A 53,229-nucleotide genomic window follows, 5' to 3' on the forward strand; every position below is an offset into this window, starting at 1 on the left:
TTTCAGACACTGTTCCAAGTACTTTCACATATACTACCCCATTTAGTGGCCTATGTAATCCTTGAGATGGGTATAAATTATCCTAATTTTACAGGTTAGAAAATTGGATAGGCCAGGCGCAGTGGCTCACACCTATAATCCCAGCACTTTGGGAGGCCAAAGCGGGCGGATCACCTGAGGTCAGGAGTTCGAGACCAGCCTGGCCAATATGGTGAAACATCGTCTCTACTAAAAATACAAAAATTTGCTGGGCATGGTGGCGGGCGCCTGTAGTCCCAGCTACTTGGGAGGCTGAGGCAAGAGAATCGCTTGAACCTGGGAGGCAGAGGTTGCAGTGAGCTGAGATCGCGCCACTGCACTTCGGCCTGGGCAACAGAGTGAAACTCCTCTCGGGGAAAAAAAAAAAATAGGTTGGATTGTGGTCAAGTAATTTGCTCGGTGTCATGCCTAGTCTAGCTCCAAAGCTCCAGCCTTCTCCGCTTCTCACACTGCTTCTATTTAAGCAGTGCCCTCTCTTAAAAATAATACTGGTCTCATTTTTTGGGCATTTGACATGACAAAACTACTAAGTGCTTTATATACGTATTCTCTCATAATTCTCAAGACATCTCTGGAAGTAGGAACTACTCTCCCCCTTTTACAGAAAAGATAAAGGAGAGTCCGAGACATCGTGCGTAACGAGCCCAAGGTCACGGGTACACAACCGTTTGGAAGCCAGGTTTGGTTCCAAAGCTCCGGCTCCAAAATCCAAACCGCACCCGGTTCAAAGGACAAAAGCAGGAACGCTCGCTCGCTGGGCTCTGGGAGGTACGGGCACTTCCGGGGGAGGGGCAAAGCCAGCTGGCTGCGGAAGGCGGTGCAGGAACCCCTTTGGCGAGCTCGCAGGAGGACGTGCCGCAGCGCCGCCTGTCGATCACCTTGCCCCGCCTCACGTCGGCGCGCCCCCGGACAAGCTCCTCCCCCAGTCCTGGCCGGGCGGGAAGCGAAAGCGCGCTCTCTCCGGTTACCCTCCGCCTAGGGGAAGGGCGGGGGAAGTGGAAGCGCGCGCTCGTGAGCTGCGTGCTCGCGTACGTCGCCGGGGTTCGGCTGCGTCCGTCCCGCCGCCCGTCCGTTGCCGCCGCCGCCGCCGCTGCCGCCGCGTTCTCGCTTTGCCCGCCGCCGCCTGAGGGGGGCTGGGGCCGGGGCCAGCCACCACTGCCGTTGCCGGGATGCCGCGGGTGTACATCGGCCGCCTGAGCTACCAGGCCCGGGAGCGCGATGTGGAGCGCTTCTTTAAGGGCTACGGGAAGATTCTGGAGGTGGATCTGAAGAACGGGTGAGGAGGGCGAAAGAGGGTCCGGCCGGGCGGGGACAGACCCCAGAGACCCCAGCGGTGGTGAGGAGGCCGTGGGGACGGGAGAGGGACGCCTGGTCCGCGCGAAGCGGCTACTGGCCTGACCAGGCTCCGCCATAGTGGCGGCGCCTCGGGGGCGCGGGTAGGCCCCGGTTCCCACTGCGCCTGCGCGGGTGGGGGTGGTAGCGGCATAATGGGAGCTGTGGTGAGGCCCTGAGTGGGACAGGGAGAAGGAAAGCCCGAGTGGGGCTGGTGCTCCGGGCAGGAGGGCACAGCTCCAGGGCGCCCGGGAGACCTGGGTTTTCCCTTCCTAGGCCCGGGACTGGGGCCTGGTTCGTCCCTGGGTAGAGACCAACCTTTCCCGCTCTGAGGATTACTGGAAATAAACAGGATTTCCTGCTCCCTTTCACCTCTTCCCCAGTCTGTGGATCAGACGGTCACAGCGCGTCTTTCCCGGGGACTGGAGCGTTGGAGGGAGGCCCTTTTTAGCCATGTGCCACGCTCTTTTGGGCGGGAGACTCCAGTTTGAGTAGTCTAGTGACAGTTTCGAAAGTATCGTCTTGCCGTGCTGAAAGCCTTCACCGTTCCCTCTGCAAGAGTAAATTAAAGTCTTAACTCCTTATCTTTAAGACTCCGTGCAGAGTTTCCACGCTGTGGTTTCCGTTCTCCAACTTACCGAAAAATTGTTTTGCCGTTTTAGAATTTGTTAGGAGAATAGTGGCCACCCTGGCTAGTATCTGCGTCTCGTTAACGCAGACGGAGACGAAATTGTTAACTTACTGCCTCCCCCAGAGTATGATCTATTATTTGTATTCCTAATCTACTTCGGCAAAATTAGGGCCAGTATGAGCTACAAGTTTCAGGGAAAACTGTTGAGGAATAAGGTCTGGAGAAAATACTCAACGGGGAAAACTGGGAACCAGGAAATGTTAGATAGGGCTTGGAAGGCATGGATATAAAAAGGACTGGGGTAACATTTTAGGGCACTAAACCTTGGGTGTCAGAGAACTCCCGACTTAAAAAAATACCTCTACTTTGCAACAGGTCTAATATAGCTACCGTTTACTCCCGAGGGTTATACTAGCAACTGACACCTGAAACATTTTGAAAGTTGCCTAAGTATGTTTCACGTTTGAGACAAGTTGGTAGCTACCATATTCTCAAATGATTGTCTGGGTTTAGAAAGTCATTTCAAATTAATTGTTAGGAAGAATCGTTTTCTGAGGACGTCTTTAGTAAAGTACTGATTTCTTTTACAAAGGCTTAGAAAATTACTCCTTTTGTACAGTAAAACGTTCAGTTTTTAAGGATATATTGAAGTGGGGCTGGATGTTATTGTATACATTTCATATATGTGAAAGTTAAAACTCCAGTTGTTTACAGAGCCCAACTAAATTGACAGAATAACTAACTTTTGTGAGCAAAGTGTGGGCTTTGAAGCCAGCCAGTTCTAAGTCAAATCGTGGTTCCACCACTTACTACGTATGGGCAAGTTACTTCTCTGAACCTGGTTTCTCATTGATGTGGAAAAGGAAGATTAGAGATAATAAATATAAAGCATTTGGCTTAGGCAGTAAGTGGCAGCTATAATCAGAGGGATGAGGAAACATCTTTGCTTGTTGGTGTTTGATAACATAAAGCATGTTTGGTGAGGTCTGTTTTCTAAGGTCACTCAGGTGATAGTGTGCGGGAAATGACAAGACTGTTAATGGGAAACTGATTCATCAACCAAATGTATTGATAACCCATCGACAAAATGTCCACCACTGTGCTAAATGAATTGGGGGAGGAGGCAGAAAACAGTTCTGCTCTTGAATAAATTAAGCATTATGACATGTGCACGTTGAATTAAGAAATGTTTGCTTTCGCTTTAAACTCTAACTAGTAAAACTTGGAACGATTTGCTTGAAAAGATGTGTTGAAATGGGCTTTGAAGAATAGATTAAGTAGAGCTTGAAGTGAAGAATTTAGGTGTCTGGGAATAGCGTATGTCGTAGTTGGGACTCAGACATGGTGACTTGTGCCTGTAATCCCAGCTGAAGTGTGAGGATTACTTCAGGCCAGGAGTTTGAGACCAGCCTGACCCCATCTCTACAAAAAAAATTTTTTTAATTAGCCACGCGTGGTGGCACTCGCCTATAGTCCTAGCTGCTTCAGAGGATGAGGCAGGAGGATCACTTCAGCCTAGGATTTCAAGGCTACAGCAAGCCAAGATTGTGACACTGCACTCCAGTCTGGGTAACAGCAAGACCCCCACCTCTAATAAAAGTACAATGATGACTTTCTTTGCTTTTTGATGAATAGGGAAAAAATATTTTTTAATGTCATAATTGGTGTTGAAGACATGGCCTTCAACAAAGAAGCAATTATGAGAAATAGTAAACAATCTAACATGGATTGAGCCTTATGAAGGATCTAGAAATTTAACAACATAAACCAGAAACAACGACTATTAAGATTTTACAGTAAAAATTCAAAATCAGTAAGTAGGAATTCAAAGGCTCTGGAGAAGGAAGAAGTGAGCAACCCAGAAGGAAGATGGAGCGATAAGAGGAAAGAGCCTTTGAGGACCCTAAATACCTGGGTGGTTTTTTAAGGAACTGTTCATTCTTACAGTTATGCTGCCAAACCATGATATGCATGAAATGTCATTGAAAGTCAAGGTTGAAATGAAGTCATTTTAGAGTTTCAAAGAGAAGTATGACGGTCACCAGACAGCACACAATATGACCTCCTGGCATCATTGAGGAATCATTACAGAGGAAAACGACTTCTGGGAAGAAGACCAATGGTAAAGATGTATATCAAGCAAAAATTACCTGTAAGGCAAAAATGCTGGGGAGTCTGAAAGGAAGGAGTGAGTACAAAGGAAAAAGCATAACTTAGCTATATATGTAAACTTATAGTTCCCAAACAGAAGGGCAGTGGATCTCCCTACTGATAAGCATGTTTGAACATATCTAGATTGTGATTAATAATTGCAACTCAGAAACAGATTTTGGATGTTTTAGATAGGTCTTTGAAGAATTGCTGGAGTTCAGATTTGTAGAAGTGAGATGTATCAGTAGATATGTTAGGCTGAAGGGTTGTAGGTTAAATTTAGAATTAAGGCATAAAATGCTTGTATAGACCGATCACAGTGGCTCACACTTGTAATCCCATCACTCTGGGAGGCCAAAGTAGGTGGATCACTTGAAGTCAGGGGTTTGAGACCAGCCTGGCCAGCATGGTGAAACCCCATCTCTACTAAAAATACAAAGATTAGCCGGGCGTGGTGGTGGGCACCTATAATCCCAGCTCCTCTAGAGGCTAAGGCAGGAGAATTGCTTGAACCTGGGAGGTGGAGGTTGCAGTGAGCCGAGATTGCATCAGTGCACTCCAACCTGGGCAACAGAGCAAGACTCTGTCTCAAAAAAAAAAAAAGAAGCTTATATAATAGGAAGATGACCAAATAAGGAAACAAATGAGTTCTTCAAAGGAGATTTAGTGTCCAGGAAAGGATTCTATGGACCCTGATAGGATTTGGAGAAGAGGTATGTAAGCAACAGTTCATTGCCTGCCATTTTATTATACCAGGCAACCGTAATGTAGATTGCCACTGTTTTAGAGAACTTTTTGAAAGATGGTTTGGGACCACAAATACAACGAAGATCTCCCAGGATCGTATAGACCATTTCAGTTCCCATTAAGGTCTCCTACATTTCTACCCGCCCCATAAACTTCATCGAGTCACTGCAAGGGCCAGGCACGGTGGCTCACGCCTGTAATCACAGCACTTTGGGAGGCTAAGGCAGGCGGATCACCCAAGGTCAGAAGTTCAAGACCAGCCTGACTAACATGGAGAAACCCCTGTCTCTACTAAAAATACAAAATTAGCCAGGCGTGGTGGCGTATGCCTGTAATCCCAGCTACTCAGGAGGCTGAGGCAGGAGAATCGCTTGAACCTGGGAGGCACAGGTTGCAGTGAGCCGAGATCGTGCCATTGCACCCCAGCCTGGGCAACAAGGGCGAGACTTTGTCTCCAAAAAAAAAAAAAAAAAAAAAAGAGTCACTGTAGGGAAGGGAGGGGCAGGAAGAATCCTAGACGCATGTCAGGGAAGCAACAATATTAGCAGCACCTCTTTATACCTTTTCAGTTCTGTGGTAACTTTTGCTGGCTTTGATTGTATATAGATTTTATTTTTTATAATAAGCCACTTCATGTAAAGTGTGCAAGAATTTTGAGTACACTAGTTGCCCTTTTGCCACAAAATCTTGTGGTTTTAGTCAGATCTTTATATCTTAGCTTTTCCAAATTTTAGTTAATGAATAAAACTTACCACATGCTAAGATTATTTTGCCTGTCTGGTAGCTGGAAGGATAAACCCCCAGATCATTGAAATTTATAGTTTTATTTTTTAGTTAAAGTCATGAATTAAAACTTTCAAGGGAAACTTGGATTTAAACTTCAGAACCTGTGTTTCATGTAACAGTGAAATCATGAATAGCCTGAATTTTCAGGGGATGTTGTGGTCTGTTTAGTCAAGCTATCTAATTATTACCAGAAAATTTTTGTTTTTATCCTTGTTTAATGCACTGTAATTTTTTTAATGTGGAGTTCAAGACTCTTCGAGTGAGGCAGGTCGTTGTTCTGTGTGTCACTGATCACTGGAGGGCATTATTAAGCCTTAGATACTAAGAGGAATCTCTGCCAACCCCAGCACCTACACAGGGATTTTTCTCTTTTGACTCCTGAATTCTTGAATTCTTGACAGATTAGGAAGTATATAGTTAATGTTCCAGGTTGCTGGTTTCTGGTTAGATGAGCTGTTGCAGTATTTTGTTTTTCTTTTTTTTTTTTTAAGTTTTTAGTTTTTAAGTCTTTCAACACTTCTCCCAAGGCCCTGTCATTCATCGTTACTGTATTCTTAATCATGAGAGGGATTATCTTCACCCACCACCAAGTGGCAGAGAAGTGCTTTATCATTTTTATGATAATGCTGTAACTAGTGAGTGACAGAAAATGACAAAAGAAAAAACAAACACTTTCCCTTTAGGAACCCTACCACCTTTTTGTTTTTAAGCCCTTTTGCCAGCCTGGGAAGTAGCATCCCATTTGCACCAGCATGTACAAAGCATTAGAGTCTGTGTTAAGAAAAGGAAGACATTTGGTTCTGGATTAATTTTAGGATTATCTAAGAAGAGATTAAACAAGTTTTGTTTAAAAGCTTGTTTGAACAACTCTGTTTATGTATACTTAAAGACCCACTCTTAATTTTCAAAATAGCGCATATTTATTTATGACTGGACTTTTTTTTTTTTTTTTTTGAGACGGAGTCTCTCTCTCTCTTTCCCCCTCTCTCTGTCGCTCAGGCTGGAGTGCAGTGGTACAGTCACACCTCACCTCCCAGGTACAAGCGTTTCTTCTGCCTCAGCCTCGCAAGTAGCTGGGAGTACAGGTGCGTGCCACCACCCCTGGCTAAAGTTTGTATTAGTAGAAACAGGGTTTCACCATGTTGGCCAGGCTGGTTTTGACCTCAAGTGATCCGCCTCGCAAAGTGCTGGGATTACAGGCGTGAGCCACTGCACCTGTCCTATTATAATTTTTTTATATGGAGAAGGACCAAAAAAAAAAAGTCCGAAGATGAAACTCTTTGCATGTGGGGTTTTTTAGTTTAGTTTTTTTTTTTCTTTTTCACATACAGGTATGGGCATGTGCACACACACACACTCTGTCTCCTTTTATTCTTTTTTTTTTTTTTTTTTTTTTTTTTTTTTTTGAGACGGAGTCTCGCTGTGTCGCCCAGGCTGGAGTGCAGTGGCCGGATCTCAGCTCACTGCAAGCTCCGCCTCCCGGGTTTTTACGCCATTCTCCTGCCTCAGCCTCCCGAGTAGCCGGGACTACAGGCGCCCGCCACCTCGCCCGGCTAGTTTTTTGTATTTTTTTAGTAGAGACGGGGTTTCACCGTGTTAGCCAGGATGGTCTCGAACTCCTGACCTCGTGATCCGCCCGTCTCGGCCTCCCAAAGTGCTGGGATTACAGGCGTGAGCCACCGCGCCCGGCCGACTCCTTTTTTTCTTAATTAAAAAACCCACCATCCGGTTGCGGTGGCTCACGCCTGTAATCCCAGCACTTTGGGAGGCTGAGGCGGGCAGATCACGAGGTCAAGAGATCGAGACCATCCTGGTTAACATGGTGAAACCCCCTCTTTAAAAATACAAAAATTAGCTGGGCATAGTGGCACACGCCTGTACTCCCAGCTACTGAGAAGGCTGAGGCAGGAGAATTGCTTGAACCCAAGAGGTTGCAATGAGCCGATTTTGGGCCACTGCACTCCAGCCTGGTGACGGAGCGAGACACCATCAAAAAAAAAAAACTACCTCCTGCACAGTCTCTCCCTTTTCTTATGCCTCTCCCCACTCGTTTTTTTATTTTTTATTTTTCAAACTTGGAATCATACTATAAATTATTTTATAATTTGCCTGTTTCACCCTAGCAACCTGATCCTTTTCCTTTGTCATTAAGTCTTCTCCTACAACCTGGTTTCTAATGGCTACATAGCACTCCTTCATACATATGGTATTTAATGGACATAATTAGAACCATGTTGCAAGGCATTTAGGTTATCTTTGTGTTTGTACTATTTTATGCATGTATAATACTGTTGAATATATTTTATATGAATTTTTGTATACATTTCTTTTTTCCTTAGGGCAGATTCCTGCAAGTAGACTTTGGGAGTCAAAGCATATACACGTTTTAATGCTTTTGCTAGCTATTTCATTACTTGGTAAACTATTTGTGTTTCCACCTGCTGTGTTTAAGAGCTCCTGTTTTTCTTTTTTTCTGTTTTTTTTTTTTGAGGTGGAGTCTCAATCTGTCTCCTAAGCTGCAGTGCAGTGCAGTAGCACGATCTCGGCTCACTGCAACCTCTGCCTCCCAGGTTCAAGCAATTCTCCTGCCTCAACCTCTCAAGTAGCTGGGATTACAGACGCCTGCCACCACAGCCCGCTAATTTTTGTATTTTCAGTAGAGATGGGGTTTCACCACGTTGGCCAGGGTGTTCTCGAACTCCTGACCTCAGGTGATCCACCCACCTCATCCTCCCAAAGTGCTGGAATTACAGGCATGAGCCACCACACCCAGACAAGAGTTCCTACTCTTCTGAACAGTGCCCTTTGTTATAATTTTTTAAACTATTTTTTTCTAATTAAAATGTTTAGGATTATATATGAGGAAATCATCTGACCGTCTTTAAGGCTCATCTGTTTAGCCTATCAAGCATAACAAATTCAAGAACTTTTTGGACCAGGTGCGGTGGCTCAAACCTGTAATCCCAGCACTTTGGGAAGCTGAGGTGGGCAGATCACTTGAGGTCAGGAGTTTGAGACCAACCTGGCCGGCATGGTGAAACCCTGTCTATACTGAAAATACAAAAATTAGCTGGGTGTGGTGGCACATGCTGTAATCCCAGCTACTCAGGAGACTGAGGCAGGAGAATTGCTAGAACCTGGGAGCCGAGACTGCACCATTGCACTCCAGCCTGTGCAACAGAATGAGACTCCATCTCCAAAAAAAAAAAAAGAACTAGAAACGAAAACCTTTTTGGGCTGGGCACAGTGGCTCACACCTGTAATCCCAGCACTTTGGGAGGCCGAGGCAGGCAGATCACGAGGCCAGGAGATCGGGACCATCCTGGCTGACATGGTGAAACCCCATCTCTACTAAAAAAAAATACAAAAAAATTAGCTGGGCGTGGTGGCGGGCGCCTTTATTCCCAGCTACTCGGGAGGTTGAGTCAGGAGAATGACGTGAACCCAGGAGGCAGAGTTTGCAGTGAACAGAGATCACGCTGCTGCACTCCAGCCTGGGCGACAGAGCAAGACTCCATCTCAAAAAAAAAACAAAAAAAAAAACTTTTTGATTCACTAGAGAATAAATGTAGGTTAATTGTAGATCATTTAGATATTATGAAAGCATAAAATGAAAAGTATTAAGAATCTTTTTAAGATAGGTGAGGTCTTATGTGCAATTTTGTGTCACACTTTTTTTACTTAATTTATCTCATGTACTTTTTTCTATTACATTAAAATCTTCCTTATTAATGACTTCATAAAATCCATTATATGGCCATATTATGATTTACCCAACCATTCCTCTTATATTGTCTACCTTTTTTTTTTTTTGGTCTCCTAATTCTTGCTGTTATAAGTAACTCTGTGATGGGTATTATGTGCATAAAACTTCGTTTGCATTTTTATTATCCCTTAGTACATATGGATTCTATGAAATAAAATTCATGTGTCACAGCAGGAGTGAACATACTCAAGTATCTCAGTGCATTTAACCAAATAACTTTCCAGAAAAGCTGCACCAGTTATACTTAACACCAGCAGTGTATGAGCATGCCCATGTGGCGGTCACCTCAACAGCATGGAGCACCCCTGTTGTGCTTGCTGGCGGGTCGTGGTGGCTCACGTCTGTAATCCCAGCACTTTAGGAGGCCAAGGCAGGCAGATCTCCTGAGGTCAGAAGTTCGATACCAGCCTGACCAACATAATGAAACCCTGTCTCTACTAAAAATACAAAAATTAGCTGGGCATGGTGGTAGGCTCCTGCAATCCCAGCTACTCGGGAGGCTAAGGCAGGAGAATCACTTGAACCTGGGAGGCGGAGGTTGCAGTGTGAGATCACACCATTGCACTCCAGCCTGGGTGACAGTGAGACTCTGTCTCAAAAATAAAAAATAAAAAAATGCTAATTTACCAAGTGAAAAATGATCGGGAAGTTTTTCTTGAATGAATAATAAATAATGAGAAATCGGACTATGAATTAAGTAGCATGCTATCATTGTTTTATTGGTAATATAACTATTACAAATGTGATCAAATTTTTTTTTTAATTAAAAGTCACTTTTTGAAGTCAACTTACCCCCAAAAAAGTATATTACCTTTTCCCCCCAAGACATAGGGGATTTAATTTTTTTCTGTCATTTTGAAAAATCAATGCCAAGAGATAATACCATATTGAGATTTTTGACCAAATGTTACTAGCATAAATTGCCCTGGTTTAAGACCTCCACTCCTTGGTTCTTGGTCCCTTCAGTTTGTGGTGTGACTAAACATCATTTGTAATTATTTGACTAAGTCATTTGAAACCCCTGTTCTTCAGTTTAACATACTGTTTTGCTCCTCCCTTTCTCATTGAGGTATTGTATGAATTTAAGGGCCATGTGAAGTATTTGTCCCTTCTTAAAAGATAGGCACAGGATATAGACTGGGTAGTAAAATGTGGTTTGGGTTTCTAGTGTTTTTTATGCTTCCAGGTACCCAGAACCTTAAATTGTACTTTGAGCTCCTCAGAAGAAAGGTGCTCCAGGCATCTAAGAGAATACCGTTGGGGTGATACTTACAAATTCGTAAGCTAACACTGAAATCTTAAAAGTTTAAAAATATTAATGCATTTGTATGATTTATTTTTCAACTGAGTATGTCAAAGCACTTTATAAACAAGTGTTGTCCATAGTTTGTACTGATGGGGAAACTGAGGCCTGGGGTGATAAGGTGACTGGCCCAAGGTTACAAAATGAGTTATTGACAACTCTGGAAATAGAGGATTTTTTTAATTCACATATTAGATATATGTGGGCATTGGCATTCAAAGCTTCCCTCATGCTATTTCCTTTAGTCCTGTCCTTTGGGGACTTGCCTCTGAGGGTGAGAGGGTAGTTCAGGTTTCCTGGCTTGTTCAGCCTTTTGTCTCTGTAGAGGCTTCCAGCAAGCTGACAAGTTACTGCCAAAAGTGAGACAGATGGTATTTTTTATGATGTTGTCCTTAGTTAGAGACTGTTAGTGATTCTTCTCCTCAGGCTACTCTTTGAAAAGCTGTAAGGTGGTATCAGCTTTATCGTGGTTGGCTGAGGAAGGATTTGTACAAGTAAATGTTCTCTGCCCTATTGTCATTCCTAGGGTCATCTGGTCTCGGAGTATCCTGAAGGTGAGGGATTAGATTGTGCTCTGAATTGGTATACCCATAGTTTGAGGAAATGTTTTACTTTTGTGTGTGTTGAGATGAAAGTCTCCCAGGCTAAAGATTTCTGAACTGCACATAATGCCTGAAGAAACACTTGAAAGGCACTTTATTTCTCCCAGGTCCCCAACCATGGGTTTAGGCTTTTATGCCAGAAAGGGGACCTTCATGAACAAAGACCCCCAAGACCTAGAGAGAAGAGGAAGTCTGAAAGAGGGAGGTTTGAATTCAGCCTTCAGGAAAGAAGAGGGCAGAGCAGGAGGCTCAGGCAAGGAAGTCAGGAACCACAGACCAGAAGCATTGACTTGGAAAGGTTTTCATGTAATTGAAATGAAGCTATTGATTCATCCATTTTAAAAGAATTTGAAAAATTCATTAAAATGTCAGTAGCATCCACTAATTAATAAAAGCATAGGGAGTGGCATCTTTAAAACCAAAAATGAAAATGAAGAAACAGACTCCAGCCCAGGGACCAGGGACGATTATGAGGGACATGGTGCCTCATACAGCCAAGATGATCCAAGAGGCATCATCTTTATGAAGCTTTAACACCTGGCAGCCTGCTCATTGTGTTGTTTAAGAGGTAAGTATGAACTGGTTTTGTTTGTAGCTTTTGTGTGGAATCAGGTAGTGCTGTCTGCAGAGTGTAAACCTTTATTTCATTAAGTAGGAATAACAGACACGGTAATTCTGTATTAAATCCCAAGAGTTTTATTCTAAATTGGTAATGTGACTTTCATCTCTGGAGTTTTTTCAAATCGTTTTTAATATGTGGCTGAGTCTCCATGAACTTTTAGTGCGTCATCAGGGAATAGTTGATTCCCCTCTTTTGAAACCTTTGGATTTCATTTACCCTTAGTGTTGAAAAGTATCAGAAAATTGAAATGGACGCAGATGATTGTATCTGCCCTCCCTTTCAGGAAAGCCGTGTTGACTTTAAAATATCAAAAAAGTAAGTTCAGTTATGATTGCAGGGGATAATGATAGTTTGATCCACAAACTATTTGCAGTGTAAAAGTGAGATACCTTAGCTGACTTAGTTCATTTTTGAAAGTTTTGGATAGCTAAAACAAAGTTGGCAAATAGGCTCATAGAGCAGTTACAGAGTAAGACTAAATTTTGATACAGATTCCTCTCTACCTCCCATTCTGGGAGGATTTAGTTTTACTGTTTGGTGTTTAGGATAATGATTGTTCTATTTTTCTCAACCCACTATGTGAATATGTTTTCTGTTAGAGATGGGCTGTTATCTGCAATGTGGACTCAATACCATGGGCTTGAGTTTGGTTATTTCATCATTAGAGAATTTTTTTCAGCAGTTGGTTTACTTTATGAGAAAGGATCATGAGTTTAATTTTCCTAGTGATATATTTGTGTTCTCATTGTCAAGATATGTTTCTTAATGATTTGTTACCTTTTTCTATTTTCCTAGACTAGTATTAAAATTTTGATAGCATATGGGTTTGGTTCCACTTGTAGAGAATAAATGTTCACAACTTACTGATATTAGCACACATCACATGCAGAAATGGTGTTTTCTTGCCACTTACTCTTTCTCATGAGATGCTTATATTCCTGTGGGCATTTGTCTTCCACGCTACAGCACATAATTTGATGAAACATTTTCTGTGCAAGAGCTTGTGTTTCTCCAACTCTGGTTTTATGGACCACGTCTTTTCATTGGTGTATAGGAGGCGGTTAGAACGTGGTGGTAGAATGCAGGTTTTAGGTTACCTGGATGTGGAGAATCCCAGGTCTTTGGGGTAGCTTTGGAAGTTATCAACTCTTCTAAGTTAGTTTCTTGATCTGTCAGATGACAGTAAACCTCAGAGTTGTGAAAATTAAATGGATATAATGTGTGTAAAGCACTTAGCGTAATGCTTTATACATCGTAAAATTTTGAAAAATAGGAGTAGTTATTACAAAGAAATTTGAAGAAGAGGCGTAGTGGGCTGCATGTTAATAATAGTTTGTAGTTAATGAAAATTAAATCACATCATCTTAGATGTTTATCATCTGCATAGTACTTTTCTGGTTGCTGCTTTAATCTTTGTATAGTTGAAAGTCTGTAAACTTTCTAGTATTCTTTGATTTCTGGCCCATTTCCCTCCTACCATTCACGCTTATATTTTTTGGTTCGAGTCACCATTCCTTGCAAAACTAATTAAATACATTCCTAAACACATGATATTGCCAATATTCATTCACATCCACCACGTCTAGGTCCAAGTCTTCATCTTCTTTATGCTGGTCTAATTTTTGCTGAGCCTTAGAACCAAAGACAGACTCTGGGGGTTGATATGGGACCTCCAGAATGGGGATTGCACAGAATAATCTTATTTTTCCTCTATTCTTCTAGTCTGTTATGTTCTGAACCCACACATGTTTTCGGAAGGACCAGATGGCTGACACTGGCTAATGGGAACCAAAAGACGAGTGAAAGTAACCTGGTTGTCACATACCCCCAGCTTAGAGGTGCTTCACCCTGCCCCAAGGTCAATTTCTATTTTCTCTAGAGACTTTATCCCATTATATCAAAAACCTTTACTACAGCCTGACTTATCTGAGGTTAGAGTATCATTAAGTCAAGCATCAGCATTTGTTGAATGAAAAAAGATTGTACACAGGACTGGGAGAGAAGCTTCTGCCTTTAAAATACAGTAGAAAGCTGGGCATGGTGGTTCACGCCTGTAATTCTAGCACTTTGGGAGGCCAAGGCGGGTGGATTGCCTGAGCTCAGGAGTTCGAGACCACCCTGGGCAACATGGTGAAATCCTGTCTCTCCTAAAAAAAAAAAAAAAAAAAAAAAAATGCAAAAATTAGCCGGGCGTGGTGGTGCACACCTCTAGTCCCAGCCACTTTGAAGGCTGAGGTACAAGAATTGCTTGAGCCCAGAGTCAGAGGTTGCAGTGAGCGGAGATCGCACCACTGCGCTCCAGCCTGGGCAACAAGGTGAGACTATGTTTAAAAAAAGAAAAAAGGAAGTAGAACCTTGTGGTTTAGAGCTGGGGTTTTTAGAGTCATGGGTCTGGGTTCCAATCTAGCTCCTCCACTCATGAGCTCCTTGACAATGAGCAAGTTGCTTAGCCTCTCCAAGCCTCAGTTTCTCATTGTAAAATGGGAAGAATAATAATACATTCTTCACGTTTGATATATGAATGAATGAAATATTATGGATAAATTATTTACTGTTCCAGGCACTGTGCTAAATAAGTAGCCAATAGATACTAGCCTTTGTTGTTCTTAGTGAAAAGCTCATAATCAAAAGAGAAGGTAAGCACAAAGACAAAAACAAGGCTTAAAAAGCTACAGAAACATGACTGGGTGCAGTGGCTCACTCCAGTAATCCCAGCACTTTGGAAGGCTGAGACAGCTGGATCACGAGGTCAGGAGTTCGAGACAAGCCTGACCAACATGGTGAAACCCCGTCTCTACTAAAAATATAAGAATTAGCTGGGTGTGGTGTCATGCGCCTGTAATCCCAGCTATTCAGGAGGCTGACGCAGGAGAACTGCTTGAACCCGGGTGGCGGAGGTTGCAGTGAGCCGAGATCGCACCATTGCACTCCAGCCTGGGCAACAAAGCGAGACTCCTTCTCAAAGAAAACAGAAACAAAAAAACATAAAATTGAATAGAAGTGCTAAAGCTAAAGAAAGTCCTAAAATAATTGGAATAGGCAGGTTTTCTGAGGCTTCATGAAAGAGGTAATTCTCAAGCATATGGAAGAAGATTGGTATAATTCAACTTGTATAGTCAAGGTGTTCCGGGTTTAGAGAGTGACATAAAGATACTTAGGAGTCATTATAGGCTTCTAAACAAAAAAATGATTTAGCAGCAGACTTTTCCTGATACAATACAAAAGACAAGTTGACTAAGAAAAAATAGCTCTAGCCTAGAATTATATAAATTAATCCAAATGGTAGAGACAGCCCTGAAGGCCCAGCAAATGAGAAAACTGCAGAATTTGGCAGTAGACCCAGTGGGTAACCAACCAATAAGGTATAGTCAGAAGTGATTACAAAGGTGTTGGGAGCAAATTAGATGGTCAAGGGATCTGGAAGAGAGACATCATGAGGTAGGTTTTCTTCTTTGAAGGTGGGGAAAGATCAAGTGCAGACTGAGCTGTGGCCAACGTTTGCAGACCAGGAATCCACACTAGCTCTAATCAGAGAGCCCTTGGTGTGCGGGAACTGCCAGTTTGCCGACGTGAAAAGAGTCCCAGACTGGGTAATGGTGAGCCCTGAAGTCGCACCCCAGCTCTGCCACTCAGTGAGCACGGGTAAGTCATCCACCTCCTCCAGGTGGCCTTGATGGCCCTCCCTCCTCTGAGACTAAAGAAAGAGAGGCCACGATGCCCAGAGCAGCCTCCTTCCCGTCTCAAGAAAGGAAAGGATCTCAGGAACCCATTTCATGTGGTAGCAGCTTTTAGTTGTGGGTTGTAAACAACCCTCTGTTGCCAGGAAAATCAAATTGCAACCATAATCACAGATCCTAAGCAGTAAATGTGACATTGGTTAATTCTTCTGTGAGGGCCTGAACGCTGGTTCCCTGGAATGTTGCAGACCTTTGGAATCGGGGCAGTTACACTGTTCTCATTCACAAGCTTTTCTCTGAGTTGTCCTCTTCTGAGCACTAGAGTTGGTTGCAGAAGTGTCTTTCTACAGTTTGCCAAGCACTTTTTGCAGACAGCAAGAATTGCCATTTTTTAGTACTGTCTTATCAGTGTGTCCTGACTTTTTACCTCATAAGACCAAGTTGGCTGAAGCATAGGACATCACTGAGTGCTTTGAAAGAAAGCTGTTTGATTCCTGTTCACTGAATGCCATTTCTTTCAGGGTAGATTTGAGGGCTTTACCCTTAAAGTACAGTGCTACTGACTCTAGATTGAGGGTTCAAGCCACCCCATGGGTTAACTTCAACAGATGAAAATTTTTCCTTGGCTACAGCAACATCCCTAATCCTGACCAGCCATGGAGAGGTTCGGTTCTTACAAGGAAAATGAGTGAATGTGGGAATGGCTCACCACATTGTGAAAACAAAACTCACATCCTGCTGATGGTTGGCTGAGGACTGTCATGTCCACATACAAAGAAAAGCATGTGGCACAGTTTTAGGACAAAGGTGAGCAGAGATCCACCGTGGAAAGGGGCATATTTTCTTATAGAGAGACCATCCAAGGCATGCCCCTCGGTAAGCAGTGTTGGTGGGTGACCGCGGTCACACGCATGGAGGCTTGCTTTCCCCTGCTCCTCATACCCACTCCCTAGCAGTTTCTGGTATTGAGCACCCCCTTAGTCATGCCTTGCCCAGTTAGCCATTCAGCCTATTTCCAGAGCAAGTCATGGGCATCAGATTGCAGACAGGACTTTGTCTCCCTGTTCAGTGAAGATGTTTGGAAGACAGAAGTAACCCTAAGCTGTTCTGAAAAGGGTTGAGATAAATCCTCTTCAGTAGAACATGACAGCAAAGGGCAGACTTGATGGTGTTTGGGACCATTGGTATAGGATCAGAGAAAGCATATTAGCAAGGATACAAACTCAGATGATAATTCTTGCCTGAAGAAGTGTGGTTAACATTTCTAAAGTTGAAGTCTTAGAGTACCTTAGTTTTAAAAATACATCATTCCAGTTCTGCCTTTTCAGAATTCTGATTGATAACCTGAGCAGTACATCAGCTGTTCAATGAGGAAGATGAGTGCATTGGCAATGGGATAAGAATGGACTAAAGTTTAGAGCAGCCCATATAATTCAGTGTGGCTTTTGTTTGTGGTATCCAGATACCTGTCCATACTTGGTAAAAATTATGCTGCCTGCCTTTTTTAGAGGGAAAATGACAGTAACTTCCCCTCATTCTTTTGACTAGGTTTGTCAGGATAGAATGTGACCAGAGGAAAATAGTTTTGGTAAAGACAACACAGTGCTTGGGATCAGATGAATTTTGGATTTCAGATTTTTTTTTGGATTTGGGAATGTTTGTATTGTACTTAATGGTTGAGCATTCCTAAACCGAAAATCCAAAATGTTCTGGTGAGCCAATCTGAGCATCTTGCTGCTCAGAAAGTTTCGGATTTTAGAGCATTTCAGATTTTGGATTTTCGGATTCAGAATACTCAACCTATTGCAGAGAAACATTGAAGAAAGGAGTTTCTTTTCTTACTTGAAGGGTGTTGTATATTGAATAGTGACGTCATGCTTTTTATTCTTTCATATGCATAGGGGAGGAAGATTGAAAGTGTATTGCAGGGCTCTTTGTGTTTCTGTCAATCCCTGCTGTGGAGGGGTTTTTACATTTGTCTTAGATTCTTCTGAATTCCTGCATCCTATGAATTATTGAAAGATGTTCTTTTTTAATAGAGCAGAAGAGGAAGGATTTCTGCTGTTAGAATTAGAGAAATTTATCTCTTGGGTTGTTTTGTGAGGCTTACTCACAAGTCACACCAAAGATGTATGTACATATATGTACACACATGCATACATATAATAGTGTGTATACATGCATGTATGTATTTTATATTCCTTTTTACTCTGACAAAGGATTCAAAAGGAGATTGCTTTTTGAGACAGATTTGTTTCACATTACTTGCTGCAAAGCACAAAGGGAGTGTTAAGCTTGGCTTTAAAAGGCTGTAGTGTTAGTTACCAGGAAGAGCTTTACTTTGTCAAAGGCACTAATTAATTCAGGAACAGTTGAAGTGTTTAAGCTAAAATTGGGACCTATAAATAAAAGGTATTTTAGACAATAAAAATTTATCCCTTTCCACCTGTTGGTGTCTGGTGGTACCATCCTAGTCCAGGCATGTCAAATTTTAGAGTTTAAATTTTCCATTTTTGAAGCCCAGCACAGTGGCATGTGCCTGTAATCTCAGCTACTTGGGAGGCTGAAGCCGCAGGATCCCTTGATCCCAGGAGTTCAAGTCCAGCCTGGATAACATATTGAAACCCCATCTCCATTGTTAAACCAAAGGAGCACTAATTTTAACACTTAATCTGTCATGCTTTTGATGTTAGTTATAGCCTTGGAGATATGCAGTAACTCCCTCATTTCATGAATAAACTAAGACCCCAAAGAAATAAAATGATTTAAATTTGCTGTTCAGGCCGGGCGCGGTGGCTCACGCCTGTAATCCCAGCACTTTGGGAGGCCGAGGCGGGCGGATCACAAGGTCAGGAGATCGAGACCATGGTGAAACCCCGTTTCTACTAAAAATACAAAAAATTAGCCGGGCGCGGTGGCGGGCGCCTGTAGTCCCAGCTACTCAGGAGGCTGAGGCAGGAGAATGGCGTGAACCCGGGAGGCGGAGCTTGCAGTGAGCCGAGATTGCGCCACTGCACTCCAGCCTGGGCGACAGAGCGAGACTCTGTCTCAAAAAAAAAAAAAATAAATAAAAAAATAAATTTGCTGTTCAAAGTTTATTGCAGAACCAAGACTAGAACCCAGGCCAGTTCTTGCTGCTTCAGTCTTAATAGTTAGGGAGTTTCAGCCCTGGTGTCAAACCACGGGTTTGAATGCCAGCTTGGCGGGGTTTTTTTAATGCAAGTTATTTAATACTCTGTGCCCTGGTTTTTTTCATGTGTAAAACGGAAATAATAGTACCTAGCTGAAGGGGTGCTATGAATATTAGCTATGATACCATTGCTTAATATAGAGAGATTGTTTAGTCAGAGTTAGGTAACATTTTATTATCTAGTCTTCCTGTCTTAATTTATTTCTATCTTATTCACTCTATTTATTGAATGAAATTAAGTCATTCTTCAAGTAAAGCAGATTTAGTAGAAATCTGCTCTTTGCTTTATTCTCAGAACAAGAGTCCCTATTAGGTATGGTTTGTTGTATGGAAAGATGTTTGTTTTAATCTTCAAACCCACTCAGCAGAGAGAAGTGACAGTCAAGTGCCTGATTTGATCCTTGAACTGAACTTTGATATGTTTCAAATAGATTTTTTTCACAGAATAGTAGCCAAAATTTTTCTGTAAAATAAATTTAATCTCAAGTCAGCTAATTTAATAAATGTTTTGGATACCCCCAAAACAGGCTTACCAAGTGACCCACTTGTTGGAACTTTTTAGAAGTAAATACTGGGGAAGGCTTGTAGGAATTTTTCTGTAACATTACCAATTGTCCCTGTAATTCGAGGAAGTTGTATTGGCAAGATATGCCTTGCTTCATTATCAGCTTGCAAAGAAAGATTCATCTGTCTTAACATTAATTTTTATTTTTAAATTATCCTGCCTCCACTGAGCAGATTGTCACTGCTTTCTCTGAAAGGTCAGGATAAGTTCTGCATATGAGCCTTGGAACAGGGTGATCTTTGAGTCTGGGAGAATGTATGACCACACAGGTCTGACAGAAGCATCACTTGCCATCAGTGGCCACTGTGCTTTCTGTTTCAGTTGACCTGCAGAGCTTAAGAATGTTGCATTCTGTGACCGCCCGCTCTGCCCAGTAGTTGTAACCCTTAACTATTTTGAGGAAAACAGTTGGTGATTTTCCTGTGGTTTGTTTAATCCTCAGGATTCTGTGGTGTCCTAAGATCACATTAGATCAGTCCTGGTCATTGAACAGTGCCGAGCCAGAGTGTGACTCGAAGGGAGTGGAGGCCATTCCTTCATGCCCAGGCCGAATGTCCCTCCTCCCTCTGCATGGCGTCAGGCTCTCACATGCTGCCAAAAGCAGTGATGCTGTGGACAGAGCAGACTTGGGACAGAGCACTCTTGACAATTAAATTCAGGAGGGCACTTTTGTTATTGTTACTGTTTTGAATCCATCTAGATTAGTTGAGTTGTTTTTTTTATTTGCCTTAAAAGAAAAATTTTGTCTGAAAATAATATAGTTTTCCTAATGATCCATTCTATCTAAGAAGGGAAAAAGCAGCTACATTATATTATCTATTACAGATTTTTAGTCACCGTTAAAGCACTTTTGGACATAGTAAGTCAGTGATTTGGAGAGGCTTTACTTGCCTTGTCTAAGATAACAGCATATTCAGAATCCTTCTTATTAAGCTGCTCAGCAATTCTAGCCTATGGAAGCGTGAAACTATATTTTAAAGACTTCACAGCCCATAAATTGAGCCAGGTGGCTTCTGAATTGTGTTACTGCAAGACACTTCCTGTTAAATAACTGGGTGTGTCTCTATTATTATTTTTTTTTTTGAGACGGAGTCTCGCTCTGTCGCCCAGGCTGGAGTGCAGTGGCCGGATCTCAGCTCACTGCAAGCTCCGCCTCCCGGGTTTACGCCATTCTCCTGCCTCAGCCTCCCGAGTAGCTGGGACTACAGGCGCCCGCCACCTCGCCCGGCTAGTTTTTTTGTATTTTTAGTAGAGACGGGGTTTCACCATGTTAGCCAGGATGGTCTCGATCTCCTGACCTTGTGATCCGCCCGTCTCGGCCTCCCAAAGTGCTGGGATTACAGGCTTGAGCCACCGCGCCCGGCCTTATTATATTTTTTTAATGGAGTTGACATTCAGTTCCAGGCAGACATTTCAACATAAAGAACCCTCCAACGTTGTTACCTACACATTGTAACCTAGCACATTGTCACCTGGAGAGACTTGTACGAAAGAAACTCTATAGTAAAGGAAAAATTTCGCAATTCTGAGTTCTCACTTATTTAACATGTTACCGAGTACAGCATTACATTCTAAAGAAACTGGAGGCTGGGTGCAGTGGCTCACGCCTGTAATCCTAGCACTTTGGGAGGCCCAGGTGGGCGAATCACCTGAGGTTTCGAGACCAGCTTGGCCAACATGACAAAACCCTGTCTCTACTAGAAATACAAAAATTAGCCAGGCGTGGTGGCGTGCGCCTGTAATCCCAGCTAGTGGGAGGCTGAGGCAGGAGAATCGCTTGTACCCAGGAAGTGGAGGTTGCAGTGAGCCGAGATCGCGCCACTGCGCTCCAGCCTGGGCAACAGTGAGACTCCGTGTCAAAAAATTAAATAAATAAATAAGTAAAGTGGAATCATTTTTTGTTAGCAGGCTGGGTGATCCTCTGACAAGTCCTATAACTTGTTTGTAGTGTCAGTGTGTTTAAATGCAGAGGAACATTAGTCATTGTGTGCCCGGGTACATACAGCCTTATTAGAGTTTAAATAAATTGCTTGTAACTTTCCTTTCTGATTAGTTATGATCAATAAGATGGTTTTGGTTTTTAAATATAGGCAGTGGTCACAAAGCTGGACTTTTCACAGCTGTGTCAGACCAAACTAAGTATTTCTTGAAAACATAATTTACAGGGCATTTGTATAATCTTGCTTATAAGTATCTTACAAATTTTGCACTTTAGTTATATAAATTGTACTCTTTAATAGGCATTAATAGGATGGGGCGTTCTTTTGGATATATGTTAAGCCACCAAACCTCTTGGCTGGAAAAGATACAGCAATACCATTTAAAGACGTTTGCATGAGGTGTATACAGATTTCATAGAATTCCAGCCTATTCTAAAACTTCATGGAAATGAATTTGGAATCTCACAGGGAAGTAAATAGCTCCAGTCTTTTTTTTCACTGATAATCACATGTGACAGATGTGTTTTATGTAGAGTAACAGGAACCTTAAAAAAAAGTTTTTTTCTTTCACATGATTTAACAGTTATTACACAGTGCCTGAATGTAGATCTAATTGTTCTCTAAGATACCACTTTTAAAGCTAAAAAAGATGAGTTGTATGTGGTGTTTGAAAGAGCATTATATATCTTGTAGCATTATATATTTTGGATTCTTATACCAAGCATCCCTGTCTTTGCAGTTGCCACCAACTACTTGGGAAACATAAGAAGTATCCTGCGTATGTAGCCAGCCTCCTCCTAGAAAGATAGGAGTCTACTTTGAGAAGTCTCCCTACCTTTTGCAGTGCCTGTTGGCACAAAGCAAAGTGATTTCACCTAAAGAGAAGACAAAGCTGATCCTTAGTTTGCAAAATCCACCTAACCTTTGCTAAGCATGACCCTCATTGCTTTCTCTTTAATGTTAGTGAAGCTGGATGTCAAAATGGTACCAACCAGTATTTTCTTTGCTCTCTTCTAGATACGGTTTTGTGGAGTTTGATGATCTGCGTGATGCAGATGATGCTGTTTATGAACTGAACGGCAAAGACCTTTGTGGTGAGCGAGTAATTGTTGAGCATGCCCGCGGCCCACGGCGAGATGGCAGTTACGGTTCTGGACGCAGTAAGCATTCAAAGGGCATACTTGTATCAGTAACGTGCTTTTATTATCATATGCTAATTATTTAAAGTAATTAATTGATACTGCATTTAAATGTATTGATGTTTAAGCTATTTTATAAATTATGTGTCTTTTTAAAAAAATGTAGAATTACAAATAAGCCTTTGAAAATGTTTAATTTTAATTAAATTAATGATAATTTCTTGTTTGTAATACTTTATAAATATGTTTAATGATGTGTGTTTGTGTTGTTTTTTTTTTCTCTGTAATGCAATTGTTTAACATAGATTTAACAAAGACCTCAATGTTTTAATTAAAAGAATCCTTTGAGGCTAAGATGACTGCCTGTTCCATTTGCTGACCTTGGGTTACCTTTCCATGCGTGGCTCTTTGAACCATTGTGGCCCTTGGCTGACCAAAAACAGGAAGCCATGTGACGACCGCAACCTTTCCCCATTAGACCTGGGTGGTGAGGATCCCAAGGGTTAGACACAGATGAGATTAAACTGAAATAGGTGCCTGAAAATCTTTTTTTTTTTTTCATATAAAATATTCACAAAATTTTTAATCACTGTGAGTAACACCAGTAACTGATTAGTAATTTGGTTACTTATTTCTAAATTGTTAAATTGTTAATCGTTTTTAATTTATGCATGTTAATCTTAAATATAAATATTAATGAATATGTATACTTACAACTTTTTAAATTAAATTAAATGTTTATATTTAGCTGATTGCTTCTTTAAAAATCTATTTTAGAATTAAGGATGGGAATAGAGTTAAAACGTGCTATTGTTTGGGGTGGGGGTAAATAATATATTTAAGTGGGGGTGTGTGCTGTGTCATTTTTTTTCCTTTTCCTCCACTGAAATAATCTTATTTATTTGAACCTTCCAAAGGTGGATATGGTTATAGAAGAAGTGGCCGAGATAAATATGGCCCTCCTACTCGCACAGAGTACAGACTTATTGTGGAGAATTTGTCAAGTCGGTGCAGCTGGCAAGACCTAAAGGTTTGGGCCCCATTAACCTTTTGGGGTAAGGTTGGGCAGGAGTTAAAGTTGGGAAACAGGTAAATTTGTGCAGGCCTAGGCATACCCAAAATATAATGTTACATGTGTGAAAGCCTGCACAGAGCTGGAAGTAATTAAGGATTCCATATGAGTACAAAATATATCAGAATTATACTTCTACTGAACATTGTGGGACCATCATTCTAAGGAGATATCTGTGAGTTTGTTTGGTTTTGTTTTGTTTTTTGTTTGTTTTGTTCGAGACGGAGTCTCACTGTGTTGCCCAGGCTAGAGTGCAGTGGCGCCTTCTCGGCTCACTGCAACCTCCGTCTCCCGGGTTCAAGCAGTTCTCCATCTCAGCTTCCTGAGTAGCTGGGATTACTGGCACCCGCCACCACGTCCGGCTGATTTTTTTGTATTTTTAGTAGAGATGAGGTTTCACCATCTTGGCCAGGCTGGTCTTGAACTCCTGACCTTGTTGTGATCCACCCGCCTCAGGCCGCCAAAGTGCTGGGATTACAGATGTGAGCCACCGCGCCCGGCCTGATTTTGTTGTGAGACAGAGTCTCACTCTGTTGCCCAGGCTGGAGTGCAGAGGCACGATCATGGCTCAGAGATTGGTTGTCACTGTGTTACCTAGACTGGTCTCCAACTCCTGACCTCAAGTAATCCTCCAGCCTCAGCCTCTGCAACTGCTGACATGACAGAAACTTGGCCCAAATGTGTTATATGAAATTTCCCTCTGTAAAGAATGTTTGAAACCCCGTCTCTACTTAAAAAGATACAAAAATTAGCCAGGCGTGGTGGTGGGCTGGGCACCTGTAGTCCCAGCTACATGGGAGGCTGAGGCAGGAGAATTGCTTGAACCTGGGAGGTAGAGGTTGTAGTGAGCCAAGATCGTGCCACTGCACTGCAGCCTGGGCAATAGAGCAAGACTCTGTCTCAAAAAAAAAAAAAAAATAGTTACAGGAAGATGCCAGTATAGCTACTCACCAGTCAGTAAAATGGTTGAAACCACCAGTGTTTCCTGCAGCATTTGCTGTAACACGCAAATTCACATCAGCTTCAATGTGTATCCTTACTGGTGAAATTGACAGTCTGACCCATGTTCTTTCATAAGGTTTTTTTTTTTTTTTTTTTTTTTTTGAGACGGAGTCTCGCTCTGTCGCCCAGGCTGGAGTGCAGTGGCGCGATCTCGGCTCACTGCAAGCTCCGCCTCCCGGGTTCAGGCCATTCTCCTGCCTCAGCCTCCTGAGTAGCTGGGACTACAGGCGCCCGCCACCGCGCCCGGCTAATTTTTTGTATTTTTTTTTTTTTTAGTAGAGACGGGGTTTCACCGTGGTCTCGATCTCCTGACCTTGTGATCCGCCCGCCTCGGCCTCCCAAAGTGCTGGGATTACAGGCGTGAGCCACCGCGCCCGGCCCTTTCATAAGGTTTTTGATGGAATATTTGTCCTGAAAGAGTTTTGGTGTCAAAAATTAAGATTCATTGCTAATGTTGGCCATCCAGTGTAGTCATTCCAGCTTTTTATTATTTTTTAGACAGAGTCTCACCCTTTCACCTAGGCTGAAGTGCAGTGACGCCATCTCAGCTCACTGCAACCTCCGCCTGGGGTTCAGGTAGTTCTCCTACCTCAGCCTCCAGAGTAACTGGGATTACAGGCACATGCCACCATGCCCAGCTAATTTTTGTATTTTAGTAGAGACCAGGTTTCGCCCTGTTGGCCAGGCTGGTCTTGAGCTCCTGACCACAAGTGATCCACCTGCCTTGGCCTCCCAAAGTGCTGGGATTACAGGCGTGAGCTACCACACCCAGTCCCATTTATTGACAACAGTGTTTTTAATCTCCATAGGGAAGAAAAACTTACTGAGCAGTATCATAATCTGAATGGTCTTAGGAGGATGCATGAAACGGGTGTTGTTTTGTCTCCCTTCTTGCTTTTTTTGGCCATATTTAAACATGTCATCTCTAGCAAAATGAGTGAGTGTATTTAGGTTCAGGAAAGAATAGTTAGGAATCCTTTACATTTGTACAGTTTTAATTTAAAGCACTTCTATTTTCCCCCCCTTTTTAAAATTTAATCCCAGCAACCTTCAAGTAACAGATGCAGAAGAGCTGGGACCAGGACTCTTAACTCCCAGTTTTTTCAGGTGCATCGTGCTTATTGTCAGCACCGTAGTAGACCTTTACTGAATGTCTGCCAGCACGATTCTGCTTGCTGAAGGAATGACTCCAGTATTCTGAGAGTTAGGGATTGAACATCATGGATAGAAACTGGAAAGCTACTGTCTTCATCAGTAGAATGCTAACTCGTCATGTGGTGTCACTAAATGTAGTATTAAATTAAGTTCGTAGAAAACCTCTTAATTTTTTTGTTAAAACAGAGCCTAGTTACTGTTGGGGGAAAGGCTTATGGGGTGCCTGTATAAACTGGCCATAAAAATATGGGATAATAAGTTGTGCACAGCCACAAGAGGCCTCTTGTGGGAGGAGGAAAGCCTTATCGCCATTATGTTCCCGTGCTCTGAGCAAGACTTGCTCTCTTATCCATAAACACTGTGTTCAAGGAGAAAGACACTCCTTCGAAGCATTGGAATGTGGCCAGACATGCAGCCTCCTAGTTAAGCCCGCTCCCACCAGCTACTCTGATAAGTTAAAGATATGCTGTTTCAGCACAAAGGAGATTCATTTAAACCACCACTGCTATAGATTACGCATATGACACACTGCCTCCCTTTTCACCATTTTGCCCTAAACGTCGGCTTCTTAGATCTAAATGATTGTACTCAATAGTGTGGAGACCAGAACTCTGAGCCTTTTGCAGCCTTCATTTTGCAGTTAACCACCTGGCCCCCACTCTTTATGCAGTCTTAACCTCTCTCCTCATTCCTTCATCACCACCAGACTTTGGATGTCCTATGAGTGGTATTGAGGCTGGTCCCCCACAGTTACCACCCTTGGTTGGCTCTACACGTCTGTACCTTCAGGGAGTTCCATTCTCAGGAAACGAGAGTAACAGATAATTGAGCAGATTTCCTAGCTCTCAAGCTGGCCAGCCTAGATAGAATCCTGGCTCTGCCACTTGACCCTTAGCAAGTTACTTACGTCTTATGCCTCATATTCCTCAACTATAAAATGGAGTTAATATTAATTTCTACTCAAGGTTATTGAGATAATTTAGTGAATTGTATATATAAAAAGCCTAGAATAGTTTCTGGCACAATGTATGTTAGCTATTTATCAAGGAAATACAAAAAGAAAACAAATTAGGGGATATTAGTAGTTTAAAAAATAAATTTTATTTTTTATTTATTTATTTTTTGAGATGAAGTCTTGCTCTGTCACCTGGGCTAGAGTGCAGTGGCATGATCTCTCTCACTGCAACTTTCACCTCCTGGGTTCAAGCGATTCTCCTGCCTCAGCCTCCCAAGTATCTGGGATTACAAGCGCCTGCCACCACGCCTGGTTCATTTTTGTATTTTTAGTAGAGACAGGGTTTCACCAAGTTGTCAGGCTGGTCTTGAACTCCTGACCTCAGGGATCTGCCCACCTTGGCCTCCCAAAGTGCTGGGATTACAGGTGTGAGCCACTGCGCCTGTCCTTATTTTTTTGTTTTGAGGCAGTGTCTTGCTCTTTACCCCAGGCTGTAGTGCAGTGTCACGATCACGGCTCACTGCAGCCTCAACCTGCCTGGGTTCAGATGATCCTTCCACCTCAGCCTACTGGGTAGCTGGGACTACAGGCATGTGCCACCCCACCTGACTAATTTTTTAAATTTTTATAGAGATAGGGTCTTCCGTGTTGCCAAGGCTGGTCTCAAATTCCTGGGATTACAGGCATGAGCCACGACACTTAGCCCCAAAACTTTATTTAAAGGAACAATTTAATGTGTATTTATTGTCTCTCCCACCCACCTAATATGGCTGGTGCTTTAAAGAACCTCAGTACATGATTGGTGGGTAGATGAATATATTTAAGAATAAACTTTATTCTGCGGAACACTGGCATTTCTTAAGAAAAGAAAAGTTCATTCAGATCATTGCATTCGATATTTTAGCAAAACATAATATAGTCATGCTTTTTTTTCTTCAGGATTATATGCGTCAGGCAGGAGAAGTGACTTATGCAGATGCTCACAAGGGACGCAAAAATGAAGGGGTGATTGAATTTGTATCTTATTCTGATATGAAAAGAGCTTTGGAGAAGTTGGATGGAACTGAAGTCAATGGCAGAAAAATCAGATTAGTTGAAGACAAGCCAGGTTCCAGACGACGCCGGTCCTACTCCAGAAGCCGGAGTCATTCAAGGTACTGTTGATGTCTTTTGTGTATTGGAGCTCACCATAAATTCATTACTGAGCACATAGATAATTTATTTACATTTTCCTGTTGAGTTCTTAATAACATGATTCCATCTGGTTCAATAACTTAGAATTTTGAACTGAACATTTATTTGTAAAACTCTTGAACTCTTAGGTCATGAGTACAAATAGAAGTAAAGTCCCTTCTCTCAGAATCAGAGGTCTTGCTGGGCGTGGTGGCTCACGCCTGTAATCCCAGCACTTTGGGAGGCCAAGGTGGGTGGATCACCTGATGTCAGGAGTTTGAGACCAGCCTCAACATGGAGAAACCCCATCTCTACTAAAAAATACAAAAAAATTAGCCAGGCGTGGTGGTGCATGCCTGTATTCCCAGCTACTTGGGAGGCTGAGGCAGAATTGCTTGAACCTGGGAGGCAGAGGTTGCGGTGAGCCGAGATCGCGCCATTGCACTCCAGCCTGGGCAACAAGAGTGAAACTCCATCTCAAAAAAAAAAAACAAAAAGGGAAATCAGAGGTCTCCTTTCACATTTCTTCTTGGGATCCCTAGATCCTACTACCTTGGTTGAGGGCACACATGGAAACTGTCTTATTTAGCACCTGAACAGGCCAGGCACTGGGCTAAGCATTGGAAAGGCATTATAAAGAAGACAAATGGCCAGACGCAGTGGCTCACGCCTGTAATCCCAGCACTTTGGGAGGCCGAGGCAAGTGGATCACCTGAGGTCAGGAGTTCAAGACCAGTCTGGCCAACGTGGTGAAACCCCATCTCTACTAAAAATACAAAAGTAAAAAAATAATTAGGCAGGGTGGTGGCACACACCTGTGGTCCCAGCTACTAGGGAGGCTGAGGCAGGAGAATCGTTCAAACCCGAATCCGGGAGGCAAGGGTTGCAGTGAACAGAGATCATGCCACTGCACTCCAGCCTGGGCGACAGAGAGAGACTCCGTCTCAAAAAAAAAAAAAAAAGACAAATATGGTCCTTGCTCCCCTGAAACTCAGTCTAGTGTAGAAGATGAGTATTGAATAAACCATGCCATTGTGACAAGGAAATGCACACAGCACAACTAGTCTGAAGAGCTGGCAACAGCTTCCCTAAGGACATGGAGCCCTGATGGATAAGACAGAGATGGTGAGCAGAAGAAAATGCCTTTTTTTTTTTTTTTTTTTTTTTTTGGAGACAGAGTTTCTTTTACTCTGTCTCCCAGGCTGGAGTACAGTGGTACAATCTTGGCTCACTGCAACTTCCACCTCCCAGATTCAAGCGATTCTCCTGCGTCAGCCTCCTGAGTAGCTGGGATCACAGGTGCATGCCACCAGGCCTGGCTAATTTTTGTAATTTTAGTAGAGACAGGGTTTCACCATGTTGGGCAGGCTGGTCTCGAACTCCTGACCTCAGGTGATCCACCCACCTCGGCCTCCCAAAGTGTTGGAATTACAGGCTTGAGGCACTGCGCCCGGTGAGAAAATGCCTTTCTCTCTAGCAGAGAAAAGGGTGTTTCTGAAAGCCTGGGGGCAGGAGAAAGTTTTCCAGAGTAGAGAAGCTAATATAGAGAGGTAATGGGAAGAGTGGCTTGAGATAAGGCAGAGAAGGACCAAATAATACTGACCATTAGGCCAGAGCAAGAATGGAAGAGTAGTGGGAAGTCATTGGAGACTTTTCAGGTTTTGTTGTTTAGTTCTTTTGACTTTTTATTATGGAAAATTTGAAATTTATATATGAAGCATTGGAGAACTCTGTGTTTTTTTGTTTTTTTGAGACGGAGTCTCGCTCTATCACCCAGTCTGGAGTGCAGTGGCGCGATCTCGGCTCACTGCAAACTCCGCCTCCTGGATTCACGCTGTTCTCCTGTCTCAGCCTCCTGAGGAGCTGGGACTACAGGCGCCAGCCACTATGCCCAGCTAATTTTTGGTGTTTTTAGTAGAGACGGGGTTTCATCGTGTTAGCCAGGATGGTCTTGATCTCCTGACCTTGTGATCCGCCCACCTTGGCCTCCCAAAGTGCTGGGATTACAGGCGTGAGCCACCGTGCCCGGCCACATTGGAGAACTCTGAATGGCATCTCCCACTCCTCCAGCTTCAGTAGTTTTTATTTTGCCAGTCTTGTTTCACATCACCCCCTCCTGCTGCATTATTTTAAGGCAAGTCTAGACATCCTATCATTCTACCTACAACTGCAGTAAGTTGTAGAAATTATGATACTTTGCCCCTAAATCCTTCAGCGTGTGTCTCCAAAAATGAGGAAAACCACAATTCTGTTTTTTTACCTAAGAACATTAATAGTAATTCCATCAAATTACTAAATTTCCAGGCCATATTCATGTTTCCTCAGTTATTCCATGGATCTCTTTATAGTTGGGTTTTTTCTTAACCAGGATCTAATCCAGTCATGTAGTACAAGGGGTTTTTAGTAGTAAAACCTCATGTAGTCACGCTTTTAGTCTGGAGCAATTCCTTTCATTACATTTATTTTGCTTAGGTTTGGGTTTGTTTGTTTGTTTGAGACGAGGACTCTTGCTCTGTCGCCCAGGCTGGAGTGCAGTGGCGCCATCTCAGCTCATTGCAACCTCTGCGTCCCAGGTTTAAGCTATCCTCCTGCCTCAGCCTCTCAAGTAGCTAGGATTACAGGCGTGAGCCACCACTCCTGGCTTATTTTTCTTAGTTTTTTAATAGTATCTCACATTCTGTATTTATCTGTTTCTTCTTGGTATTATTGAACGTGTATCTTATCCCCTGAACTTCCTGTATACTGGAAGTTAGGTCTGGAGAGGTGTGATTGAGATGCAGGTTAAACATTTTTAGCAAGAATACTTCATAGGTGATGGTGCCTGGGCAACTTTGAAAGCTTCCCTCTTTCTGTCATAATGAGATGGTCTAGGCCTATCTTCCTGCTTTTATGCCTGGAATCAGTCATTTTCCCAAGGAGTCCTGGTTATTAGAAAATAAGAACCTACAGTCTGGATGCATTTAAAAAATGTTGTAAAGCTTGGATTGTCGGTCTCTTTAAAACAGCTCTCGTCACAGTGAGATGAATAGATCCTGAAGGGGAAAAGTACATGCAGAAAGGCTGGTTGTTGAACAAGGGGAGACATGATGGTGGCTTGCCCAGGGAGGCAGCAGCAGAGGTGGAAAGACTGAAGATCAGGAGGCATGATCATGGGTGTGTAAAGGGGATAGGGGAAAGACGGGGGAGCCGAGGATTGCTGTGATTTCTGTTATGAGGAACCGTATGAATAACAGTGGCATCAGTGCACATAAGGAGCTCAGCAAAAGGAGCAGGTATCAGGGGCAGTTAGAATTTTAGGAGCTGATAAGAGGTTCAGGTGAACCATCCAGATGGAAGGTTTGCAGGTGACTTCATCTGTGAACCTAGAACCCAGGAGAGAGTTTGTGCCTGGACACAGCCAGTGCTGTACATATTGAAAAAATATCAGGCCGGGCGTGGTGGCTCATGCCTGTGATCCCAGCACTTTGGGAGGCCGAGACGGGCGGATCACGAGGTCAGGAGATCGAGACCGTCCTGGCTAACACAGTGAAACCCCGTCTCTACTAAAAAATGCAAAAAACTAGCCGGGCGAGGTGGCGGGCGCCTGTAGTCCCAGCTACTCAGGAGGCTGAGGCAGGAGAATGGCGTAAACCCGGGATGCGGAGCTTGCAGTGAGCTGAGATCCAGCCACTGCGCTCCAGCCTGGGCGACAGAGTGAGACTCCGTCTCAAAAAAAAAAAAAATACCTTGGCCGGGCGCAGTGGCTCATGCCTGTAATCCCAGCACTTTGGGAAGCCGAGGCGGGTGGATCACCTGAGGTTGGGAGTTCGAGACCAGCGTGACCAACATAGAGAAACCCCGTCTCTACTAAATACAAAATTAGCCGGGCATGGTGGCAGACGCATGTAATCCCAGCTACTCGGGTTTCTGAGGCAGGAGAATCACTTAAACTCGGGAGATGGAGGTTGTGGTGAGATGAGATCACGCCGTTGCACTCCAGCCTGGGCAACAGGAATGAAACTCCATCTAAAATATATATATATATGTATATATACGTCTTGATTGATGCTTATCAGCTAGACTTTTGTCAGCAAGTATTAAAAAATATTTTCTCCCCCTAGGTCTCGCTCTCGAAGCAGACATTCCCGTAAGAGCAGAAGCCGAAGTGGCAGCAGCAAAAGCAGTCATTCTAAGAGTAGATCCCGGTCCAGGTATGTCTTCCATGGTATAAGTGGAGGTGGTCAGCAGGTAATGCCTGTACCCTGTCTCACTTTTTTCCTTTTTTTTTTTTTCAAAGAGACAGGGTCTCACTGTCACTCAAGCTGGAGTCCAGTGGTACAATCATGGCTCACTGCAACCTCACCCCACTGGTCTCAAGCACGCTTCCACCTCAGCCTCCCAAGTAGTTGGGACTACAGGCACATACCACCACACTCAGCTAATTTTTTAATTTTTTGTAGAGACAGGGTCTCACTGTGTTGCCCAGGCTGATCTTAAACTCATGATCTCAAATAGTCCTCCCAGACTACTGCGATTACAGACATGAGCACAGCCTCACTTAGATTTCAGTCATGTGACCAGTCTTCCTTCACCTCTGCTTTTCCAACTCCCCCCACCCCCCAAGACAGAGTCTCGCTTTGTCACCCAGGCTGGAGTGCAGTGGCGCGATCTCTGCTCACTGCAACCTCTGCCTCCCGGGTTCAAGCGATTCTCCTGCCTCAGCCTCCTGAGTAGCTCGGATTACAGGCGTGAGCCACCACGGCCCGCTAATTTTTGGTATTTTTAGTAGAGACAGAGTTTCACCAGGTTGGCCAGGCTGGTCTTGAACTTCTGACCTTGCGATCTGCCTGCCTTGGCCTCCCAAAATGCTGGGATTACAGGTGCAAGCCACCGCACCTGGCCAGTTTTTCCAGCTTCTGATTGGCATTGTGGGGGTTCAGAAAGCAATCCTCAGCCAGTGCCAGCCATGCCTTATATTCGGGGGTGTAACTCCACATGTATGCCCTTTGATCTTTTTATCTCCTGGTTAGCATAAAGTCACATGTGACAAACAATATCCCATGTCTCCTCAGGTCGGGCTCCCGCTCCCGGAGCAAGAGCCGGAGCCGGAGCCAGAGTCGGAGCCGGAGCAAGAAGGAGAAAAGCAGGAGCCCCAGCAAGGACAAGAGCCGCAGCCGCAGCCGTAGCGCTGGCAAGAGCCGCAGCAAGAGCAAAGACCAAGCTGAAGAGAAGATCCAAAACAATGACAATGCCGGGAAACCCAAGAGCCGGAGTCCTAGCCGGCATAAAAGTAAGAGCAAAAGTCGGAGCAGGAGTCAGGAGAGGAGAGTGGAGGAGGAGAAGCGAGGGAGTGTGAGCAGGGGCAGGAGCCAGGAGAAGAGCCTCCGCCAGAGTCGGAGCCGGAGCCGGAGCAAAGGGGGCAGCAGGAGCCGGAGCAGGAGCCGCAGCAAGAGCAAGGACAAGAGGAAGGGCAGGAAGAGAAGCAGGGAGGAAAGCCGTAGTCGCAGCCGCAGCCGCAGCAAAAGTGAGAGGAGCAGAAAGCGAGGCAGCAAGCGAGACAGCAAGGCCGGCAGCAGCAAGAAGAAGAAGAAGGAAGACACTGACCGCTCCCAGTCCAGATCTCCATCCCGCTCCATGTCAAAGGAGCGGGAACATGCCAAGTCTGAATCCAGCCAGAGGGAAGGTCGAGGGGAGAGTGAGAATGCTGGCACCAATCAGGAGACCCGGTCCAGGTCGAGATCCAATTCCAAATCGAAACCAAACCTTCCATCAGAATCACGCTCCAGATCAAAGTCAGCTTCAAAAACCCGATCTCGGTCCAAGTCTAGATCCAGGTCTGCTTCCAGATCACCCTCCCGATCTAGATCTAGGTCCCACTCAAGGTCCTAACTGGCTACGGCCACAGCTGGAACTACCCGAGAAGTCTTTTGTACATGTTTGGTAGCCGTAGCACAAGTGATTGGAGTAGAACATGTCACTGCTGTACATTTTTAACTCCCCTAATGGTGTGTCTATAATTGTTAAATCTAAGTGCTTCCTCTCAGTAAAGCCTCCTGGCGCCAGGCCTTCCTGCTCGACTGAAAAAAATTTTCTCTTTGAAAATCCCCTTTTACTCATGGCCCACAGTAGAATATCCAAAACGCCTTGGCTTTCAGGCCTGGCCTTTCCTACAGGGAGCTCAGTAACCTGGACGGCTCTAAGGCTGGAATGACCACGTAGGTAGGTATGGTGAGTTCAACCATTTTTGCTCTTGAATTGATGCCCTTCGATGTATGCCATTTAGTGAAAGTGCTAAGTCTTAAGTTTCCTACCACTTTGGTTTCATATTTTTGGACTTAACAAAGTTGTGAATAGCACAGTCGAGGAAAATTGATACCTGCAGTAACCCATAGGAAATAAACTGTAGAGTTCCATATTCTGGTATTGTGATTATATTGTTTTATATTAAAAAAGAAAAGAAAAGAATTTTTTTTAATTTTATTTTTCCCCGTCTTGCAAAGTATAGTGACCCCTGTTTCCATTAAATTTGAATAAAGACTATTTTTGCTTGACAAAATTTCATGGTGCTTGAATTGAAGTTGTACTTTCTGATATATCTTGGTATGTCTTTTCTTAGCATAAAAAGTTCATGTGTAGGCCAGGGGCAGTGGCTCACGCCTGTAATCCCGACACTTTAGGGGGCCGAGGCGGATGGATCACAGGGTCAGGAGTTCAAGACCAGCCTGACCAACATGGTGAGACCCCATCTCTACTAAAAATACAAAAATTAGCTGGGCGTGGTGGCACACGCCGGTAATCCCAGCTACTCGGGAGGCTGAGGCAGGAGGGTCACTTGAACCCGGGAGGTGGAGGTTGCAGTGAGCTGACATCATGCCACTGTACTCCAGCCTGGGCTACAGAACGAGACTTCATCTCAAAAAAAAAAGTTCATGTGTAATGACTGTTCTCTTCCTTGGGATCACCCATCTTAGGGAACCAACACGTTCCTAAAGGATTTTTCTCACCCAACAGAATAAAGGCAGGTTTCTGAGGAATTTATCATCCTTTCTCTTAAGAAACTTATGGCCAGGCTGATGAGGAATGAATCAGTTTGGAAACTTGGAGTATTACCAGATGAGTTGTTCATGAATATAGAGTTCTGTGCTGTTTGTCGAAATTGCCATGAATCTGCAGTGTCATGATCTCATCACCTTAAGATCTGAACTAATAAAAACCAGGGGAAAAAACTAGACTGGCCTTTTTTTTTTTTTTTTTTTTTTTTGAGATGGAGTTCCGCTCTTGTTGCCCAGGCTGGAGTGCAATGGCATGGTCTCAGCTCACTACAACAACCTCCGCCTCCCGGGTTCAAGTAATTCTCCTGTCTCAGCCTCCCAAGTAGCTGGGATTACAGGTACATGCCACCACGCCTGGCTAATTTTTGTATTTTTAGTAGAGACGGAGTTTCATCATATTGGTCAGGCCGGTCTCGAACTCCTGACCTCAGGTCATCTGCCCGCTTCAGCCTCCCAAAGTGTTGGGATTACAGGCATGAGCCACTGCACCTGGCCTACTGGATTACTTTTGTCCTAATTATTCTACTGCTTGTTTGGCCTAGCTCTCTAGGAGGCACCAGAAGTACAGTGGTGCCAATCTGGTCTCAGGCCTTGAGGGACTGTTGAGGGACATCAAAGCAGGGAGGAAGCTTGAGGGCTTTCATTACATGCTGCAGCAAAATACTGGGAAGGAGATTCACTTGACTGCTGCCTGTGAATTTGTTGGGGGCTGTCCCTAGGCTTAAAACAACTGTCCCGTTGCTTCCGATAGACCAAAATCTTAGAATTCACTGGAAATACAAAAGCAGAGTGTCTCTTGCCCTCCTGGAGTTTGTGATCTGGTTGCTAATGATGAAGGCAAAGTGGATGTTCAGAGAACAGAGTCAGAACTTCATCTGGGATCAGAGATAGCACTTAAGCTGAACTTTTTTGGGATGTAAGGTGGGATGCATTCCTATTGAAAGCCTGTGAGCAAAGCCATGGAGTTGGGAAAGCACAGGGCACTGTGCCCAGGGAACAAGGAGTTTGATACTGGAGATTTAGAGTTTAACAAAATGGATTGTGTCAGAGGGCCATAGATAACCAGGAAGAGGAATTTGACCTTTATCCTGTAAGCACTGGGTTACATTGAAAGTATTTGAATAGGAGAGTGCAGGGAGTAGGGTTATGCCTCTAGACCTGACAGCAGTGTGAAGAATTGGATGCAGGGAACCCCAGATGATACCCGGCCTGCTTGATCAAAGCCGTGATAGGAGGGAGCAGAGGAGGCACGATCAGCAAGATGTGGCAGATGTCCTACCCCCAGATGATACCCGGCCTGCTTGATCAAAGCCGTGATAGGAGGGAGCAGAGGAGGCACGATCAGCAAGATGTGGCAGATGTCCTACCAAGGAGCTACCGGAAGCAGTCACAAGATGATGAGGCATCATCTGAGGAATGGGGAAGATGACGGGGGAAATTCAGTTTTGAAAACATGTAGTTTCAGGCCGGGCGCGGTGGCTCAAGCCTGTAATCCCAGCACTTTGGGAGGCCGAGGCGGGTGAATCACGAGGTCAGGAGATCGAGACTATCCTGGCTAACATGGTGAAACCCCGTCTCTACTAAAAATACAAAAAAAACTAGCCGGGCGTGGTGGCGGGCGCCTGTAGTCTCAGCTACTTGGGAGGCTGAGGCGGGAGAATGGCGTGAACCCGGGAGGCGGAGCTTGCAGTGAGCCGAGATCACGCCACTGCACTCCAGCCTGGGAGACACAGCGAGACTCCGTCTCAAAAAAAAAAAAAAAGAAAAGAAAACATGTAGTTTCAGAAGCAGACTAGGCAGCCAAACCAAGGAACCTCACTCAGTTTCTGGAGAGTTTCCCAGATCATTTTCTGGACCCATTCTTGTGTCATGACAAGGTGATGAACCCAACCACTAAAATTCCCACTGCCTCAGAGGATCTCATGCTGGTCTCCAGTGATGACAGTAATTTATTCCGATTTTATCTCTATAAGGATAGGGATGTTCGTTGGGGCATTTTGTTTCTTTCACTTTTTTTTTTTTGAGATGGAGTCTTGCACTGTCACCTAGGCTGGAGTGCAGTGGCACAATCTCGGCTCACTGCAACCTCTACCTCCCAGGTTCAAGCGATTCTCTTGCCTCAGCCTCCCGAGTAAGCTGGGATTACAGGCGCCCGCTACCACGCCTGGTATTTTTTGTATTTTTAGTAGAGATGGGGTTTCACTATGTTGGCCAGGCTGGTCTCAAACTCTTGACCTCGTGATCCGCATGCCTCAGCCTCCCAAAGTGCTGGGATTACAGGCATGAGCCACCACGCCTGGCCGCCTTTCACTGGTTTTTGAGGCCAGGTCTCAATCTGCTGGGCAGGTTGGGGTGCAGATCATAACTGCAGCCTTGACCTGGGCTCAAGCGATCCTCCCCCTCAGCCTCCCAAGTAACCAGGACTACAGGTGTGTGCCACCACGCCTGGCTGATTTTTGTATTTTTTGTAGAGACAGGGTTTCACTATGTTCTCCAGGCTCGTCTTGAACTCCTGGGCTCAAGTAAGTGATCCCACCTCGGCATCCAAGAGTGTTGGTGTTGTCGGTGGGAGCTACCACATCCGAACTCCTTTATTCTAACACAACTCTATCTTTCCAAATTCCATTCCAAACTTTGTTCCTATTGATTCATATTGTAAAGAGTTATGTAATTTTTTTTGTTTTTTGTTTTTTTTTTAAATGAGTCTCTGTCACCCAGGCTGGAGTGCAGTGGTACGATCTCGGCTCACTCGGCTCACTGCAACCTCTGCCTCCCAGGTTCAAGCGATTCTCTTGCCTCAGGCTCCCGAGTAGCTGGGATTACAGGTGTGTGCCACCACACCCGGCTAATTTTTGTACTACACTTAGTAGAGATAGGGTTTGACCATGTTCATCAGGCTGGTTGCGAACTCCTGACCTCGTGATCTGCCCTCCTCTACATCCCAGAGTGCTGGGATTACAGGCATGAGCAGCCATGATCCGGCATGTTTATGTAATTTAATAAACTCGCCAGGTGTGGTGACTCAACACCTGTAATCCCAGCACTTTGGGAGGCCGAGGCAGGCAGATCACAAGGTCAGGAGATCAAGACCATCCTGGCTACCACGGTGAAATCCCCTCTCTACTAAAATACAAAAAATTAGCCGGGTGTGGTGGCGGGCGCCTGTAGTCCCAGCTACTTGGGAGGCTGCGGCAGGAGAATGACATGAACCCGGGAGGCGGAGCTTGCAGTGAACCCAGATCGAGCCACTGCACTCCGGCCTGGGTGACGGCGAGACTCCGTCTCAAATATATATATATAATAAATGAAAGTTGAATAAACTCAATATCATGAGCATTAAATGTTTAAGGCACATGGATTCTAACCAAATGAGTTTCGCACTGTGTTAATAGTGGCAAGGAAATTCCATGTGTACATAGATAGGACCCTTGGCCATGTTTTTCCCAGCAATTTTTGAATCCTTTTGTGTTAGATTCTGAATGAAAAGAGGATAAATCAACAAGAAAGACGGAAACTCTCATCTGTTGAATTCTGAATGTGCACTGGAGAGAGAACACTGGGTATTTTCATGTTCATTTTTCATTTTGTTTTCACAGCTCCCTGTGTTCAGTATTGCTGGGCCCAATTGCAAATGAGACTAGAACAATGTCCCGCCACCCCCCAACATTATATTTACATTTGGAGTGCCTTCTGTGTAGGCCAAGCACTGTTCTAGCCTCTGGGTTAAAGTATGAACAGCAAAGTTCCCTTCCCATGGAATATATGTGTTACTTGTAGGACTGGTGTCACAGGGATTAGTCCATGATAATCTCAGTACTGAACACCTGTGAACCAGACAGTGCTTGGAGAGCATCAGTCAGTGTAGCAAATCATTGCGAGGGACTCTCCTGCCACCTCCCTCTTAGCCATTCACAGTCCAATGAAAGACCTTGGGAAAACAAAAGGAAGACCCTAAATTTGATTGATTTGCCTACCAGCACCTACTATGAGCAGGTTGCTTTTATGTACATTATCCCATTTTAAAAGATGAAGACCAAAGCTCAGAAGTGGAGTGATTTGGGACCGGGCACAGTGGCTCAATGCCTGTAATCCCAGCGCTTTGGGAGGCCAAGGCAGGAGGATCACGAGGTCAGGACATTGAGACCAACCTGGCTAACACAGTGAAACCCCATCCCCATTAAAAATACAGAAAATTAGCCGGGCATGGTGGCAGGCGCCTGTAGCCCCAGCTACTTGGGAGGAAGAAGTGTGATTTGGTCGGGCGTGGTGGCTCACGCCTGTAATCCCAACACTTTGGGAGGCCAAGGCAGGTGGATCACCTGAGGTCAGGAGTTCAAGACCAGCCTGGCCAACATGGTGAAACCCTGTCTCTACTAAAAATACAAAAATTAGCTGGGCATGGTGGTAGGTGCCTGTAGTCTCAGCTACTTGGGAAGCTGAGGCAGGAGAATCATTTGAACCCGGGAAGTGGAGGTTGCAGTAAGCTGAGATTGCGCCATTGCATGCCAGCTTGGGCAACAAGAGTGAAACTCCCTCTCAAAAAAAAAAAGTGGCCAAGTGCAGTGGCTCATACCTGTAATCCCAACACTTTGGGAAGCTGAGGCAGGCAGATCACCTGAGGTCGGGAGTTCGAGACCAGCCTGACCAACATGGAGAAACCCCATCTCTACTAAAAATACAAAATTAGCCAGGTGTTGTGGCACATGCCTGTAATCCCAGCTATTGGTGAGGCTGAGACAGGAGAATTGCTTGAACCCGGGAGGTGGAGGTTGCGGTGAGACAGGGTCACACCATTACACTCCAACCTGGGCAACAAGCAAAACTCCATCTCAAAAAAAAAAAAAAGTGTGATTGAATCAATGTCGCACCGCTAGTGACAATGTGGTATACATCTCTGGATTTTTCTGATTCTCTCCTAAAATGTAATTATTTGTGATAGTTACAGGAAGACATTTGAAGTCTCACAAGTGAGTTAATAACAGCTAAGATTTGAACCCCGATTGAAGTCAAGCAGGATTTCTATAGGACGGAGTCTGCTTTCTTCAAGAAAAATATCTTCAAGTAGCTGCAGAATAATGCCACTAGCCCACTGCTGTAAATACGTTTTTTGTTTTTTTGTTTGTTTGTTTTTTTGAGACGGAGTCTCACTCTGTCGCCCAGACTGGAGTGCAGTGGCCGGATCTCAGCTCACTGCAAGCTCCACCTCCCTGGTTTACGCTATTCTCCTGCCTCAGCCTCCCGAGTAGCTGGGACTACAGGCGCCAGCCACCTCGCCCGGCTAGTTTTTTGTATTTTTTAGTAGAGACGGGGTTTCACCGTGTTAGCCAGGATGGTCTCGATCTCCTGACCTCGTGATCCGCCCGTCTCGGCCTCCCAAAGTGCTGGGATTACAGGCTTGAGCCACCGCGCCCGGCTGTAAATACGTTTTAATTGTTACATCATCATCTGATCAAGACTCAAAGGTCTGCCTGGGAGTGCCGGAAGAGTGAAGAAAGGGAGGCTGGCTCAATTTAATTTCCTCAGTGGAAAACGATGCATTACTACTGCACTGTTTGTGTGAAAATACACACAATAGGAAATTTCCCAAAAATAGGAAGCAGCCAGAGAAATACAAAAGTTCACTACAATCTACCCTTTTGGGTGCTCAAAATCTACACATACCCTTCTCCCCACAATTAACCACCTGCCCTCCAAAATGCAAGACAAAAGTAGAAACAAAGAACAATGAAAACAGTAACAAATGTAAATATTGGGCTATTTCTTTCATTGCTAAATGTCAATGGCCTAAATAAAAGACTGTCAGAGTAGGGTTTGTTTGGTTTTTGTTTGTTTGTTTTTGTTTTTTATGAGTTGGAGCCTCACTCTATCGCTCCCAGGCTGCAGTGCAGTGGCATGATCTTGGCTCACCGCAACCTCCGCCTCCTGGATTCAAGCAATTCTCTTGCCTCAGCCTCCCAAGTAGCTGGGATTACAGGCACCCGCCAACATGCCCAGCTAATTTGTTTGTATTTTTAGTACAGACAGGGTTTCAACAGGTTGGTCAGGCTGGTCTCGAACTCCTGACCTCAGGTAATCTGCCTGCCTTGGCGTCCCAAAGCACTGGGATTACTGCTGTGAGCCACCGTGCCTGGCTAGAGTAGATATTGAAAAGCAAGACCCGGGCTGGCATGGTGGCTCACGTCCGTAACCCCAACACTTTGGGAGGCTGAGATGGGCAGATCATGAGGTCAGGAGATCAAGACCATCTGGCTAACACGGTGAAACCCCGTCTCTACTAAAAATACAAAAAATTAGCCGGGCGTGGTGGCCTGAAGGTTTTACTTTTAAAAAGTAAAAACCCACTTATACACAGAAATGGGCTAAAAGTAAGGGGCTACAGAAAGACATACCATGAAGATAATCAAAAGAAACTTGAAAAGGCCTGGGGCGCGGTGGCTCCCGACTGTAATTCCAGCACTTTGGGAGGCTGAGGCAGACGGATCACCAGGTCAGGAGTTCGAGACCAGCCTGGCCAACATGGTGAAACCCCATCTCTACTAAAAATACAAAAATTAGCCGGGTGTGGTGGCGGGCACCTGTAATCGCAGCTACTCTTGAGGCTGAGGCAGGAGAATTGCTTGAACCTACCTGGGCGGCGGGGGTTGCAGTGAGCCGAGATAGTGCCACTGCACTCCAGTCTGGGTGACAGAGAAAAACTCCGTCCCGAGAGAAAAAAAAAAAACAAAGGCCGGGTGCGGTGGCTCACGCCTGTAATCCCAGCACTTTGGGAGGCTGAGGCGGGTGGATCACAAGGTCAGGAGATCGAGGCCATCCTGGCTAACGTGGTGAAACCCCGTCTCTACTAAAAATACAAAAAAGTAGCCAGGCGTGGTAGCAGGCGCCTATAGTCCCAGCTACTCGGGAGGCTGAGGCAGGAAAATGGCATGAACCCGGGAGGTAGAGCTTGCAGTGAGCCAAGATTGCGCCACCGCACTCCAGCCTGGGAGACAGAGCGAGACTCCATCTCAGAAAAAAAAGAAAAAGAAAAAAAAGAAACTTGGAGTAGCTATATTTCAGACAAAGCCAATTCAGAGGAAGGAAAATTGCCAGGAATAGAGTGGCATTACATAACGGTAGAGGTGTCAATTCTCTAAGAAGATAGAAAAATCACCAGGCCCAGTGGCTCACACCTATAATCCCAGCACTTTGGGGAGGCTGAGGCGGGTGGATCACCTGAGGTCAGAAGTTCGAGACCAGCCTGACCAACATGGTGAAACCTCGTCTCTACTAAAAACACAAAATGTAGCCAAACGTGGTGGCGTATGCCTGTAATCCCAGCTACTCGGGAGGCTCAGGCACGAGAATCACTTGAACCCAGGAGGCAGAGGTTGCAGTGAGCCCAGATCATGCTACTGCACTCCAGCTTGGGTGACACAGTGAGACTCAGTCTCCGGAAAAAAAAAAAAAAGAAAAAGATACGAAAATCTTCAATTAGTGTATGTGCCTATAGCAAAGCATCAAATATGTGAGGCAGAAACAGACTAGCAAAAAGAAAGACATTCACTGGTGCTTCAACACCTTATATCAGTAATTGACAGAGGCAGCAGGCAGAAAATTAGTAAGGACATAGTTGAACTGAACAGTGCCATCAACCAACTAGATTTTTCTTTTTTTTTCTATTTTTTTTTTTTGAGACAGTCACTCTGTCACCCAGGCTGGAGTGCAGTGGCACAATCTCAGCTCACTGCAACTTCTGACTCCTGGTTCAAGCGATTCTCCTGCCTCAGCCTCCCAAGTAGCTGGGACTACAGGCACCCACTACCACCCTGGCTAATTTTTGTTTTTTGTTTCTGTTTTTGTTTTTTTGAGACAGAGTCTTGCCCTGTCGCCCAGGCTGGAGTGCAGTGGCGCGATCTCGCTTCACTGCAAACTCTGCTTCCCAGGTTCATGCCATTCTGCTGCCTCAGCCTCCTGAGTAGCTGGGGTTATAGGCACCCGCCACCACGCCAGCCTAATTTTTTTGTATTTTTAGTAGAGACGGGGTTTCACCATGGTAGCCAGGATGGTCTTGATCTCCTGACCACATGACCCGCCCGCCTCAGCCTCTCAAAGTGCTGGGATTACAAGCGTGAGCCACTATGCCCAGCCCAATTTTTGTATTTTTCTTAGAGATGGGGTTTCACCATGTTGGCCAGCATGGTCTTGAGCTCCTGACCTCAAGTGATCTGCCTGCCTTGGCTTCCCAAAGTGCTGGGATTACAGGCGTGAGCCACCTCTCCCAGCAACCAGCTAGATGTAATTGACATTTATAAAATACTTCATCTGTTGCTGCGTGCGGTGGCTCATGCCTGTAATCCCAGCATTTTGGGAGGACAAGGCAGGCAGATCACGAGGTCAGGAGTTCAAGACCAGCCTGGCCAGCATGGTGAAACCCCATCTCTACTAAAAATACAAAAATTAGCTGGGTGTGGTGGCGGGCGCCCGTAGTCCCAGCTGCTCGGGAGGCTGAGGCAGGAGAAATGCTTGAACCCTGGAGGCAGAGGTTGCAGCGAACCGAGATTGCACCACTGCACTCCAGCCTGGGTGACAGAGTGAGACTCTGTCTCAAAAAAAAAAAAAAAAAAAACAGATGCTTTCCTCCTAAGGTAGGAACAAGGCAATGTCCTCTCTTACCCTCCTATTCAACATCATAGTGGAAGTCGTAGCTAATGTAATAAAACAAGAAGAGGGAAAGCAGGTATACACATTGGAAAGGAATAAATAAAATTATCTTTCTTTATGGAAAACATGATCGTCTTTGTAGAAAATCCCAAAGAGGCTGGGCTCAGTCACTCACACCTGTAATCACAGCACTTTGGGAAGCTAAGGCAGGCTGATTGCTTGAGCCCAGGTGTTTGAGACCAGCCTGGGCAACATGGTGAAGCCCCATCTCTACAAAAATTACAAAAATTAGCCAGCCGTGGTGACACCCACCTGTAATTCCAGCTACTCAGGATGCTGAGGTGGGAGGATTGCTTGAGCCCAGGAGACTGAAGCTGCAGTAAGCCAAGATCGCGCCAGTATACTCCAGCCTGGGTGACAGAGTGAAAGCTTGTCTCAAAAAAAACCAAAACAAACAAACAAAAAAAACCTTGAAAAATCGCACACACAAGACAAGTGAAAGACAAGCAAACCCAGCAATTGCACCTCTTGGTGTAGACCTACTAGAAGTGTGTAGGCCACACTGGGCACCAGTCACTCGAGCACAACATATCCTGACCACCAAAACCAAAAACAACCTGTAAGTCTTTTCAACAGTAGAATGGACAATTGTGGGCTGGGCACAGTGGCTCATGCCAGTAATCCCAGCACTTTGGGAGGCCAAGGCGGGCAGATCACCTGAGGTCAGGAGTTCGAGACCAGCCTGGCCAACATGGAGAAACCCTGTCTCTCCTAAAAAATACAAAAATTAGCCGGGCATGGTGGCACATGTCTGTAATCCCAGCTGCTCAGGAGGTTGAGACAGGAGAATCTCTTGAACCCGGGAGGTGGAAGTTGCAGTGAGCCAAGATCGTGCCATCACACTGCAGCATGGGCAACAAGATGGAAACTCCATCTCAAAAAAAAAAAAAGGCTGGGCACAGTGGCTCACACCTGTAATCCCAGCACTTTGGGAGGCTGAGGTGGGTGGATTGCAAGGTCAGGAGATCGAGACCATCTTGGCTAACACAGTAAAACCCCGTTCCTACTAAAAATACAAAATTAGCCATGGGTGGTGGCGGGCGCCTGTAGTCCTAGCTACTCGGGAGGCTGAGGCAGGAGAATGGCGTGAACCCGGGAGGCGGAGCTTGCAGTGAGCCGAGATCACACCACTGCAGTCCAGCCTGGGCAACAGAGCAAGACTTTGTCAAGAAAAAAAAAAAAAGAATGGACAATTGTGGTGTATTTATACAACAAAATACTATGTATTATAGCAATGGAAATGAACAAACTTCAGATACCTGAAGGAACATGGGTGAATTTCATAGACATGAAGAGGTCAGACACAAGCACAGCTCCACACATAGAAAGTTCAAATGGCAAAACTGTATGACAGCTGGTTAAAAAACCAAATGAGGGGCCGGGCACAGTGGCTCACACCTGTAATCTCAGTACTTTGGGAGGCCTAGGCCAGAGGATCACTTGAGATCAGGAGTTCTAGACCAGCCGGGGCAACAAAGCAAGACACTGTCTCACTTTTTCTTCTCTTTTCCCCTCCCCTCCCCCCTCCCCTCCCCCCTCCCCTCCCCTCCCCCCTCCCCTCCCCTCCCCCCTCCCCTCCCCTCCCCTCCCCTCCCCTCTCTTTCCCTTTTTTCTTTTCTTTCTTTTTTTTTTGTTTTTTTTTGAGACAGAGTCTCGCTCTGTAACCCAGGCTGGAGTGCAGTGGCCGGATCTCAGCTCACTGCAAGCTCCGCCTCCCGGGTTTACGCCATTCTCCTGCCTCAGCCTCCCGAGTAGCTGGGACTACAGGCATCCGCCACCACGCCCGGCTAATTTTTTGTATTTTTAGTAGAGACAGGGTTTCACCGTGTTAGCCAGGATGGTCTCGATCTCCTGACCTTGTGATCCGCCCATCTCGGCCTCCCAAAGTACTGGGATTACAGGCTTGAGCCACTGCGCCCCCCCTTCTTTTATTTTCTTTTTTCCTTTTTTTGACGGTCTTGCTTATCACCCAGGCTGGAGTGCAGAGGTGTGATCTCACCTCACTCCAATCTCTGCCTCCCAGGTTCAAGCTGTCCTCCCACTTTAGCCTCCTGAGTAGCTGGAACTATAGGCACCTGCCACCACGCCCGGCTAATTGTTGTATTTTTAGTGCAGATGGGGTTTCACTATGTTGCCCAGGCTGGTCTCCAACTCCTCGACTCAAGTCATCTACCCGCCTCAGCCTCCCAAAGTGCTGGGATTACAGGCGTGAGCCGACAGGCTCGGCCAAGACCCTGTATCTTAAAACTAAACTGTGGTATTAGAATCAGAATAGCACATACTTCTGGATAGAGGGAAGAGGTGGCACTTGGAAAGGGACATGGCGGGGGCTTTCTGGGGGTGCTGGCAGTGTTCTAGTCTTTGCCTGGTGGGGTTCATACATTTGAACTTCATGATAGTTTAATCAGCTTCATGATAGTTTAATCAGCCAGACCAGGCAGGTGGATCACCTGAGGTCTGAGTTTGAGGCCAGCCTGGTCAACATGGCAAAACCCCATCTGTACTAAAAATACAAACATTAGCCGGGCGCGGTGGCTCAAGCCTGTAATCCCAGCACTTTGGGAGGCCGAGACGGGCAGATCACGAGGTCAGGAGATCGAGACCATCCTGGCTAACACGGTGAAACCCCGTCTCTACTAAAAAATACAAAAAACTAGCCGGGTGAGGTGGCGGGCGCCTATAGTCCCAGCTACACGGGAGGCTGAGGCAGGAGAATGGCGTAAACCTGGGAGGTGGAGCTTGCAGTGAGCTGAGATCTGGCCACTGCACTCCAGCCCGGGCGACAGAGCAAGACTCCGTCTCAAAAAAAAAAAAAAAATACAAACATTAGCATGGTGGCAGGCACCTGTTATCCCAGCTACTCGGGAGGCTGAGGCAGGAGAATCGCTTGAACTCAGGAGGCGGAGGTTGCAGGGAGCCTAGATGGCGCCATGGCACTGCAGCCTGGGCAGCAGAGCAAGACTCTGTCTCAAAAAATAATAATAATAAAAATATCAGCTGAACATTCAAGTTTTATGTAATTTCCTGGAGGTGTATTATATTCACAACAAAAGAGTTCCAAAGTGGGGTACAGTGGTGCACTCCTGTAGTCAGAACAACACAGGAAACTGAGACAGGAGGATCGCTTGAACCCACTTCAGCCTCCCAAAGTGCTGGGATTATAGGTGTGAGCCACCGCACCCGGCCCTTTTTTTTTTTTTAATTAGATACAATATTTGTCCTTAATTCACACTTTCCAGGAAACTCTGGTGTTTCTTAGAGAGTCTATGAAGAACTCTGGGATAGTCCTAAGGAAATGCAAATTAGGACAGCCCTGCAGTATCACGTTACACCTGGTATCTATTATGAAACCCAGCGCACAGCCAGGCTGTGACTGTGAACTCCACTCCCACACTGCTGCCGCGGCCAGGAATCACTGGCAGGAGCTGCACGAGAACTCCCACTCCTGGGCATCTATCCTGAGGTGACAACTCAAAGAAAAGTGCTCCAAGTACAAAGGTGTTTAAACTGGTGTTATTTATAACAGCAAGAAAAGTGGAACCAAGCCCGACACCAGGGCAGGCTGGTGGATCCCCAGGGAGCTGCTCCACAGCCACTGGGGTTCACGCGCAGCAGTTCCTTTTCCCTATTCCTGAATTTATTTCCAACTACATATATCAGCAACTACAACGTGGACAACAAAACATGTAGCTACCACTAAATTGGACTGTAGATTCTTTTTTTTTTTTTTCTTTTAGATGGAGTTTCGCTCTTGTTGCCCAGGCCGGAGTACAGTGGCGCGATCTCGGCTCACTGCAACCTCTGCCTCCTGGGTTCAAGTGAATCTCCTATCTCTGCCTCCAAAGTAGCTGGGATTACAGGCGCCCGCCACCACGCCCAGCTAATTTTTTTTTTTTTTTTTTGTATTTTTAATAGAGATGGGGTTTTACCATGTTGATCAGGCTGGTCTTGAACTCCTGACCTCAGGTGGGTGATTCACCCGTCTTAGCCTCCCAAAGTGTTGGCATTACAGGCGTCAGCCACTGTGCCCAGACTGTAGATTCTTTCAATGATCTTTCATTCATGTTAATTTTTCCTCTCAAGCATCTCTTGGCAAGAGGAATTAGCAAAGAGGTTTGAAAGGTCTCTAGGGGCATCACTGGCAGTTCTCCCAAACCAGCAATGTTGGAGGACCAAGTGATGTTGCAGAAACACGTTGAACAAGCACTTCAGGAAGGGGGTTTCCCCTCAGCGATCAGAGGTGCTGGCGTCCCTGGGAAGAAAACCTTCAAGACCTCCAACCATCTGAGGACATTTTCTCCACATCCTTTCGGCTGTCTCTCCTGACTGTAATATGATTAGAGACATAAAATGTCTTTCAAAATAGCTGTAGGAGACCAAACGAAAGCTCTACCATGGACCGTGCACCGAGCATGCACCAGGCGCGAGGAGGGAGTTTCACACATTGAGTTGTGCAGTCCTCACCTGCACACCTGAGTGCAGGTGAGGACACTGGAGATTGTAGGAGTGGTATGGCGGTCTCTGTTTTCTAGCTGTGTGACTTTGGACAAGTTACTTAAACTCTCTGGGCCATTGCCTCCTCACCTGTAAAATGGGAATAATACATACCTTTATCTCCCAGCTCTGTGTAGAGAGGGCTCTGGAGTCAGATGATTTGGCCTATAGTCCTGATGCTGCTCCATACTCTGTGTGACGTTAGTAGGGGGTCATTTCACCCCCTAGCCTGGAAGCAGAAGGTAGCTCTGTACCTGCTTCACCTGCAGGAGGTGAGGCCAGTGGCTCTGTGCAAGGCTGGCTTAGAGAGAGTGAGTGACAACTCCTGCCTGCTCCAGGCTGCCCAAGTGCGTTTCCTGCTCTTTCAGGTTCATCCACACCAGCTCCTCCGCTGCCGCTGCCTCCTGAGGCCCCCAGCTCCCTCCTCACAGCCTTGACACTGGAGATGGAGGCACCACCTTGGGGACCCCGACTGCAGCCTGCTGCCTCCTTGGTCACCTCGTCTGTAAAATGACCCGCCAAGTTACACTGATGCGCAGGTCACCGTGCAGGCGGGGGCAGCTGGCCACTGGATCTGGCTGCTTTCTGTGCCTCCCAGGAGGGGGTTTGTAAATGAGGGGGCTCCCTGGGCCTCCTGTCCGCCTTTACAATGGCAAAGCAGTCATCACAAATGTCCAAAAACATGTGACCTGACAAAGAAGCAAACTTCTATAGGCCTGGGCTGGACACTCACGCTAAGAAGCAGGCCAGGCAAGCTCGGGCCTTGGAGCCTGCAGCGCACCGTGGCAGCTGTAGGGCAGGATTTGGGTTTAGACTCAGGGAGTCCTGGGTTCGAGCCTGGCTCTGCCGTTTCCCATCTGGTTAAGTCCTTTCGTATGTCTCTGTGTCCTGTCCGTGGGGCCCTCACTGGGCGTTAGAGGAGTACCCGGGAGGGACCTTGTTGGAGCCACACCCAGCAGGGTAAATTTCACTCGACTCCCACCCCACGCCCGGATCGGGCTTGGCGCCATGCGGTTTAGCCACAGGGTTTTGTGGGTCCTCACCCCGACCGCCCCCAGGGGAATTATTTCTGTCGCAGGCCAGGGACTGTTGGCAAGAGGGCGCATTCATGAGTCCCGAGGCCCAGAGAGGAACACGTGAGCGGCCCAGGGTCCCCGAGGGGAGAGGCGGCGGAGAGCTGGGCTGGGTCCCCGCTTCCCTGCGCTGAACGCGGCGGGGCGCGGCCTCACGGCCAGGTGTTGGTCCCGGCCCGGGAGGGGCCCATTCGCCGCCTCCCGCCTCCGCCGCCTGTCCTTGGGCCTGGCTGCCTCCCCGGGCCTGGATACCGAGCCTTCTGCACGGCTCCGGGACCGGGGTCGCCCCCTAGACCTGGGGCCTGCCCTGCAGGTTTCTCACCGGAATCCCAGAGGTCCAGCCTCTGTTTTCCTTCCCAGCGACTCGCAGCTCAGTATCTCACCAGCAGTGCGATGTGTCACCAAATGGAAGAGCCCTGTCCCCGTGGTGTCTGTGGCAGACTCTGAGTTGTCTCCCACGTGGCCACGCACCCTAGTTGAGACAAAGGGTGTGCTGGATGAGCCTTCTGGGTGTGCATCGGCTGCCTTGCAACGCGGGGCTCCTAAACCCCTTTCTCCCTGGATGGTCTGCAGATTCGGAGAGGGAACAGCAAGTGTCTTCAACCACCAGACAGGGAGAGCGCCACACCGGAGGGAGGGCAGAGCAACAGGAAGGAGAGGGCCAGGGTCTCCCTGCCCACTCGGGACAGCTACTGCTCCAGCTGCAAGCGAAGACGAACTCCCTTCTCTCTTGCTCCAGCAAGTCCCTGCTCTCAAACTCTACTCTGGTAGCATGAGCCAGGCCCATTGTTCTGTAACTGGCAATCATCCCATTTCCCACTATTTAACAAGGGCTTACTACGGCCATGAGTACCAGTCTGTTGGCAGTGGGTTACACTGGAGTAACAAATCGTTCCAATCACAGTGTTGCACAACACACGCAGGCAGGTTCCCTCCCTCCCTCCCTCTCTCATTCTTTCCTTCCTTCCTTCCTTCCTTCTCCTTTCTTTTTCTTTCTATTTTTCTTTTATTTCTTTTTTTTTCTTTTTGAGACGGAGCCTTGCTCTGTTGCCCAGGCTGGAGTGCAGTGGAACAATCTTGGCTCACTGCAACCTCTGCCCTCCTGGGTTCAAGCGATTCTTCTGCCTTAGTAGCTGGGACTACAGGCATACACCACCATGCTCACCTATTGTTTGTAATTTTAGTAGAGACGGGATTTCACCATATTGGCCAGGCTGGTCTCGAACTCCTGACCTTGTGATCCCCCCACCTCAGCCTCCCAAAGTGCTGGGATTACAGGCGTGAGCCAATGTGCCCATCCTTTCTCTTTCTCTCTCTCTCTCTCTTTCTTTCTTTCTCTCTTTTTCTTTCTTTTTTTTCCTTTTTTTTTCTTCTTTCTTTCTCTTTCTCCTTCCTTTTTTCCTTCCTTCCTTCCCTTCTTCCCTCCCTCCTTTCCTTCTTTACTTTTTTTTTGAGATGGAGTCCCTCTGTCGCCCAGGCTGGAGTGCAGTGGCGTGATCTTGACTCATTGCAACTTTTGCTTTCCGGTTCTGGTGATTCTCCTGCCTCAGCCTCCTGAGTAGCTGGGACTACAGGCATGCACCATCACACCTGGCTAATTCTTCTTTAACTTTTAGTAGAGACAGGGTTTCACCATGTTGGCCAGGCTAGTGTCAAACTCCTGACCTCAGATGATCCGCCTGCCTTGGCCTCCCAAAGTGTTGGGATTACAGCCATGAGCCACTGGGCCCGGCCCTTCCCTCCCTCCATTCTTTCCTCCCTCCTTCCCTCTCTTTCTTTCTTTTTCTTTCATTTTCTTTCTTTATTTTTCAGAGACAGGGCCTTGCTATGTTGCCTAGGCTGGTCTGGAATGTGTGGCCTCAAACTATCTGCCCACCTCAGCCTTCTAAAGTGCTGGGAGTACAGGAGTGAGCCACTATGCCCAGCCAAACACCCATTTCTTGGTGTCAACCACGGCCGGCTATTGCCCTGCTCCCCGTCTGAAGCATACCTTCCAGTGCAACAGTGCTTTTTTCTTAATTTACAGTGGCAGGGGTCGGCCGGGGGGGCATATATGTAATTTCCTCAATGGAGGCTTCTCCTACCCCATGCACCTTGCTGTGACCTGTGACCTATGAGTCCTCCCAAAGGGAGGAGTGAGAAGCAGATCTTCCCAGGACCCTCCAGCCTCATTCCCCTGCTGGACACACGGGTGGCAGGTGAGTGCCCACAGTCACACTTCAGCCAGCAGCCCTACTTCAAGCCCTTGGATCACCCAACTCCCAAGGTCCAGCATGCGCATCCCCTAGGCTGCCAGCCACTTGCAGGGATCCCCGTCACCACCTCCCAGGTTTCCGAGAGAATCCACGTGTCCAGCCTCTCTCCAGGCTTCCTGACCCTGTTCCCTCCCTCTAATCCTTAGCTGATTGGACTGGAGATAGATGTCTGATCCAGGCTGAGCCCACTGGAACATTCAATAATTTGAAAAAGCTAGGAGCGGTGGCTCACGTCTGTAATTCCAATACTCTGGGAGACCAAGGTGGGAGGATCACTGGAGGCCAGGAGTTGGGCAACATGGTGAGACCCTGTCTCTAGAAAAAACACAAAAGTTAGCTGGGTGTGGTAGTGCACATCTGAGGTCTTTAGCCACCCTGGAGACTGATGCGAGAGGATCGCTTGAGGCAGTAGTGAGCTATGATCACACCACTGCACTCCAGCCTGGGTGACAGAGCAAGACCCTGTCTCAAAAAAAAAAAAAAAGAAGAATTTGAAAAAGGCCATAGATACGAGGTAGAACATCAGAGCTCAGTTAATAGAAATAGAAATTATAACGATAACAATAAAGGCAGCTAAGGTTTATCGGACACCTCTGGCAGGGCGCAGCGATCTCTGATGACCCTCTGAGATGGGTAATTGGCAGGTAGTCTGAGGCAGAAACAGGCTTGAGAAGTGAACCGTCTGCCCTGAGGTTATGGGGGCATGACTCCTCAAGCTGTCAGCTGTGGCTTCTTCCACTTTTGGTGGACAAGTCTTCACCCCAACCCCTGAGGCATCTGGATAGGGCCCAGGACTGCTTCCTCTCTGGTCCCTAACACCCAGCCCAGAGGACATGGCTGAAGAGATGCAATCAGTTGCCTCAGCCTCACACTCTACAGGGGAGGGAAGCGAGCCCCAGCTGAAGGCCAGAAAAGCCATCCCCCAACTGTGCTCTGTGTTTGCTGCTACCAGACCTGAGGGGTTTGATCTTAATAGCCCTCTGTAGAGGAGGAAACAGCAGCATAAAGAAGTTAACTGGCGGCCAGGCGTGTTGGCTCATGGCTGTAATCCCAGTACTTTGGGAGGCCGAGGAGGGGGGATCCAAGCACTTTGGGAGGCTGAGGCAAGAGAATTGCTCAAACCTGGGAGGAGGAGGTTTCAGTGAGCCAAGACGGTGCCATTGCACTCCAGTCCAGGCAACAAGAGCAAAACTGCATCTCAAAAACAAACAAGTAATCTGGGCCAGGTGCGGTGGCTCACACCTGTAATCCCAGCACTTTGGGAGGCCAAGGCGGGTGGATCACATGAGGTCAGGAGATTGAGACTAGCCGGGCCAACATGGTGAAACCCTGTCTCTGCTAAAAATGCAAAAATTAGCCGGGCATAGTGACACATGCCTGTAATCCTAGCTACTCAGGAGGCTGAGGTAGGAGAATGCTTGAAACCGGGAGGCGGAGGTTGCAGCGAGCCGAGATTGTGCCATTGCACTCCAGCCAGGTCAACAAGACCCAAACTCCATCTCAAATAAATAAACAAATAAATAAAAATACAAAAGTTAGCCAGGTGTGGTGGCACATGCCTGTGATCCCAGCTACTCGGGAGGCTGAGACAGGAGAATTGCTCGAACCTGGGACGCAGAAGTGCAGTGAGCCAGGATCGTGCCACTGCACTCCAGCCTGGGCAACAAAGGGAGATCCTGTCTCAAAACAAACCAACAAACAAAGAAACCTGCTTCTGGGGCTGGGTGCAGTGGCTCGTGCCTGTAGTCCCAGTGCTCTGGGAGGCCAAAGAGGGAAGGCTGCTTGAGGCCAGGAGTTTTAGGTTGCAGTGAGCTGTGATAGAGCCATTG

General features: G+C 45.8%; 1 protein-coding gene across 10 annotated transcripts; it reads left to right on the plus strand.

Annotated features, from left to right (window-relative positions):
* The first annotated feature begins 1,110 nt into the window (after positions 1-1,110).
* SRSF4 (serine and arginine rich splicing factor 4) lies at positions 1,111-34,382 on the plus strand. 10 transcript variants are annotated; one of them, XM_074014381.1, is made up of 11 exons: positions 1,111-1,315; positions 3,950-4,124; positions 11,282-11,925; positions 13,702-13,837; positions 15,438-15,621; positions 16,289-16,463; positions 22,369-22,511; positions 23,408-23,520; positions 27,614-27,828; positions 31,948-32,037; positions 32,899-34,382. In XM_074014381.1, the coding sequence occupies exons 9-11, from the start codon at positions 27,620-27,622 to the stop codon at positions 33,713-33,715; spliced, it is 1,116 nt and encodes a 371-aa protein (XP_073870482.1). In that variant the 5' UTR covers positions 1,111-1,315; positions 3,950-4,124; positions 11,282-11,925; positions 13,702-13,837; positions 15,438-15,621; positions 16,289-16,463; positions 22,369-22,511; positions 23,408-23,520; positions 27,614-27,619; the 3' UTR covers positions 33,716-34,382. The 10 variants fall into 10 exon arrangements, with proteins under 10 accessions (XP_073870482.1, XP_073870468.1, XP_073870486.1 ...); XM_074014367.1 differs by lacking the exon at positions 11,282-11,925 and having other exon boundaries at positions 22,091-22,511; XM_074014385.1 differs by lacking the exon at positions 11,282-11,925.
* Positions 34,383-53,229: the final 18,847 nt, after the last annotated feature.

Source organism: Macaca fascicularis, chromosome 1 (assembly GCF_037993035.2).
Source record: "Macaca fascicularis isolate 582-1 chromosome 1, T2T-MFA8v1.1".
NCBI classification, from domain to species: Eukaryota; Metazoa; Chordata; class Mammalia; order Primates; family Cercopithecidae; genus Macaca; species Macaca fascicularis.

What these genes read in the sequence shown, in the direction of transcription:
- SRSF4 (XM_005544189.5), top strand. Translation starts at nt 1,209, where the DNA reads ATGCCGCGGGTGTACATCGGCCGCCTGAGCTACCAGGCCCGGGAGCGC. An exon ending in GAGGTGGATCTGAAGAACGG is followed by an intron (nt 1,316 to 22,368) that starts GTGAGGAGGGCG and finishes GCTCTCTTCTAG; the next exon opens with ATACGGTTTTGTGGAGTTTG. An exon ending in AAGAGTAGATCCCGGTCCAG is followed by an intron (nt 32,038 to 32,898) that starts GTATGTCTTCCA and finishes ATGTCTCCTCAG; the next exon opens with GTCGGGCTCCCGCTCCCGGA.